A 72089-nucleotide genomic window follows, 5' to 3' on the forward strand; every position below is an offset into this window, starting at 1 on the left:
CAAGTCCACCGTTGCACCCTAGAAGATTAGTTTGAAACTGCCAACCCGACTTTGCCATTTAAAGCATGGGCAAAGCCAAGCCTCCCCTGCAATATGTGTCATACACCCCTATGGCAGGCCCATCGAACCCTAAGGCAAAGTGTGCCATGTTTCACAGGCAGAACAGGTATTTCACACGTTCGAACTGTAAAAACACAAAATTGACATTTTTACTGTGGGTGAACTTGGTTGCCCCCTTGGTGAGTGCAGGGTTACATGCTGACCCCTCAGCTGTGCTAACTCCTGAATGGCGCAACAAAAGGTGATACTTCAAGGTATCAACCAACTCATTACATGAAACCCAACTAGATTCTCTAGCTGAAAGTAACGTAACAGGTTTTGGTGTGCAACTTTTACAGAGTTGCCACTTTGTTGCCTTTAATCTCCTGTGTCCTGAACAGTTGCACAAGGAGCCTGTTCCTGGGGAGGCACGCAAACGACCCCCAGGAAAGGAGAAAATAGAAGCCTGCACTGGATAAGGGCTTAACATCCCTCCTGCAGGAAGCCACATGGGTGTTGGCCCAAAAGGCGAGCTCCAAAGGAGAGGCCCCCTTTGATAGGCAAATGGATAACATTTGGCAGAGCAGCTGCTCCATTGTCTAGGCCGACACTAGGGAAAGGAAAGGGGAATCCAGTTGCCTAACTGGTTTCTCTGGGGCGTGTAGCCTCCTTGGTAGCCACACCTCTGAGTTGTGCTAGGGAGCTCTGTATGCCGAGAGAGGGGTTCTGCCATGTTGGGAGTGGGCAGAATGGTGCATCCTGTGATAGCCAGATGCAACACTTTCCAGGAAGTGATCATTAGGAGGAAGGGAACCTACTGGGCCATTGGCTAATGACTGTGTCTGCTCTGAGGGCACTTTCTGAGCATAAAAAGGGCCTCCTTTGCCCCCAGAACTAAGATCTCACCTGGACTGGAAGATGTACCAAAGAAGGACTTGGCACAGAAATGCTGCACTGGCGTGGACTGCACCTGCTGAAACTGGTGTCTAGTAAAGTGGAAGGAACTGAGCCAGCTGTGTCTTGCTTGTGGAGAAGTAATCTCCGGAGCCCTGCTGAAGCAAGAGACTCCAAAGGTCATTCAGCTGACCTCCTGTTCAGAACACAAGGTCACAACAGGTGAGAAGCCTTCTGGGGCAAGTTGGTAGCCCAGAAGCTTCACATCGCCATCAACTGCTGCTGTACAGGACCCAACACTAAAAGTTGCACCAAGTTTGTGGAGCCCAAAAGAGTTGTCCGAGTACAGTTTGGTCACCCACAGGATGAGTCATCATCCAGGGAAGGATTTGGCAGTGACCGTGATTTCTTCACAGCCAGCTTGGCAACTAAGAGAAAGGCACTATTTTGTGATGTGTGTGAAAAATGTAAACAGATTTTGTGTAGTCACAAAAAGAGAAAGAGAGTCAATTGGAAATGTAAGCTGACCCACTGCCCTATGCAGTATGCTGTGTTGGGTGGACACAAAATGTGAATGACAATTTCACAGACCAATGGATGACTTCTTTGTGCCAAAACCCCTCCATGTATGCACAATACGTGTGCTTTTGTGGAAGAAAAAAAACAATTTTCTGGTGAGACAGGCCAGTCTGCCTAACAAGCCAGATCTCAAAATTGTAATTAAGCAATGACTACAATTAGGCTGATTACAATAACATGTTACTTACCTTCAATGACACTGGTGGATACTCTAACTGCAGATTCCTCACCTATAGAATATCCCCTAGGCACCAGAATGGATCTGGATGTTTTCATAGCTGTGCGTCTGCTCACCACTAGTGCCCTGCAGCTTTGCATTGGCTTTTTTCCATCCTGGAAATTATAAAGAGGAGTCCCATATAAGCACCACCCCTGCACATTGATGTCAGACTCTTGCTTGATTCTTTCTGCACCTTTGGGCGAGGAGCACAACATAATTGTCATTACCAGTGTGCATATGTCTAATTAAGGACCTTTTCAGATGATGAAAAGAGACCACTCCTCAGGATGGGGAGGTGGGAGGGTAGTGAGAAAGTTGTGGTTAGATATGGTATCTACTGAAGAGTGTGTTACCAAAGTAACTTGTTCTTCTGAAGGATACTTCTAACTATGGATTCCCCACATGTAAAAGAAATACCAAAGAAGTACCTCCCAAAATGGATGGTCTGTGTAGTGAACTCAGATGAAAAAGTCCTGCTAGGCCAAATTAACAAAATGTCACACCTGGCCTTCAAAGCAGCAGTGCTTTATGAATGTGTGCACTAATGCCACATCGCGGACTGACTGATGGAAAGAACAGGCACTCTGTATGCCAATGCCGTGGCAGCAGCCTTGGCCTTGTTGGAATGGGACCTCTTCCCTTCTGGAGGCGGTTCTTAACCAATGCATAGCAGATTTTAATGCTGAGGCCTATCCACATTGACAGAGTCCTTTTCTGCACCACCTTGCCTTTATTTGCCCCAGAGAACCCCACAAAGAGCTGGACATCCAACCCAGGTCTTTGGTGAGATTGATCTGAAACTTTATGTCTCTTTTGGGGTCCAGGTGATACAGCCTTTTCCCTCTTTCTATTAGTGAGGCAGAATAAAGAATGTTGGAAGGCTGATGGATTGAAATGGAGTCATGACTTTTATCTAAAAGTCCACCCTGGTCCTCAACAGCAGTTTGTCTGGGAAAAAGGTGATGTAGGGTGGTTGCACTGTGAGAGCCTGGACCATACTCATGTGACAACCTGAACTGACTGTGGTAAGGAAGAAGGTTTTGAGAGTCAGAAGACACAACAAGTACCTGTGCATTGGCTGAAAGGGAAGGGGATGCACATGAGGACCATCAGGACCAAATTATGGCCCCACTGGTGCATCATCAATGGTTTTGGAGGGACCATATGTGTCAAACCTTCTATAAACTGCATCAAGAAAGGTGATTTAAACAAGGACAGTTGGCCCAGCAAATGCAAAAAGGCCAAAAGAGCTGGAAAACTTTAATGCTGTCAAATGCAAGACCTTGCTGGGTCGAACGCAACACAAACAATAAAACATCTGACATTGTGTGGCCACAAATTTGTACCATTGCCAGTGTAAATGTATTTTGTGAAGGGACACCTAGCCACGAGGATGACATCCACAACCTTAGGTGACAGATTGAACAGAGTCAACTGCTGCCACTCATAGAACCCTCCTCTGCTGCTGCGGCACAAGATCTTCCCGAAGAGGTAGCCAGATTAAAGGACTGATGCTCATGCCTAGAAGTTCTGGGAAACACACTCTCTTGGTCTAATCCAGAGGGACCCGGAAGACTTGGGCCTGGCTGTTCCTTATCTTCTCCAGAACTCGGGCAGGAGAGGCAGAGGTGGAAAGGCATACAAGAGTCCTATCCTCCATTCTTGCTTAAATGCATCTCCTAGAGGAGCATTCCTGGGAGCTCTAATGTGTGGATGTTTTGACACTTTGCATTCCTGCTGATGGTGAAAGGATCCAGCCTGGAATTTCACCAATATCGGGAGATGCCCTACACCACCTTGGGGCGCAACCACCCTTCAGTATCCGTCAGGAGTCACCAGCTGAGCTTGTCTGCTCTAGTGTTTAAAGTTACTTGAGGTAGCTCACGATCAGAGCAAAGCATTGATGTTGGATCCAACTTGCAGAGGTGCAGTGCCTCCTGGCACAGGAAGATCTAGAATAGGAAAAAGGCTTACATCCTTCTTCAGCACGAGTAAATAGCTGGAGTAACAATCTGTCCCAATTTCTGAGGCCGGTACCCTCTCAATGGCCCCTTTGGATAGTAAGTGCACCTCTGAGAGCTGCTCTGATATAGGCAATAGTTGTGGAGGGTTTAAAAAGAAACTATGTGCATGGTCAGGAGGACCAGTTTATCAGATGTGATGGACTGCCACTCTGGGAGAAAATGTTACGACCATCCACTGACTTAAATGGTATCATTGGTCAGAAGCACCTGACTTCTTCCTCTTTAGAGAACATCCTTACTAATCCTCTCCTTGAGTTTCTAAATACCTCTTTAGAGCAAGGTACATTGTGAGGTATTTTGAAGAAGCTGTGGTCGTGCCACTGCTGAAAAGGGCTGGAACTGAGCCTTCACCCCAAAAATTACCATCTGATTTATTTCCTCTCTACAGTCAATAAAATATAAAATTATTGAAAACCATGTGGAAATTCGTCATGAAATCATCGACAGAAGTCCAACTTCTTTGTCTGCTTTCAACCTTGCTTGGGTTCTGCTCATAATACTGAATCTGTGCGTTTGTCAGTGCAGGACGATCTAAGACTTAAGTCCTCATCAAGGACACATTCACTCACTGATTCTCTTGGGCCTTTCAGCTGCTTTCAGTATAGTTGACCACACAATCCTATCCAACCACATAGCTGTAGCAGGACTTGAGGGCGGTGTTTTTAAATAGAGAGAGGCTTTCTTGTCGGAGTGTTTTCTAGGAGTGAACATTACCACTCTACCTGTTTCAAGTTCTTTAGTGAAAGTCCTTGGAATTAAAATTTGATAATGCTCTCTCCAATGCAAACCAAATGTCCTTGTGCTTCTCTGTGTTGTTTTCTCCCTAAAAGTTTGAGGAAACCATTCTGATTTCTGTTTGTAGGTTGGACTACCCCAACTTACTCTACCTAGGTCTACCACCAACCTTCTTAAACAGACCGCAGGCAGTCTAGCATGCAATTTATTTTTGGTTGTCCCTAAATGAGGAGTGTAGGCTGCAGTTTCTCTGCCTGTGCCCCATGACTTTGGAATCTCGAACCCAAGACAATCTGTGCTGAATCTAACCAGTTGCCATTTAGATATTAATTGAAAATATGGCTTTTCCAGTAACCTAATTTCTCATATAATTTCCAGTTCTTATTTTCTCTTCATTCCCATACCCCAGTCTAGTGCCAAGACGCTGCTTGGTGTATGTGCACTGTATAAGTGCAACTAACGTAACAAAGCACAGAGGCTCGACAGGTTGGCATGTACACAAAAGAGCAGACCCTCCTCAATCTTTCACAGTCTGAAGGGGAATCGTACAATAATGACTACATGCCCAACCTACAGCTTTCAATGAAGTGCACTGGAGTGAAGGAATAAATAAGGGAGTCATGGGAGAAAAAAAGAGGCATTTCAAGCCAGCAATGATTATAAATCATTGGTGGTTCCTGTAACTCAGGGTCATTTGAGACGCATAGGGCATAACTTTGTTACCTACACTTTAAAGCTAAACAAGAGTAGTAGGCTATGGAGTAGCTACATACCACTCTTATGTCTGCACTACAAGGAATCCCTCATCTAAGACAAAGTTACTTAAACAAAAAATGTTGTCATGTTTCTCTGCGTATAATCTGTGGCTTCATCAGGACAACCAACACTTAGGGGACCAAGTAAACATTAGTTTATCTACTAACTCATACAAGACCAGCTTCTGTGAATGTTTTACCCTCTTGCGCCCTGTATAATAAAAACATAGGGCTAGATGCACAAAACATTTTTTCGTTTGCAAACTGCCCGATTCACAGAATCAGGCCGTTTGCAAATGCGAAAAGGCCCTTTTAGATGTACAAAGCCCAAACAGCGATTTTGTAACCTGTTCCTGGTTCGCAATTTGGGTTTGTGAATCAGAATTTGGAAGCAGCATTTGGGAAGTCCCTTCCAAATACTGCAACCGAAATGCAAAACATTCCCACTTTACAACCAACTCAAAGTTGGTGGCTTCCCATTTGCAAACAGAAAGGGGTCCCCTTTGAGAACGGTTGAATAAATATGTTTAAGACCAGACCGTGGTCCCACAGAACACTGCCTACTATTAAAAAATAAAAATGAAACATTTAGGTGGTCATTACAACCCTGGCGGTCGGTGTTAAAGCGGCGGTAATACCGCCAACAGGCCGGCAGACAAAAAAAGGGAATTATGACCGTGGCGGAAACCGCCAACAAAGACAGCCACTTTAACACTCCGACCGCCACGGCGGTACAGACAAGCAGCGCGGCGTCACCGCCAACAGACAGGCGGCAGACAATGTACCGCCCACAGTATCACAACCCGCCAATCCGCCACCTTTTCCGGGGCGGATTCACCGTGGATAAAAACACGGCGGAAACAGATTTTGCAATGGGAAAACGCTCACCTTAACACATTCCACGAGGAAGGAGGACACCATGGAGCCGGAATTACAAATCCTACCTGCCCTTGTATTCCTACTCATCTACGAACACCAGCGCCTGCGGCGGCGAAGACAACGGTGAGTACTGCACCTACGACATAGGGGAGGGGGGAGGCAAAAGTCAGGGGGACACACACGCAACACTCCCACCCCGACCCTCGCACATTACAACACACACACCAATGCATTTCCAAACATCAAAGTAACAACCCACAACCCCCCCGGAAGAACGCTAAGACAAAACGAAATCCGTTCAAACATTGTAATGTATCAAAATACATGTTTCAAATATATACAGTTATATATAAACTCATTCAAAAGTACATACATTACGAGAAGTAGTGCAGATATGCACATCTCAATGTCCGTGCCCCACTGGGCCAAAAATGCATGGGCGACGCCCACACAAGATACCTGTCCACCAACCGAGAGAACACTGCCGGGGCATCAGAGAGAAATACAACAGGCACCTCAGGGGGAACGAAAGGGGGGGCACCTCAGCCGGATTACAGCACCACGCCACATCCACGACGGGGCTCCATGCCCATTGATGTATCCTGGGGAGTGCAAAGCCACAGTCTCTCAAGTCTCTACAGTGGGTGGATTGCCCACTGTACCATCCTGGGGAGTGCAAAGCCACAGTCTCTCAAGTATCTACAGTGGGTGGCTTGCCCACTGTACCATCCTGGGGAGTGCAAAGCCACAGTCTCTCAAGTCTCTACAGTGGGTGGCTTGCCCACTGTACCATCCTGGGGAGTGCAAAGCCACAGTCTCACAAGTCTCTACAGTGGGTGGGTTGCACACTGTACCATCCTGGGGAGTGCAAAGCCACAGTCTCTCAAGTCTCTACAGTGGGTGGCTTGCCCACTGTACCATCCTGGGAAGTGCAAAGCCACAGTCTCTCAAGTATCTACAGTGGGTGGCTTGCCCACTGTACCATCCTGGGGAGTGCAAAGCCACAGTCTCTCAAGTCTCTACAGTGGGTGGCTTGCCCACTGTACCATCCTGGGGAGTGCAAAGCCACAGTCTCTCAAGTCTCTACAGTGGGTGGCTTGCCCACTGTACCATCCTGGGGAGTGCAAAGCCACAGTCTCTCAAGTGGATAACAGTCTCCACTGGTTATGGAGGGGGACTGGTGCCCAGAGTGCTTCATCCTGTTAAGGATTGAAATAGTGGATGCTGGACTCCACTGGTTCTGGAGGGGGACTGGTGCCCAGAGTGCTTCATCCTGTTAAGGACAGAGGTAGTGGATGGATCTCTCCACTGGTTCTGGAGGGGGACTGGTGCCTAGACTGGATTAGGCTCCCCGTGACAGTTCCTGTCCCGTCACTGTCCCAGCTGTACATGGGATAACGATGCGTGATGTGGCGGTCTTTTCCTTCTGCAGCGGTGCTCTGCCCTGTTCAGCGGTGCTCTGCCCTGTTCAGCGGTGCTTTGCCATGGTGGTGCTCAGGACTGTTCAGCGGTGCTTTGCCATGGCGGTGCTCGGGACTGTTCAGCGGTGCTTTGCCATGGCGGTGCTCTGCCCTGTTCAGCGGTGCTTTGCCATGGCAGTGCTCGGGATTGTCCAGCGGTGCTTTGCCATGGCGGTCTCTGGCCTGTTCAGCGGTGCTCTGCCCTGTTCAGCGGTGCTTTGCCATGGCGGTGCTCGGGACTGTTCAGCGGTGCTTTGCCATGGCGGTGCTCTGCCCTGTTCAGCGGTGCTTTGCCATGGCGGTGGTCAGGACTGTTCAGCGGTGCTTTGCCATGGCGGTCTCTGACCTGTGCATTGGTGTGTGGCATGACGGTCCCTCATTGCCCAGCGGGGCTGTGGCAGCCGGGGCCCTCCTGGGCACTGACTCCGGCGGTGGCGGTGGTCTCCTGACCAGTGACAATACTTGTGCCCTCCTGGGCAATGACTCTGGCGGTGGTCTCCTGACCAGTGACGAGACTTGTGCCCTCCTGGGCAATGACTCTGGCGGTGGTCTCCTGACCAGTGACGATACCAGTGACGATACTTGTGCCCTCCTAGGCAATGACTCTGGCGGTGGTCTCCTGACCAGTGACGAGACTTGTGCCCTCCTGGGCAATGACTCTGGCGGTGGTCTCCTGACCAGTGACGACGGTGCTGGCGGTGGCGTCCCGGCCGCCGGGAAGGATGCCGCCCTTCTCCGCCGTGCTGCTCACACCAGGCTGTGCAGACTTCTTTGGGCCCTTCCCCACCTTTGGAGGAGTCACAGCTGACTCTGCAATCCCCCTGGGACCCTTGTGAGTAGTTCTGCCTTCAGGAGTCTTCACCTGGTCCCGTCGGCCACTTTCCAACTTTAGATGCTTTACAGGGGGTGGACTGGCAGTGCCTTGGCTCCGTGTCACACTGCCTGCCCTGGTGCACTCCACACACCTGTAACACGCACCACTGGTACTGGAGTCTTTTTGGCTGAGGCGCTACGACGGGACCGATGAATTGGATGGGTGGGGGTGGGGGCAAAGAGGTCAACGTTGCAGAGGGACAGTTTCTGACGAACACTTAGATGGGTAGCTGGAGGGGGTCTGGGAGTGGAGGTGGAGGAGGTGGTTGTAGGAGGTGTCACTTTAGGTGTTTTGGGTGCAGGTACTGGAGGCTGTCGTGAGGTGGATGGATGTTGGGTGTGTGGGTGCCCGCGTTTGTGTACTTTGGGAGGGGGCGTCACAGACACACTGGGAGAGGACACAGGGGACGTGTAAATGGGAGTGGGGGTGGTGAGTGCAGGTGAGCGGGGTGTGGTGCTGGGTGTTCTGGTGCGAGTCCTAGTGCCTGTAGATGTAGTGCATGCAGGTGAGAGTATGGACGATACTGGGAGGGAGGAGGGAGACGACGAGGAGGGGGACACATTGGAGGCAGTGGATGTTGTTGTGTCTGCATGTGGCTGATGCTTGTGTGAGTGCCTGTGGGTTGTGTGGTGCCTATGTTTGCCTGAGCTACTTTTGGGTGTTGAGGCGTATGCATGCTTGTCTGATGGTGTGCTTGGGACAGGCTGGGGTACAGGGGATTGGGTCTGGGTGGAGGAAGTTGGAAGGGGGAGGCTAGACACAGGGACAAAAGCTGCCATCAGTGCTGAGGCCAGAGATTGCAGGGTTCGATGATGGGCAGCCTGACCAGAATGAATGCCCTCCAGGAATGCATTAGTGTGTTGAAACTCCCTTTCTATACCCTGGATGGCATTCACAATGGTAGACTGCCCAACAGTGAGTGACCTGAGGAGGTCAATGGCCTCCTCACTGAGGGCAGCAGCGGTGACTGGGGCAGGGCCTGAGGTGCCTGGGGCAAAGGTGATGCCCACCCGCCTGGGTGAGCGGGCACGGGGCGAATGCTGAGGGGCTGCTGGGAGGGCGGTGCTGGTAGGGGAGGTGGCGGCTGTACCTGTAGAAGTGGGGGGCACAGATGGTGCCGCCACCACAAGGGAGCTCCCATCGGCGGACGAGTCCGTGTCGCTGGATGGTGATCCGGTGACCGACGTGAAGCTCCCCTCGCCCTCCGTCCCACTGGTGCATTCTGAGTCCGTGGTGTGGCCCTCCATGGCCATGTGGGATGCAGCTCCCTCGTGCCCTGGTGCCACTGTACCTCCCCCTGATGATGCTGATGCACAAAAGAACAGGGAGAGCAGAAAAAGGGGAGGGGACGACAGAAGAAAGACAGGTTGAGTGCATGGCTTACCGCTACCGTTGGCGGACAATACAGACACAGCAGCCCCCTGCACTATGCCGTGCTCTTGCCCTCTACAGATGCAATTGCTGGGATCTGGCCTACATGGCTATGGTGGACATCTGCACACCTGGATGCCACAGGGGCATCTATACCTGTAGTTGGCCCACTACTGAGGTGGGGTGGAGTGCCACATGCCCTGCATTACGGAGGGGCCTAGCCTACGTATTTATGCCTGGCCTAGGTAACTGCACCATCGATGTGAGTAGCCCCCATCCCTACCCTTGCCATGTGGCACATGCATTCATGTTCCCTGAACTCTGCCCCCTTCCCTCTTACAACCAGCCCTCTCCACCCAGGCATAGCCCATACAACGTGCTCCCTGTGTACTTACCTGTTGGTCTGGAGGACCGTAGAGTAGCGTGTACTGGGGGAGGACCTCGTCTACTAGCTTCTCCTACTCCTGAGCAGTGAAGGCAGGGGCCCTTTCCCCAGACCCAGCAGCCATTGTCTCTTCCAGACCGAGGTCACAGCAGCACTTGCAGTGTAGGTCCTCTCCTGTCGAAGATCAGGTATCGAGTGATTGAACAGATAGAAAATGGCGGTGACGTCCGCAGCGGTGACGTCCGCGGCGGTGCATATCATCACCGCCGGCGCACTTCGTCATTGGCTCCTGGGACCCATAGGGTCCAATGTTAACCAATGCAGCATTGCGCCGCGGTCTACGACCACCTACCGCGACGGTGTACAACGCCAGCGCAGATACCTCACATCCCATTGTCCCAGTTTAGAGGTCAAGCAGCCACCATTTCAGGGGCCCACATGGCTTCATTTACTACTGCGTCACACATAGCTAGGCCTACACTCAACACACATACAGGAAGGGTTTTGTGTTTGGTGTGTATCTGTGGGTACATACCTGGGAATTTGTTGACTCTGTGGTCGCTGTTGTCCTTCCTAGGCACCGTCAGCTGGGACAATTGAGAAGATGGCGGAATCCTCCGGTGTACAGACCGCTGGTGGACCTGTTGACAATGGAGGAGCGACAGTTAATCGTCACCTACAGGTTTGACCGTGCCACTATCCAGGAACTATGTACCCAGTTGGAGCCAGACCTGATGTCACCAATCCGCCATCCCACTGGAATCCCCCCTGACATTCAGGTGCTGTCAGTGCTCCATTTCCTTGCTAGTGGGTCTTTTCAGACAACAGTGGCCGTGGCATCAGGGATGTCCCAGCCTATGTTTTCCAACGTGTTGTCCAGAGTGTCTGCCCTGCTGAAACACGTAAGGAGATACATCATTTTCCCTGAGGTGGAGGATTTGCTCACAGTGAAAGGTGACTTCTATGCCCTTGGACATATCCCCAACATCATAGGTGCTATTGATGGGACCCATGTAGCTCTGGTCCCCCCCACAGGAGTGAACAGGTGTACAGAAACCGGAAGAGTTATCATTCGATGAATGTACGGATGGTCTGTTTGGCAGACCAGTACATCTCCCAGGTAAATGCTATGTTCCCTGGCTCAGTGGATGATGCCTACATCCTGCGAAATAGCAGCATCCCATATATGATGGGTCAACTCCAGAGGCACCGTGTGTGGCTATTAGGGGACTCTGGTTACCCCAACCTGTCCTGGCTATTGACCCCAGTGAGGAATCCCAGGACCAGGGCAGAGGAACGCTACAATGAGGCCCATGGGTGGACTAGGAGGGTGATCGAATGCACCTTCGGCCTCCTGAAGGCCAGGTTCAGGTGCCTCCATATGACAGGTGGTTCCCTATTCTACTCACCAAAGAAGGTGTGCCAGATCATCATCGCCTGCTCGATGCTTCACAATCTTGCTTTTCGACGCCATGTGCCTCTTCTGCAGGAGGATGGTCCAGATGGCAGTGTTGTGGCAGCTGTGGAGCCTGTGGAGCCTGTGGACAGTGATGAGGAGGACGCTGAGGAGGAAGACATAGACAACAGGGAGTCAGTCATACAGCAATATTTCCAGTGACACACAGGTGAGAAATACTTTATTTCACATTACATTCACTTTCACACTTCTACCTCTATCCTGTCTGTTATTTCATAGCAGTATTTGGTTACTGAGTTGTCCCTTTCCATTACTGTTTCACAGGTGTGGTTACCAACGTCTGTCATCTGCTTGCATCCTTCATGGACTTGTGATGTGTGACATAGGTATGTTGGCTTTACAATTGGGAACGCATTTTGACACTGTCATTGATAATACAAATTGACCAAATCACAGACTGACTCCAGATTGTTTTGTGGTTCAAGGGGTTTATTTAAGTGCTCTAAAATGGAGGGGGGTTGTAATATGGTGATGGGGGAGGGTGGAGGAATGTCAATGGCAGAGTCCAGTCTATTGGTCACACAGGTGCACTGCCCATATGGGCATAGGAAGTGGAGCTGGGGCAGTTTAAGTATGGAGAGGGTAACAAAGTGGGACAGTGGGAGGACAATCAGGGTGGTCTCATTTCCTGGCGGGGGTCTTGCCATCTTGCTCTGTCCTGTTCCTGGATCTCAGGGACCGCTTGCGTGGTGGTTGTCCGTCTGCAGGGGGTGGGGTGCTGGTGTGGTGGTCCTGTGGCGGGGCGTCCTGTCCACTAGCGCCGGCGGAGGTGTTGGGCAGTTCATCATCCATGCTAGTGTCAGGGGCCCCTTGGAGTGCCACGGTGTCCCTCATGGTTTTTTGTATGTCCTTCAGCACCCCTACGATGGTGCCCAGGGCGGAGCTGATGGTCCTGAGCTCCTCCCTGAAGCCCAAAAACTGTTCGTCCTGCAGGCGCTGGGTCTCCTGAAACTTGGCCAGGACCGTAGCCATCGTCTCCTGGGAGTGGTGGTATGCTCCCATGATGGAGGAGAGGGCCTCGTGGAGGGTGGGTTCCCTTGGCCTGTCCGCCCCCTGTCGCACAGAAGCCCTCCCAGTTCCCCTGTGTTCCTGTGCCTCTGTCCCCTGGACCGTGTGCCCACTACCACTGCCCCAGGTCCCTGTTGTTGTTGGGGTGGTGGGTTATCCTGGGTTCCCTGTAGTGGTGGACACACCGCTGATTGACGTGTCCTGGGTACGGAGGTATGGGCCCGCTGGGTGGGTGCTGTGCTGGTGTTACCAGAGGGTGGAAGGTCGTTGTTGGGCTGTGCCTGTACAAGGGGAACTGACTGTCCTGAGGCAAACGATGGTCCGGGCTGGTCATCAGGATCCAGTAGGGCAGAGCTGCAGTCGTCACTGTGGGCCTCCTCTGTGGGTGGAGTGGAGATGTCTGGACCCTCCTGTGTGGTGACGTTCCTTAGTGGTCCTGCAGGGATATAGGAGCATGATTATTGCATGTATGTGTAATGGTGTGCAATGGGTGGGTGTTTGTGTACCCCAGTGCAGGCATTCCTTTGTGTGGGTTTGTGTGATGATGGTTAGGGGGTTGTTATGGGTATGTGCAGTGAGCATGCTTTGGTGATGGGTGCCCATGCTTAGTTGTGTCATGCAGGGCTTGGTGTTGGGATGTGTGGTTTGTGTTATTAGTACATATGTGAGGATTTGGAGTGATAGGGGAGGGTGTGAGGGTGGGGGTGTGTGATAGCATGCAGGTAGGGTGGGGGATATGATAGTTAAGATTTGACTTACCAGTGTCCATTCCTCCACCGACTCCTCCGAGGCCCTCTGGATGCATGATGGTCAAGACTTGCTCCTCCTATGTTGTTAGCTGTGGGGGAGGAGGTGGGGGTCCGCCGCCAGTCCGCTGTACCGCAATGTTGTACCTGGAGACCACTGAACGCACCTTCCCCCATAGGTCGTTCCACCTCTTCCTGATGTCCTCCCGATTTCTTGGATGCTGTCCCACTGCGTTGACCCTGTCGACTATTCTGCGCCATAGCTCCATCGTCCTGGCTATGGATGTGTGCTGCACCTGTGAGCCAAATAGCTGTGGCTCTACCCGCAGGATTTCCTCCACCATGACCCGGAGCTCCTCCTCGGAAAAACAGGGGTGTTTTTGGCGTGACATGGGGTGGTTTGGGTGATGTGTGGGGTGGTGTCAGTGTTGATGTGTGTGGTAATGTGTAGTGGTGTGTGGTGTATTGTGCGTGGAACTTGTGTGTGTGATGGTGTTGAGTGTCTGTGGATGCTTTGTATTTGTTTGTAGTGTCTCTCTCTGGGCTTCGTTCGGGATTTTGGTCGTAGGGGTTTGTGGGTGATTTGGGTGTGTGTTTTATATTGTGTTGGGTGTGTGGGAGTGGTGTGTGTATCAGGTGTGTGTATTTTGAATTGTCCAATGTGGCGGTGTTTTGGAGATGTGTGTGTATTTTTACCACAGCGGTGTATACTGCCAATGGAATACCGCGTTTGAAAGACTGCCGCGTGGATTCATGGGTCGTAATAGCATGGGCGTGTTTCTGTTGGCGTGACGGTGGAGGTTTTGTTTTCGCCAGTTTTCCACTGACCTTTGGTGTGGCGGACTTGTGTGGGTGTCTGAATTTCGGCGGTTTCCGAGATGTGTATCATAATAGCTGTGGCGGAATTTCGCGGCCGCAGTGGTGTATTGGCGGTCTTCTGCACGGCGGTAAGCGTCTTTTACCGCCAATGTTGTAATGACCCCCTTAATTTTTTTATTTTTAAATGCATCCTGTTTTTCCTTAAAGAAAATAGGCTGCATTTAAAACAAAAAGAGTGCTCTATCTAAAAGCAACACAGACATAGTGGTGTGCTGACACCAGCAGGCCACCACCCCTGTTATGGCAGTGAATAGTAGTGGGGTACGAATTACGACCTACCTCACTAATATTTATGAGGTAGGGCTATTGCGACCCACTATGACTCACTATTTAGGGAATCAGGGCTAAATAACCCCTTTGTACGTTAGTAAGCTATATATTCCCTCAAGGGCATGACGTGTCAGGACCCAACCGAGTCCTGGTGGTACTGTTATTAACGGATTTAAGATAAGCAACTATGAGTATATTGGGTAAAAATGTTGCTTTCTATCAAAGTTATAGAGAGACACAAAAAGTAGTGGTGCCAACTTCTTTCAGGAGTAAACAGAGGAGATGGACATGCCAAAAAGGATAAAGTGGATACTATTGGAACAAGCATTTGCAATGCAACGGATCCCGTGTTTGCTCGAGTTAGAGCTATTTGCATTTTAAACTCCTAACCAGACTTTTCTTGCCATATAAACTGAAAAGTAAAACAGTTTCACATAAGCGCGTCCACAGTCACCATGAATCATTACGGAGACACGCAAAAGGAAACAGAAGTTTGCTCGCAGTGAACTTATCTGCAAAAGTGCAATTATCCATGTAACAGGGTAAATGTCATGCAATGCACTCGACTACTGCCCAGCGAGATCACGCTGCCTGAGAAATAAAGAGAAAAAGTAGTCCAGAAACCATACAGAAAACACAGAGGCTTGTATATTTTCAGTAGTTGGCCTGGTGCGCTTGAGGAGGGCTAAACACTGAAAAAGGCATGACGTGTACATGCTTTTCACTAATGAAATGAAGCGAATTGTGAAAGGCAAGCCCGTGAACCAACCAAACTGATAGGCATGAAATGGGCGTGGTTACAGGCCCGCAGAGAGATTACAACAGAGACAGAGCGCTTTAAACTCGACCCTAAAAATGGTAGCTTATGTCAACTAGAAGCAAAAATACAGGGCCACATAGTGTAGGGTTTGTCATCATTAATCATGCACTTAGTTACAACAAAGTTATGGTTTGTGGAAAACTTTTAACTGATGTAATTGTATTAAGTTTAAAACATCCGTGGGCATCCGACTCTATGTAAAAACTGCTCACCATATCACATCTAGATTTGTTTTTTAACAATAATGTTCAGATTGGATAAACCAGCCAGAGTTGAGAGACTTCAAAACTTCCAAAAGTAGCGCCTCCATGAATGAAATGCTGTCTTCTTAGAGCCTCAATACTAGTGCCCGTGTTTCTGCCCCAGTGTTCCCCTAACCCTGAGTTACCGACACCAGGGGACTCAGTAATGTAGGTGGGGAGGGCTGCGGAGAAAGGTTTAGAGGGGTTTGCACTGGACCTGCAGTGTTCCCACAAGTCTTGAAAATTTCAGTAGTTTGCAGATGGCTCAGGCATGAACCTGGCATTACATGTAGGTAAACCACGGCCAGACAAGCTTAGATGCTGCATAATTTATCAAAACAATAAATCTAACTCTGGGATGTTCCCAATGTAGGCACAGAACAGACATTGCAAAAACCATCACTGGGGCACCATTGACCCTGTGCCTACTCCTGTACCCCTTGTCTGGAGGCATTCCAAGCACATGGGTAACTAAATTACTCTCCATGCGAAGGTGGGCAGAGACCTTGGCAAACACATCCAGCATTTCTTCAGCTGAAATGCAGCTAATACCACATCAAAGTCTACGTGAAACTGAGAACACCACAGACATCCTTTCTTTGTTTTTTAACAGTCTGGGACTGACAATAAATATTCTGTAATGAGCTTCTTTTTGGCATAATTTATGCATCACTCTAGGCCTGAAGTTTATTGTTTTAACTTACACTGGGTGCTCCCTTGTGTCTGGTCAAACCTATATCTCTCCGAAGAGCTCATAACAAGAATGAAACACGTCTGGGTTTGACTCTATTCATTCCAGGTAAGCTTGGATGGCATTTTACCAATCCAAACCTGTGATACTCTGCCTGGAGTGGGAAAAGGCTTTTGTCATTTTTCAGTTTGGCATGGATGGCACTAGCTGATCCTGTGCTTAAAGAGTTTGCTGTGAAAATGGCAAAAGACTTTGTTACTTTCTAGCTCGGCGTGGATGGCACTGTGCTAATCCTATGCCTAAACTTTTTGCTGGAAAAACAGACATTTTAGGTGGCCAGATTGCTGGTGTTGCAGGGTACTCCATGTAGGAGCTACTCTCCACCTAAACTTGGGATCTACCCAGATTTCCTTGCTTTCTTTTTTGCATAATTTATGCAGCACTCTAAGCCTGGAAGATTATTATCTATTTATCTATGTATCTTAGAATTATTCTGTGCACGAGCCTAGCTAACTCTCCCAAGGGTGTAGCACAATACTAGGTACAGTCTCTCCGGTGCAATACTCCAATAACTAATATTTCAATAGGTGGCTTGTTTGTGTGCTCACACCAAATCCATGATGCATTTTGACTCCCAATATAATCACCCCTGATGCAACAACTGACATTCTGAAAGAGCAGTATGCCTTCACTCAGAGTTACCCAATGACTGAAGTCGGTTGACCCTTTGCCCAATGCTGCATACTTTAGTGGGTGAACAAAAATGAGAATGAAACAAAATAATACCTATGGATGGAGAGGGCTGGCTGAAAGCTCTTGACCAACTTTATCATTTATAGAATTGTAGAAAAATCAAAAGATTTTGGCTAACTCTAGACCTAAAAATATATGATACAATTTGAGTGACCTCAACACACAGGGATTTTGGTTGTCTGATCTAGTTTTGTACAGTCAAATATACACTGAAATTCCATGTTTAAGCTTCTCTTCATCTCGAATTAGTTTTTGAGTAAAATGCAGACCAAAAATACAGTAGGAAACTGTCGGTTTCTCTCTCGTGATCCTATTTACCAATTTGCCCGATTTATCTATCACCTTTTGTGCTTTCTTGTCGTTCTCGATATCTCCTTTCTTTAATTTTTCCTTTCCTTGCTAAATGTCAGTTTTCCGCCTTCCTTGTCTCTGCTCTCCATTTTCTCTTCCTTTGACTCTCTCTTTCGGTCTGAGTTCCCAATGTTTGCGCTCTGTTAAACTTTTTCTCTCCCCAACAAAGGCAGATATGTGTCTTTCAGAGGTTGCTGCCTGCTGCCAGCACTCAGGGATTCCCAAGATGGCAGCCTGCTTTATGCCTTCCAAAAGTCCCATCCTTTACCCTTCTACACTCAGACCACATGTGAGAGCAAACACAGAGCCTAGCCAGACAGAGTCAGTGCAAAAAGAACACAAGCATGCTAGTTAAATGAACTGCTCCCTGTGAGAGTGACGATGGGGACTCGGTGCCACTGAACTGGCTGCTCCGCTGAGAGCTACGCTCCTGCTGGTACTTACCAATTCCTTACATTGAATTCTATGTCCCTCTTGTCATTATGCTGATGGAACGACCCAGGTTTCTCAGGTCTCACCTGAAGAGAAGAGGCAAGAGTGAAGAGAAGAACCAGTTCCATGGGGTTCCCCTCCAACTGGCCTGCCTGCTCTTGGGCCCATATTTACGGGCTTTTGGTGCAGGGCAGCACAGCAAGTCACCTTACAGCACTGCCCTGCATCACAGGGAAAGGGTAGGAATGCGCCATATATATCCAACACAGGACATCCCTGTCCTTTCCCCTGCACTGGTGCCCTTTTGGCTGCCTAGCGCCCATGCAGGCACCTTTGCACCATGGTTTCATGCAGGATTGTTTTGTGTAGGAAGGGACAACTTCCTACACAAAAATATTCCCCTGGGGCATTTTTCTCTTTCTGTGTGAGCTGCAAAATACAGCACACACAGAAAGAGGAAAAGACGATGAGAAATAAACGTATTTCTCCTCACTACATCCCTCTTGACGAGGTATGTCTTTTTGGCGCATCCCTAGGTTTACAAGGTCTTATAAATTGGGAATGTGCCAAAATCCATGGAACACTCATTCAGCACCCATGGAAATGCCTCCCTGGCACGGAGTAATGTCAACACAGTGATTGGCGATGCGTTACATTACTCAAGATTTATGAAGCCACGCAAGTTGGCTTTGCATGGCTTCATAAATTTCACTTAAGTGTTGCATCTCTCGTGGGCCAATAAATATGGCCCTTTGTTCATAAGATAGGGCACATATTTATGGGATTCTGGCACCGGGCAGGGCAGCAAGTCACTTCCTGCACTACACTGCATCAAAGGGAAAGGGCAGGAATGCACGGTATCTGTGGCATACAGCGCATTCCTGTCCTTTCCCCCTGCATTGGCTCAGTTTCAGCAGCCTAGCACCAACGCATGCATCCTTGCACCATGGTGCACGGATGCCTGTGTTACATGTAGGATTGTTTTTGTGCAGGAAGGGGCACCAACTTGCACCAAAACTTTCCTGGGAAGCTTTTTCCTCCTTTACTGTGTGCTGCAGAATGCAGCACACATAGGAAGAGGTAAGAAACAAGTAAAGATTTTTCTCCTAGTGCACCCTCCCCGGCGATGGGTAAGGTTTTGTGCATCCTCTGGGTTACAAGGTCTTGTAAATCTGGGAATGTGTCAAAATTCATGTGTGGTGCTTGAAAAAACCCACTGCAACACCAGTGGTACACCTCCCTGACACAGTGTTAAGCAACGCAATGATTTACGCTGCCTCGCCTTACTCCTTATCTATGAGGACATGAAAAGCCAGGCAATGTGGCTTTGCGTGGCCTCATAATATGATTTAAAGGTTTGCGATGATGTTGCATCACAAAAAGTGATGCAACATCAGCGCAACGGCCTCATAATTATGACTCTAAGTATCATTTCAACCCTAAGTTGTCCTATAACTGTAAACAAATAATTTTACCCCAGGCTTCCAAAGGTCTTTTCTATATCTGGTGACCTGTGGCCCTCTGACATTGCAATGATTATCAGCTGAAATGGTTTACTTATGTTCAGAGAGATGTTCCTGCCAGAAACAAGCACACTCTAGTCCTGGTGCACAGGTGTCATTAATATTACATTACTGTCAGATTGGGAGCGTGCTGTGTCCATCGTTCATTCTCAGTCTGGCGGGGGTGCAGGGAATGGGGGGTTCTGTTTCTCAAACAGGCCAGAAGGCTCCCAAATGTTCCCCCTTCTTCACGTTGTCATACTGTGTAAAGCTCTAAAGTCACATAAGTTAAGGGCTTCCATGGTTAGCTTTAAGACCCGATAGAGCTGGCTTCAATCATTCCTTTCATTTCAGATGCAGGACCTCATTTACAAGGAAATGACGCAGCGCGGCACTTCAAGACAGCTTGCTTCGTCATGCCATTTTGAAAGTGCAGGATGTGTTGTATTTACAGGAATACAACGCCTCCCTGTATTTCCTCAGCGCTGGCGCACAAACTGCTGCATAGCGCCAACGCGGGCACCGTAGCTCCATGGTGCAAGGATGCTTGCGAAGCGGGGATGATTGTTTATGCGCAGGAACGGGCACATGAACAACCATCAATAGTGTTTTCCCCTTTGTATGTGTGCTGCACGATGCAGCACACATAGAAAGAGGTAAAAAAGAGGAGAACTAATGTTATTTCTTCCCATTGCACCAGTTCAACTCCACCCCTGAGGTGCATAGGTGTCTGATGCATTCCAGGCCTTGTAAATCTGGAAATGTGTCAGATTCTGTCAGGTTTCCAGGGTGTTGCGTGGCAACACCCACGGCAACATCCATGGAACGCCCTTTTCACGCAGTTATGCGTAAAAGGGAGTCATCCTTACAAGGCCATTAAAAACCCAAGCAAGGTGGCCTTGCCTGGCCTTGTAAATATGGGCCGGCACAATGCGCCACTGCAGCATTATTAAAAAAATTATGCTCCTGTGGCGCAATGTGCTGCTAGCGCCTTGTAAATGAGGCCAGAAGTGTGTCATCATTGGGTAGCGCTCATTTTTTGTGTTTAACTGTATGACTGATGTATGAGATAACACAGCAACAGGGGCTCTCCATTGCTGGCACTCTCAGCTACTGCCGCTCTCAGCTATGCCAGCACACAGCTAAAGTACTTGGTAAATCCCAAAAGGTAACACACAGCATGTCAGAGGTAAAGAAGGCACTGCATATGTACCTACAAATGGTCACACAGCCACAGGTGCCCGTCTGACCTTCACACAGCCACAGGTGCTCATGCAGATCTTCAAACAGCCATGGGTGCCCGTCTGACCTTCACACAGCCACAGGTGCTCATGCAGATCTTCAAACAGCCATGGGTGCCCGTCTGACCTTCACACAGCCACAGGTGCTCGTGCACACCTACACACAAACATGGGTGCTTGTGCAGACCCTCACACAGCCACAGGTGCCCGTGCAGACCTTCACACAAATATGGGTGCTCATGCAGCCTTTCACACAAACAGGGGTGCTTGCGCAGACACTCAAACAGCCACAGGTGCCCGTGCTGACCTTCACGCAAACAGGGGTGCTTGCGCAGACCCTCACACAGCCACAGGTGCCCATGCAGACCTTCAGACAGCCGCGGGTGCTCATGCAGACCTTCAGAAAGCCACAGGTGCTCGTGCAGACCTTCACACAAGCACCAGTGCTTGTGTAGTCCTTCACACAGCCACAGGTGCTTGGCAGACCCCCACACAGCCACAGGTGTCCGTGCAGACCCACACATAGCCTCATGTGCCTTAAGCAGACTCTAGCACATCCACAGGTATCCCTGCAGAACCTCATACAGCTACAGATGCCCATGCAGACCCTCACACAGCCGCAGGTGCCCGTGCAGAACCTCACATAGCCACAGGTGCCAGGGCAGACCCTCCCAATCAATCAATCATTGTATTTGTAGAGCGCAGCTATTCACCCGTTAGGGTCTCAAGGCACTGGGGGGGAGAAGTGAAGGTCAGAGGGGATCAGGTGAAGAGCTAACTTTCGAGGTACTTACTGAATTGTGATAGAGTGGGAGGTCTTCTGAGATGGATAGGAATGGAGTTCCAGGTCTTTGCGGCGTAGTGGGAGAAGGACCTTCCTGCGGCTGTGGCCTTCCAGAGGCATGGGACAGCGGCGAGGGCGAGGTCCGGGAAGCGGAGTTGCCTGGTGGGTGTTTAAAAGTGGAGTCTTTGGTTGAGGTATTCTGGTCCGGTGTTGTGGAGAGCTTTGTATGCATGGGTGAGAAGTTTGAATATGATTCTCTTGTCTATTGGGAGCCAGTGCAGGTCTCTCAGTAGGGCGGAAGTGTGGCTGTGTTTGGGGGCGTTCTTGATGAGACAGGCTGACGCATTCTGGATGCGTTGTAGTCTATTCTGTATGTTGGTGGTGGTTCCAGCATAGAGTGCGTTGCATAGTTCAAGTGGCTGCTGATGAGGGCCTGGGTGACTGTTCTTTTGGATTTGGTTGGGATCCATTTAAAGATCTTCCGGAGCATGCACATGGTGTTGAAACAGGCGGAGGAGACTGGCGCTGACTTGCCTGTTCTTCGAGAGTGCTGAGTTCAGGATGAAACCGAGGTCGTGGGCGTGATCGTGGGGGCTGGAGCGCTTCAGAGGGCAGTGGGCCACCAGGAGATGTCCCAGGCTGAGGGGTTGTTGCTGATGACGAGGACTTCAGTTTTTTCGGTATTTAGCTTGAGGCAACTCTCCTTCATCCAGGCTGCGACTGCCCTCATTCCGTTGTGGAAGCTGGCTTTGGCTGTGAGCGGGTCGTTGGTGAGGGAGATGATTAGCTGAGTGTCGTCGCCATATGAGACGATGTTGAGTGCGTGGTGTCTGGCGATGGTGGCTAGGGGGGCCATGTAGAAGTTGAAGAGGGTGGGGCTCAGAGAGGAGTCTTGCGGGATTCCACAGATGATCTTGGTGGCCTCTGAGTAGAAGGGGGGAGACAGACTTTTTGGGTCCTGTCAGAGAGGAAGGATGTGATCCATTCTAGTGCCTTGTCTCGGAAGCCGGCGTCATGGAGTCAAGTCTGTAGAGTGCAGTGGGAGATGGTGTCGAAGGCAGCGGACAGGTCGAGGAGGATGAGAGCCGCAGTCTCACCCCTATCTAGGAGGGTGCAAATGTCGTCTGTGGCGGCGAGGAGGGCAGTCTCGGTACTGTGATTGCTCCGGAAGCCTGACTGAGAGGGGTAAAGGATGTTGTAGAGTTCAATGTGTTTGGTGAGTTGTCTATTGACAGCCTTTTTGATTACCTTGGCTGGCAAGGGGAGTAGAGAGATGGGTCGGGAGTTCTTGCGGTCATCTGGGTCTGCGGTTAGTTTCTTCAGTAAGGGCTTGATTTCAGCGTGTTTCCAGGTTTCTGGTAAGGTAATGATTTCGAAGGAATGGTTGATGATGTGCCGGAGCTTGGGCGTGATGGTGATGCTTGCTTTGTTGAAGATGTGGTGGGGGCAGGGATCGGAGGGAGCTCCAAAGTGGATGGAGTTCATGTTGTTGAGGGTTTCCTCGTCGGAGATGTTGGCCCAGCAGAGTAGGTGGTGGGGGTTTGGAGGAGCTTCGGTGGTGGCTATGACGGTGTTGGGCGTGGGATGGTCCTGGGTCAGGACGCTGTCTTAGGTGTCTGATATCTTATGGTGGAAGTAGGCGGAGAGGTTGTTGCAGAGTTCTTGTGAGGGGAGGATGTCCGTGGAGTTCCTTCTGGGGTTGGTCAGTTTGCTGATGATCACGAAGAGCTCTTTGCTGTTGTGTGCATTGTTGTTGATGCGTTCCTGAAAGGCGTTTCTCTTGGTGGTCCTGTTGAGTTGGTGTGTGTGTTTAAGGCTTTTTTGAAGGCTTCATGCTTAGTGGGGGTCTTGTCGGTGCGCCATTTCCTTTCGAGGCATCTGCAGTTTTGTTTGGACTCCTTGAGGTCTGGGGTAAACCAGATGGCTTTCCTTGCTGCGTGTCTGTTGGAGGGTTTGTTGAAGGGTCCTAAGGTGTTGGCGCAGTCTGAGATCCAGTTGATGAGGTCCCGGGCAGCTGTGTTAGTATTGAGGTTGTCTGGGGGGGGGGTGAATTGTTGAGGCTGGTGAGTAGCTGCTCCTTGGTTATCGTGTTCCAGCTCCAGTGGGTGGTAGGTGAGCGAGGTGTTTGTCGGGGATTTTCTGAAGGGGAAGTGGATACAGTGGTGGTCGGTCCATTGGAGTTCAGTGATCTGGCTGATGGATATGTGGTTGCTGGCGTTGAAGATGGGGTTGAGTGTGTGTCCGGGGGAGTGGGTAGGCGAGGTGATGAGTTGCTTGATTCCGAGGTTGTCGAGCAGCATCGTGGAGTAGTTGTCATTGTGTTCTCCAGGTGGAAACTGAGGTCCCCAAGGAGTATGGAGTCCTTGGAAGCGAGTGCGTGGGTGGTGGCGATGTCAGCGATGGTGTCGCAGAATGGGGGGCGCAGCCACAGGTGCTCGTGCAGACACTCACACAACCAAGGGTGCCGGTGCAGACATTCACACAGCCACAGGTGATTGTGCAGACCCTCACACAGCTCCAGGTGCTTGTGCAGACCCTCACACAACCAAGTGTGCTCTTGCAGATTCTCACACAGCCACAGGTGCTCGTGCAGACCCTCACACAGCCACGGATGCTGGTGCAGACCTTCATACAGCCACACGTGCTTGTGCAGACGCTCACACAGCCACAGGTGCAAGTGCAGACCCTCACACAGCCACAGGTGCTCTTGGAGACCCTCACACAGCCACAGGTTCTCCTGCAGCCCAACATACAGCGACGATGCTCGTGCAGACCCTCACACAGCCACAGGTGCTCATGCTGTCATTCAGACAGCCCTAGGTGATTGTGAAGACCCTCACACAACCACGGGTGCTCTTGCAGATTCTCACACAGCCACGGGTGCTGATGCAGACCCTCACACAGCCACGGGTGCTGGTGCAGACCTTCATACAGCCACACGTGCTTGTGCAGACCGTCACAAAGCTACGGGTGCTTATGCAGACCCTCACACAACCACAGGTGCACGTGCAGACCCTCACACAGCCCATCACACAGCCAGAGGTACTCATGCAGAGCCTCACACAGCCACAGGTTCTCGTGCAGCCCCTCACACAGCGACAGATGCTCGTGCAGACCCTCACACAGCCACAGGTGCGCATGCAGACCTTCAGACAGCCAAGGGTGCTCATGCAGACCTTCAGAAAGCCACAGGTGCTCGTGCAGACCTTCACACAAACACTGGTGCTTGTGCAGTCCTTCACACAGCCACAGGTGCTTGCGCAGACCCTCACACAGCCACCAGTGTCCATACAGACCCTCACAGAGCAACGGGTGCCCATGCAGACCCTCACACAGCTACAGCATGCCCATGCAGACCCACACATAGCCTCATGTGCCTTAAGCAGACTCTCGCACATCCACAGGTATCCGTGCAGACCCTCATGTAGCTACAGATGCCCATGCAGACCCTCACACAGCCGCAGGTGCCCGTGCAGAACCTCACATAGCCATAGGTGCCACGGCAGACCCTTCCAATCAATCAATCAATCAATGTATTTGTAGAGCGCAGCTATTCACCCGTTAGGGTCTCAAGGCACTGGGGGGGGGAGAAGTGAAGGTCAGAGGGGATCAGGTGAAGAGGCAAGTTTTGAGGTCCTTTCTGAATTGTGATAGAGTGGGAGGTCTTCTGAGATGGATAGGAATGGAGTTCCAGGTCTTGGCGGCGTGGTGGGAGAAGGACCTTCCTGCGGCTGTGGCCTTCTAGAGGCGTGGGACGGCGGCGAGGGCGAGGTTTGCGAAGCAGTGTTGCCTGGTGGGTGTGTAAAAGTGGAGTCTTTGGTTGAGGTATTCTGGTCCGGGGTTGTGGAGGGCTTGGTATGCGTGGGTGAGAAGTTTGACTATGATTTTCTTGTCTATTGGGAGCCAGTGCAGGTCTCTCAGTAGGGCAGCGGTGTGGCTGTGTTTGGGGGCGTTCTTGATAAGACGGGCTGAGGCATTCTGGATGCGTTGTAGTCTATTTTGTATGTTGGTGGTGGTTCCGGCGTAGAGTGCGTTGCGTAGTCCAAGTGGCTGCTGATGAGGGCCTGGGTGACTGTTCTTTTGGATTCAGTTGGTATCCTTTTAAAGATCTTCCGGAGCATGCGCATGGTGTTGAAACAGGCGTAGGAGATTGGCGCTGCCTTGCCGGTTCTTCGAGAGTGCTGAGTCCAGGATGAAACCGAGGTTGCGGGCGTGGTCGGTGGGGGCCGGAGCGCTTCAGAGGGCAGTGGGCCACCAGGAGATTTCCCAGGCTGAGGGGTTGTTGCTGATGATGAGGACTTCAGTTTTTTCAGTATTTAGCTTGAGGCAACTCTCCTTCCTCGAGGCTGCGACTGCCCCCATTCTGTTGAGGAAGCTGGCTTTGGTTGTGAGTGGGTCGTTGGTGAGGGAAATGATTAGCTGAGTGTTGTCAGCATATGAGATGATGTTGAGTGCGTGGTTTCTGGCGATGGTAGCTAGGGGGGCCATGTAGAGGTTGAAGAGGGTGGGGCTTAGAGAGGAGCCTTGTAGGATGCCACAGATGATCTTGGTGGCCTCTGAGTAGGAGGGGGAGATGGACTTTTTGGGTCCTGTCAGAGAGGAAGGATGTGATCCATTCTAGTGCCTTGTCTCGGAAGCCGGTGTCATGGAGACGAGTCTGTAGAGTGCAGTGGGAGATGGTGTCAAAGGCAGCGGACAGGTCGAGGAGGATGAGAGCCGCAGTCTCACCCCTATCTAGGAGGATGCAAATGTCGTCTGTGGCGGCGAGGAGGGCAGTCTCTGTACTGTGGTTGCTCTGGAAGCCTGACTGAGAGGGGTCAAGGATGTTGTAGAGTTCGATGTGTTTGGTGAGTTGTCTGTTGACAGCCTTTTCGATGACATTGGCTGGCAAGGGGAGTAGAGAGATGGGTCAGGAGTTTTTGCGGTCGTCTGGGTCTGCGGTTAGTTTCTTCAGTAAGGGCTTGATTTCAGCATGTTTCCAGATTTCTGGGGAGGTAATGATTTTGAAGGAATGGTTGATGATGTGCGGGAGCTTGGGCGCGATGGTGATGCTTGCTTTGTTGAAGATCTGGTGGGGGCAGGGATTGGAGGGAGAGCCGGAGTGGATGGAGTTCATGATTTTGAGGGTTTCCTCGTCGGAGATGTTGGCCCAGCAGAGTAGGTGGTGGGGTTTGGAGGAGCTTTGGTGGTGGCTATGACGGTGTTTGGCGTGGGATGGTCCTGGGTCAGGACGCTGTCTTAGGAGTCTGATATCTTATGGTGGAAGTAGGCGGAGAGGTTGTTTCAGAGTTCTTGTGAGGGGAGGATGTCCGTGGAGTTCCCTCTGGGATTGGTCAGTTTGCTGATGATCACGAAGAGCTCTTTGCTGTTGTGTGCATTGTTGTTGATGCGTTCCTGGAAGGCGTTTCTCTTGGTGGTCCTGTTGAGTTGGTGTGTGTGTTTTTAAGGCTTTTTTGAAGGCTTCATACTTAGTGGGGGTCTTGTCGGTGCGCCATTTCCTTTCGAGGCATCTGCAGTTTTGTTTGGACTCCTTGAGGTCTGGGGTGAACCAGTTGGCTTTCCTTTTTGCGCGTCTGTCAGAGGGTTTGTTGATGGGTGCTAAGGTGTTGCCGCAGTCTGAGATCCAGTTGATGAGGTCCTGGGCAGCTGTGTTAGTGTCGAGGTGGTCTGGGGGGGGGGGTGAATTGTTGAGGCTGGTGAGTAGCTGCTCCTTGGTTATCTTGTTCCAGCTCCAGTGGGGTGGTAGGTGAGCGAGGTGTCGGTCGGGGGATTTGCTGAAGGGGAAGCGGATACAGTGGTGGTCGGTCCATTGGAGTTCAGTGATCTGGCTGATGGAGATATGGTTGCTGGCGTTGAAGATGGGGTTGAGTGTGTGTCTGGGGGAGTGGGTAGGCGAGGTGATGAGTTGCTTGAGTCCGAGGTTGTCGAGCAGCGTCGTGGAGTTGTTGTCATTGTGTTCTCCAGGTGGAAACTGAGGTCGCCAAGGAGTATGGAGTCCTTGGAAGCGAGTGCGTGGGTGGTGGCGATGTCAGCGATGGTGTCGCAGAATGGGGGGCGCAGCCACAGGTGCTAGTGCAGACACTCACACAACCAAGGGTGCCGGTGCAGACATTCACACAGCCACAGGTGATTGTGCAGACCCTCACACAACCCCAGGTGCTTGTGCAGACCCTCACACAACCACAGGTGCTCTTGCAGATTCTCACACAGCCACAGGTGCTCGTGCAGACCCTCACACAGCCACGGATGCTGGTGCAGACCTTCATACAGCCACACATGCTTGTGCAGACGCTCACACAGCCACAGGTGCAAGTGCAGACCCTCACACAGCCCCTCACACAGCCACAGGTGCTCTTAGAGACCCTCACACAGCCACAGGTTCTCCTGCAGCCCCTCACACAGCGACGATGCTCGTGCAGACCCTCACACAGCCACAGGTGCCCATGCAGACATTCAGACAGCCCTAGGTGATTGTGAAGACCCTCACACAACCACGGGTGCTCTTGCAGATTCTCACACAGCCACAGGTGCTCATGCAGACCCTCACACAGCCACGGGTGCTGGTGCAGACCTTCATAAAGCCACATGTGCTTGTTCAGACCTTCACACAGCTACGGGTGCTTGTGCAGACCCTCACACAACCACAGGTGCACGTGCAGACCCTCACACAGCCCATCACACAGCCAGAGGTACTCATGCAAAGCCTCACACAGCCACAGGTTCTCGTGCAGCCCCTCACACAGCGACAGATGCTCGTGCAGACCCTCACACAGCCACAGGTGCGCATGCAGACCTTCAGACAGCCAAGGGTGCTCATGGAGACCTTCAGAAAGCCACAGGTGCTCGTGCAGACCTTCACACAAACACCGGTGCTTGTGCAGTCCTTCACACAGCCACAGGTGCTTGCGCAGACCCTCACACAGCCACCGGTGTCCGTACAGACCCTCACAGAGCAACGGGTGCCCATGCAGACCCTCACACAGCTACAGCATGCCCATGCAGACCCACACATAGCCTCATGTGCCTTAAGCAGACTCTCGCACATCCACAGGTATCCGTGCAGACCCTCATATAGCTACAGATGCCCATGCAGACCCTCACACAGTCGCAGGTGCCCGTGCAGAACCTCACATAGCCATAGGTGCCAGGGCAGACCCTCCCAATCAATCAATCAATCAATCAATGTATTTGTAGAGCGCAGCTATTCACCCGTTAGGGTCTCAAGGCATTGGGGGGGAGAAGTGAAGGTCAGAGGGGATCAGGTGAAGAGGCAAGTTTTGAGGTCCTTTCTGAATTGTGATAGAGTGGGAGGTCTTCTGAGATGGATAGGAATGGAGTTCCAGGTCTTGGCGGTGTGGTGGGAGAAGGACCTTCCTGTGGCTGTGGCCTTCTAGAGGCGTGGGACGGCGGCGAGGGCGAGGTCCGAGAAGCAGTGTTGCCTGGTGGGTGTGTAAAAGTGGAGTCTTTGGTTGAGGTATTCTGGTCCGGGGTTGTGGAGGGCTTGGTATGCGTGGGTGAGAAGTTTGACTATGATTCTCTTGTCTATTGGGAGCCAGTGCAGGTCTCTCAGTAGGGCAGCGGTGTGGCTGTGTTTGGGGGCGTTCTTGATAAGACGGGCTGAGGCATTCTGGATGCGTTGTAGTCTATTTTGTACGTTGGTGGTGGTTCCGGCGTAGAGTGCGTTGCGTAGTCCAAGTGGCTGCTGATGAGGGCCTGGGTGACTGTTCTTTTGGATTCAGTTGGTATCCATTTAAAGATCTTCCGGAGCATGCGCATGGTGTTGAAACAGGCGTAGGAGATTGGCGCTGACTTGCCGGTTCTTCGAGAGTGCTGAGTCCAGGATGAAACCGAGGTTGTGGGCGTGGTCGGTTGGGACCGGAGCGCTTCAGAGGGCAGTGGGCCACCAGGAGATGTCCCAGGCTGAGGGGTTGTTGCTGGTGATGAGGACTTCAGTTTTTTCGGTATTTAGCTTGAGGCAACTCTCCTTCATCGAGGCTGCGACTGCCCTCATTCCGTTGTGGAAGCTGGCTTTGGCTGTGAGCGGGTCGTTGGTGAGGGAGATGATTAGCTGAGTGTCGTCGGCATATGAGACGATGTTGAGTGCATGGTGTCTGGCGATGGTGGCTAGGGGTGCCATGTAGAGGTTGAAGAGGGTGGGGCTCAGAGAGGAGCCTTGTGGGATTCCACAGATGATCTTGGTGGCCTCTCAGTAGAAGGGGGGAGACAGACTTTTTGGGTCCTGTCGGAGAGGAAGTATGTGATCCATTCTAGTGCCTTGTCTCGGAAGCAGGCGTCATGGAGCCAAGTCTGTAGAGTGCAGTGGGAGATGGTGTCGAAGGCAGCGGACAGGTCGAGGAGGATGAGAGCTGCAGTCTCACCCCTATCTAGGAGGATGCAAATGTCGTCTGTGGCGGCGAGGAGGGCAGTCTCGGTACTGTGATTGCTCCGGAAGCCTGACTGAGAGGGGTCAAGGATGTTGTAGAGTTCAATGTGTTTGGTGAGTTGTCTGTTGACAGCCTTTTCGATGACCTTGGCTGGCAAGGAGAGTAGAGAGATGGGTCAGGAGTTCTTGCGGTCGTCTGGGTCTGCGGTTAGTTTCTTCAGTAACGGCTTGATTTCAGCGTGTTTCCAGGTTTCTGGTAAGGTAATGATTTCGAAGAAATGGTTGATGATGTGCTGGAGCTTGGGCGTGATGGTGATGCTTGCTTTGTTGAAGATGTGGTGGGGGCAGGGATCGGAGGGAGCTCCGAAGTGGATGGAGTTCATGTTGTTGAGGGTTTCCTCGTCGGAGATGTTGGCCCAGCAGAGTAGGTGGTGGGGGTTTGGAGGAGCTTCGGTGGTGGCTATAACGGTGTTGGGCGTGGGATGGTCCTGGGTCAGGACGCTGTCTTATGTGTCTGATATCTTATGGTGGAAGTAGGTGGAGAGGTTGTTGCAGAGTTCTTGTGAGGGGAGGATGTCCGTGGAGTTCCCGCTGGGGTTGGTCAGTTTGCTGTTGATCACGAAGAGCTCTTTGCTGTTGTGTGCATTGTTGTTGACGCGTTCCTGGAAGGTGTTTCTCTTGGTGGTCCTGATGAGTTGGTGTGTGTGTGTTTAAGGCTTTTTTGAAGGCTTCATGCTTGGCGGGGGTCTTGTCGGCGCGCCATTTCCTTTCGAGGCATCTGCAGTTTTGTTTGGACTCCTTGAGGTCTGGGGTGAACCAGTTGGCTTTCCTTGCTGCGCGTCTGTTGGAGGGTTTGTTGAAGGGTCCTAAGGTGTTGGCGCAGTCTGAGATCCAGTTGATGAGGTCCCGGGCAGCTGTGTTAGTGTTGAGGTTGTCTGGGGGGGTGAATTGTTGAGGCTGGTGAGTAGCTGCTCCTTGGTTATCTTGTTCCAGCTCCAGTGGGGTGGTAGGTGAGAGAGGTGTCGGTCGGGGGATTTGCTGAAGGGGAAGTGGATACAGTGGTGGTCGGTCCATTGGAGTTCAGTGATCTGGCTGATAGAGATGTGGTTGCTGGCGTTGAAGATGGGGTTGAATGTGTGTCCGGGGGAGTGGGTAGGCGAGGTGATGAGTTGCTTGAGTCCGAGGTTGGTGAGGTTTTCGAGCAGCGTCGTGGAGTTGTTGTCATTGTGTTCTCCAGGTGGAAACTGAGGTCCCCAAAGAGTATGGAGTCCTTGGAAGCGAGCGCGTGGGTGGTGGCAATGTCAGCGATGGTGTTGCAGAATGGGGGGCGCGGCCACAAGTGCTCGTGCAGACACTCACACTACCAAGGGTGCCAGTGCAGACACTCACACAACCACAGGTGATCGTGCAGACCCTCACACAACCACGGGTGCTCATGCAGATTCTCACAGAGCCACAGGGGCTCGTGCAGACCCTTACAAAGTCATAGGTGCTCATGCAGACCTTCACACAGCCACAGGTGATTGCGCAGACCCTCAGACAGCCACAGGTGCTCGTGCAGACCCTCACAAAACCACGGGTGCTCATGCAGATTCTCACACAGCCACAGGTGCTCGTGCAGACCCTCACACAGCCACACATGCTTGTGCAGACCTTCACACAGCTACGGGTGCTCGTGCAGACCCTCACACAGCCACAGGTGCTTGTGCAGACCCTCAGCAACGGATGCTCGTGCAGACCCTCACACAGCCATGGTGCTCGTGCAGACGCTCACACAGCCACGGTGCTCATGCAGGCCCTCACACAGCAATGGATGCTCGTGCAGACCCTCACACAGCCACACGTGCTTGTGCAGACCTTCACACAGCCACAGGTGCTCGTGCAGACCCTCACACAGCCACAGGTGCACGTGCAGACCCTCACACAGCCACAGTTTCTCATGCAGCCCCTCAGCAACGGATGCTCGTGCAGACCCTCACACAGCCACGGGTGCTCGTGCAGACCCTCACACAGCCACAGGTGCACGTGCAGACCCTCACACAGCCACAGTTTCTCGTGCAGCCCCTCAGCAACGGATGCTCGTGCAGACCCTCACACAGCCACGGGTGCTCGTGCAGACCCTCACACAGCCACAGGTGCTCGTGCAGACCCTCACACAGCCACGGGTGCTCGTGCAGACCCTCACACAGCCACAGATGCAGGCCCTCACACAGCCAAGAACAGGTGCCCGGTCAACCACATCTCCTGGTGCACTCACACCTACAGATGTGAACATGCCAGAGACACATACACCGTTACAGCAATGATACATACACTGTTACTCACAAAGAAAGTCACAGGTACTCATAAAGTTACAGGCATCACTTACAGGCGCACACACACCAACTGATGCGCACGTCTAGAGACACTCACACAGTTAAAGCTCTGATAGAGAAACGGGGACTCTCAAAGAGAGACAGACTGATAAAGTTACAGGCATCAGTTGCACAACCAAAGGTGCTCAGACAGTTACAAGTGCACAGAGTGGCCCCTACGGGTGCCCACGCACTTACGGGTGCGAACATGCCAGATACACTCCCAGTTTCAGCTCTGATACAAGTGCTCATACAATTACAGGCATCACTTACACATCCAGGGGTGTCCATGCTGCCACAGGCACCCTCACATCCACAGGCATCGACACCACCAGGGACGCTGCCAAAATGTTCACAGGTCATCATGGATGGTGAGGTGAAGCTATGGGGGGGCCGTCCCACCTGGTGCCATTTTTCACAGGTGAACAGGGATGGTGAGCCGAAGCTACGGGGCCCGTCCCACGTAGGACCATTTTTCACAGGTCACCAGGGATGCTGAGCCGAGGCTACTGGGCCCGTCCCACGTAGGACCATTTTTCACAGGTGACCAGGGATGGGGAGCCGAAGCTCTGGGGGTCCGTTTTTCACCGGTCACCAGGGATGGTGAGCCGAAGCTACGGGGGGTCGTCCCACGTAGGACCATTTTTCACCGGTCACCAGGGATGGTGAGCGTTGCTATGGGGGCCAGTCCCACGTAGGACCATTTTTCACCGGTCACCAGGGATGGTGAGCGAAGCTACGGGGCCCGTCCCACGTAGGACCATTTTTCACAGGTCACCAGGGATGGTGGGCGAAGCTATGGGGGCCCGTCCCACATAGGACCATTTTTCACAGGTCACCAGAGATGCTGAGCCGAAGCTACGGGGCCCATCACAGGTCACCAGGGATGGTGAGCGAGGCTGGGGGGCCAGTCCCACGTAGGACAATTTTTCACCGGTCACCAGGGATAGTGAGCGAAGCTATGGGGGCCAGTCCCACATAGGACCATTTTTCACAGGTCACCAGAGATGCTGAGCCGAAGCTACGGGGCCCATCACAGGTCACCAGGGATGGTGAGCGAGGCTGGGGGGCCAGTCCCACGTAGGACCATTTTTCACCGGTCACCAGGGATAGTGAGCGAAGCTATGGGGGCCAGTCCCACCTGGTGCCATTTTTCACAGGTCACCAGGGATTGGGACCCAAAGCTACGGGGGGCCGTCCCACGTAGGACCATTTTTCACAAGTCCCCAGGGATGCTGAGCCGACGCTACGGGGGTCGTCCCACGTAGGACCATTTTTCACAGGTCACCAGGGATGGCGAGCGAGTTGAAAGGTGGAAAAATAAAACACCAAACAATTTCCCCCGCCAAGAGCTGGATAAGTAGAGAATCGCTTGCCATTACAGGCACATTAGGCTGCAGGCCCGCTGTTCCATCAGGGTTAGCACCTGGAGGCTGTGGGAAGCCGGTTCAATCTCCGGTGCTAGCACGGCCCGGCCGGGGTGCGTGCAGAGAACCTGATTACACTCATCAGCAGCGCAGGCAGCGGCTGACGAGATGGGGAGGGTCACACGGAGAGCGTGGGGCGCGCAGAGATTCGGCCGCCTCCGAGGCCAGGGGGAGACGCAAGCAGAGCCGAGGCCCCCGGGGGCTGGAGGCGAGAGGAGGATGGTCACACGGGAAAGCCGCCTCCGAGGCATCCTCTGGAGACACGCACATGGCGGAAGGAGGGCCGGGGGTCCCTGGGGAGGAGAGGGCAGGCTGGGCTCTCTTCAAGCATTTATATCTGGGCTGAACTCGAGAGAGCTGCTGGAGTGAGGGGCTTGGGAACCTATCCTTGTGCTGCAGAAAGGGCGAAATGGGGTGTGGGACTGATATGGATGTGCGTAACGGAGCGCCCAGCTGCTGACTCTGGAGCTGGGAACAGGTTCGAGTCTCTGCTTTGCCTCCAACGTGCTGTGATCCTGGGTAAATCACTTAATCTCCCATTACTGCCAAAAATGAATGTGTCCTTATGTAATGTAAGCGGTGCTCATGTAAAGCGCTTCTATCCCCCCGGGTGGAGTGCGCGCTATATAAAACTGCAAAAATGATAAAGGCCACATAGTGTGCTGGAAATTGGAACATGTACTCAGGGAAAGTACGCATTCAAGGCACTTGTTGGAGGTGGGAGATCACGGAGACTGACGATCTAATGGAAGGATCGCCCCTCATCTCGTCCTGCCTCCATGGGGGTCTCCTGGAGAAGGCGTGGCCAACATCCGTCACTCACCAAGGCATCCAACCAGAAAGGGTTAAGTCTGAGCAGGGAGGCCGAAGAAAACGTCCTGGGGTGGTCCCTACAGCTTTGTGCGTCTATGCCAAATATACTTTGTAATTAGCTCCTGAATAAGTCCGGAGGAGGGCCCCTCCATGTGCTATGCAGGGGACACCGCATCACGTTGTGTTACGCCACTGATCACCACCCCAACGATGACAAGGCCTGCCCTGGTTGTTGCGTTGGTCCAACAGAACTTGGTAAAAACAACTTGTTGGATATGGCTTCTGTTGATGTGATCGGCGTCTGTTCTTCAGGCACACACAGTTAGAGGCGCTATATATCTAGTAAAATGGAGAGCACGAGATGGAGATCACGAAGCCATCAGGAGCTCCTCAGCCTCTGGACATGTCACAGGGCTCACAGTATTTTAAGGCCTCACCACATGGCCAGGCAGGGTGGATCTCTGGGTGGCAGCAGGCGGCATCCACTCCCCAGGCCTGAGCTCCTCACCTTCGCTAGACAACTCCAGGACCGAGTCTCAGCGGTTTCTCGGCTCTTTCCCTCGAGGCAGGCCTACTATAGCTCCCCCTGACACTGCAGAACTTCCAAGGCCCTCTTCCTGAATCTGGCAAGCGTAGGTGGTACACACGCAAACCCCTAGCCCGGGAGAACACAACAGTTTTAGGTCACAACTTGTTTGGTTCCCTGGATTCTGGTGGATACATCTTGGCACAATGGTTGCTGGTTCCAGCCCTTCACTTATACCAAGTCTGGATTTTACAAGTGCAACTGTTGGATTGGTTTCAGGCAGTTGTTTACTTTTTCGTATCCCTCCTAAACTGGTCCGGCACTGGCTTTTGTCTCGCAGCGCTAGCAGGAAGGATGAGTGGAGCTGGGAGGCTCCTGTTAGGGGACCATAAAGAACTTAACTATCACTCAACCTGTTGGGGGTGGCACCTTTAGGTAACAACAGAACAGGAAGGGCAGGAGATGACCCTAGACTTAAAAAGGACCCCCGGTCTCCCACCCTCACCCAAGAGTCTGGTCTACGATCAACTTCAGGAATTCTTTGGAAAAGCTCTGACCTCACACGGCTGCATCAACTCACTCATACCGCCATCTTGGTTATCACTCTTCTTCAGAAAATCAAAATGGACTCCTGGGTTGCCACAGTACTTTTAGTTCACTCCCTACATGTACACTCTGCTACACATGCATAACCTCTACATGTGTGTGTCATCCCTGTCCTGCATCGAGGAGTGAAAGACGCGGTAGCAGGTAACTTACAGACCAATTTGGAACATAGGAGAAGCCAGTAGGCGACTCTCCCGGGCAGCTGAGGGGTAAACATGCTGTTCTGCCCCTATATTTCATAGCTGCCCGCACTGTCAGCCTTCTACAGGCCGGAGAGATGTCAGGAGTAATGCTCAGAAAAGGAGGGCACACATGGAAAATCAAAAACCAACAGGGCAGGGTTCACACGCCCAGAGCCATGTGGGGGACCTTTTCTGTCCTAACAAATGAAAAGTGAAAGAAAATTCAAAGGTTGGATAATGAACCAAAAAGACCTGAACCAGATTGAGCCATCATCATAGGTGGAAGGATAAGAAGCTGGGCATCCAATGACCAGAGAGATGGCTGCATATGATGTGGTTGAAACTTTCTATAAATCCCATTATATCCTATGGGACTTATATTTTGGCGGGCGGGACATCTGTCACCATTGTGACGGAATAACTCGTCCACCAAGATCTCAATCAGACCCTTAATCTGGATTCTCATGCCAACTGCACACCACAGATGTGGATATCAACTTCCAGATGTGGAAGAAGCACAGCCGCTGCATTCTGTATGTGCTGAAGGTTCATAATGATGTAGTCAGGGATTCTAGGGTACATAATGTTTCCATTTTTGGAAAATACAAGCACGGTTACCCTGACACCCTCTGATGACACAAAAAGTCGAACATGGTTCATTTTGTTGTGCAACAATGGTAAGGGGATCTTTATTTCTCTGGAAAATGTAATTGAAAAAACAGCAGAATGATCTGGTGGCATTCTTAGCTTCTGATGGTGTAAGTGATCCCTGTTCATGGTCTACCTGTGATGAGTCTGGGGGTCAGGGTATGATCAGACCTGCCAACTCATACAGTGCCACCGTGTGTCACACAATTTCTGCTCCCTTCACATGGTCAGGAAAGGAAATCACACAATGGCAGGGAACATAAGCTGAAAATCACTGTAAACAGTGGATTTCCAGCTTGTGTTCAGAGTCTGTTAGCAGCCGACGTCCTTAAAATGTGTGAAAACACCCCAGGACATCAGCGACAGTCTCAAAGACCATTTGTATTTTTGTTTTTTTGGGAGGAGGTGGGGAGCTCGTGGGGGAGGAGCAAATTGCCTTAGTTAGGTTTGAGCACTAAGCCCGCCCACTCCAAGATCGTGTCCCCTCCTCACACTGTGAAGATATTTAGTAAGTTGGCAGGTGTGTATGATTGATGAGAAGCAGGTTTGGGCTTCCCCAGGCAGGTAAACATTGGGCAATGGCTGGTCGGGCAGGATCCAGGCATTCGGTGCCAGAAGCTGTAGTGAAAGTAAGAAGAGGGTTGAGCTGGCACCATAGGGCTGCCGTGCCAGCAGCAATTGCAAATAGGCACAGATCTGACTTAGATGCAGTACTAGGATCCAACCCATGTGCTGATTGTGACAAAAGCCCAGTTGTTGCTGTGGTTTCATCATAGCCATTATCATGTCTGCATTGTTCTAAATATTTATTTTAAGCTTTGATGCAAGTGGGTGCAACTTGTAAACTTAATGAACTGCCTCAGAAATTGTGCTGGAGTAACAGCAGGAGTGTTCAACTTGAGAAGGTCATAAATGTATATAATACATATTTGCTATATTAGTATGGGCATATAGCGCTTCAGGATGTCTAGAATATGCATTTTCAGAAGGCTCTGGGTTGCAGAATGGGGGCAAGATTGTTTGCTTTTTCTTGTGTGTTGTAAATAATAATAATGGGTGAATTTGTTGTGTATTGTTGTCTATCCACAGTGTCCAGTAGTTTATGGGTCACACATTGCTTGGGAGTGCCACTAAAGTGCGTAGAGTCACTTTTGTGATGCCTGGTTTGATCTAGGTCTTGCTGAGCGGTTTGTGAACCTGATGGTTGAGTTTGTCTGTACTGGGAGCAACTGGAGAGTAGGGCCCTCATTACAACCCTGGCGGTCGGTGATAAAGCGGCGGTAATACTGCCAACAGGCCGGCGGTAACAAAAATGGAATCATGACAATGGCGGAAACCACTCAGACAGACAGCCACTCTAACACACCAATCACCAGGGTGGAATCAACAACCACCACAGCGGCAACCGCCAGCAGCCAGGCGGATGACAATATACCGCCCACTCTATCATGACCAGCCTATCCGCCACCTTTTCCCGGGCGGTACCAACGACATCAAAAGCCTGGTGGAAACAGAACTCAGAAGTCAAACGACTCACCTGTGGAGACTCAGGGAACAACCACGATGCCATGGAGCCCGAGTTGCAAATTTGTCCCATGCTCGTCTACATTCTGCTACATTATGAACACCAACGCCGGCGAAGATGACCACGGTGAGTATTTCCTCCTAGCACACAAGGGAGGGGGGAGGAAAAAGGAAGTGACCCACACACGCAACACACACACTCCCAACACCATACACACGACCAGAAGCAGCAGCATAACATATCTACCCCGTACCCCTCAGGAATAATGCAAGAACAAAATGATTTGAAGAAAGTGAGTGTAATACGATAAATACTATGAATAAGTGCATCAAAATCCAAACGTATACATATTTACACATGTAGGAACACTGCCCAGTCCTCAGTGTCCGTGGGCCATAGGGCCACAACACATAGGCCAAGGCCCCACCTCACTCCTGCAACAACACAGAGAGAACACTGCTGGGGCATCAGGTCCAAAATACACAGGCACCTCAGGGGGACAAGGAATGGGGGGGCACCTCAGCCGGAAGATGGTACAACACCACTGGTCCTGGAGGGGACAACATGCCCTGTGCGCTGTCCTGGGAAGTGCAAGGCCACAGTCTCTCAAGTGGGTGGTTTGCCCACAGCTTGGTCCTGGGGGGTGCAAGGCCAAGGTCTCTCTAGTGGGTGGTTTGCCCACTGCTTGGCCCTGGGGAGTGCAAGCCCACAGTCTTTCAATTGGGTAATTTGCGCACTGCTTGGTCCTGGGGAGTGCAAGGCCACAGTCTCTCAAGTTGGTGGTTTGCCAACTGCCTGGTCCTGGGGAGTGCAATGCCACATTCTCTCTAGTGGGTGGCTACTTCCACTGGTTCTGGAGGGGGCATTGTGCCCAGTGAGCTTCATCCTGTGGAGGATGGGGCGAGTGGATGGCTTCTTCCACTGGTTCAGGAGGGGGCACAGTGCCCAGTGAGCTTCATCCTGTGGAGGATGGGGTGAGTGGATGGCTTCTCCCACTGGTTCTGGAGGGGGCATTGTGCTCAGTGAGCTTCATCCTGTGGAGGATGGGGTGAATGGATGGCTTCTTCCACCGGTTCTGGAGGGGGCATTGTGCCCAGTGAACTTCATCCTGGGAAGGATGGGGTGAGTGGAGGGCTTCTTCCACTGGTTCTTTAGGGGACATTGTGCCCTGTGATGCAGATCTTGGGGAGTGCAAGGTCACAGTCTCTCAACTGGGTGTCAGACCCATGGGATTTGCAGGGGCCAGGACGCACAACAGCCCATGGATGCAGGACTACACACTGTCCACCGGCAGTGAAGGCTGCTCAGTGGTGGCAGTGGTGCTGGTAGCGGTGCTGGCAGTGGTGGGGAGAGGCTCCAGCCCTTCCCCTATAGCCTCGGACGGCTGCCCAGTGGGGCTGATGCTGCTGGCAGTGGTGGTGGTGGCGGTGCTGGTGGCAGTGGTGGGGGTGGCTCCAGCCCTTCTCCAGCAGCCTCGGACGGCTTAACTACCATGGTTGGTGGTGGGGTTCCAAATGAGTCCCAGCACCAGGCCTCCTCTCCTTCCTGTCAGCAGCCAGGGATTGCTCCTTGCCATTCCCTGTAGCAGCTGGGGGGGCTTCCATACCCTTCCCTGTAGCAGCTGGGGGGCTTCCTAGCCCTTTCTTGACACAGCTGGTAGTGCCTCCTTAGCCTTCCATGCAGCACCTGGAGCAGGCACCCTTTCAGTGTGGCTGCCTGGTGCCCAGTATCCTCTCCCACCTGGCTGGAGTAGCTGTCGACACTACTGTGGCCATGGACTGGGTGGCTGAGGTGCTTGCCTGGGTTCTGACCACCCTGGCCTGGCATGAAGGACGGGGGGGAGTGGTAGGGAAGAGGTCAACAGTGGAGAGGAAAAGCTTCTTAGGGACACTGGGGTGGGAAGAGGGTGAAGGTTTGGGAGTGGAGGAAGAGGAAGTGGTTGTAGGAGGTGTCAGTCTACTGTGTTTGGGTGCAGGTGCATGGGCTGGATACTGTTGTGAGGTGGATGGCTGTTGGGTGACTGAGTGCTTCCGTTTGTGTACTTTGGGAGGAGGGGGCACAGACACAGTGGGAGAGGACACAGGGGGTGTGTGCATGGATGTGGGGGTGGTGACTGCCAGTAAGGGGCGTGTAGTGATAGGCGTGAGCGGTGATGATGGGAGTGGATGAGCATGTAGTGCATGCAGATGTGAGTGGAGACGCAACTGGGAGGGAGGTGGACGAGGAGGAGGAGGGGACACAGTGGAGGCAGTGGATGTTGGTGTGTCTGCATCTGGATGGTGTTTGTGTGAGTGCCTGTGGGATGATGTGTGGTGCTTGTGTTTGCCTGAACCACTCCTGTGTGTTGTATTGTATGCATGCTGGTCTGCCTGTGTGCTTTGGATAGGTTGGGGTTGAGGGGATTGGGATTGGGTAGAGGAAGTTGGAGGGGGGAGGCTAGAAACAGGGACAATGGCTGCCATTAGAGAGGAGGCCAGAGCCTGGATTGATCTCTATTAGGCCGCCATGCCAGTGTGAATGCCCTCCAGAAATGCATTAGTCTGTTGCATTTGGGCTGCCAGCCCCTGGATGGCATTCACAATGGTTGACTGCCCAACAGAGATGGATCACAAGAGGTCAATAGCCTCCACACTCAGGGCAGCAGGGCTAACTGGGGCAGGGCCTGAGGTGCCTGGGGCGAAAGAGATGCCCACCCTTCTGGGTGAGCGGGTATGGGAAACTCGCTGAGGGGCTGCTGGAGGGCGGTGCTGGTACGGGGGTGGCAACTGTACCTGTAGTTGGGGTGGGCACAGAGGTGTCCGCCACCACCAGGGAGCTTCCATCGGAGGAGGTATCACTGTCCGAACTGTCCACTCCAGTCTCCACCGTGGTACTTCCCTTGCCCTTCATCCCGCTTGTGCCCTCACCGTCCGTGGATTCGGCCTCTTGGGCCCTGTCAGATGCAGCTCCCTCTGTCGCCCGTGCCTCTGCTCCTCCACCAGATGATGCTAATACACATAAGGACAGGATGACAAAAGAAAAAGGGGGGGAAGAGACAAAGGGTACACTTGGTCAATGGCGCCAATAACACCACAGCTGTCGTACATGACACACACAGGGAACAGTCCTACGCACTAGGCAATGCACTACCAGTCACAATGCTAGTCACCAGCCCATGGACATGGACACCTAACGCCAATTGTAGCATACCTGAGACCCAAAGACCCCTGCCCAGTAGTGGATGCCTACTAGCTTGGTTGCAGGAAGTTTACATCAGACGCTGCCAACATGTGACCTACCCAGCAATGTCCGGCCTTGCCTAGGGGCACCCACAGGCTGACATCCCCCACCCGGATACCACCCCACCAGGCGCAAGTAGTATATTGGGGCACTGTACTCAAACCCTTGTGGCTGCTGTGATGCCCCCAAGCGCCCGTCCAGCTCCGGATAGGCCACTGCCAGTATGCAGGCCATCAGGAGGGTCAGGGTTCGACGGGCACCCCTTCTTCGTTGGGAGGCCGTCCCCAGTTGGGCCTCTGCTGTCTTCCATGCCCAGCGTCTCAGGTCCTCCCACCGTTTCTGACAGTGGGTGCCCCACCTGCCGTAGACCCCCAGGGTCCGCACGTCCCTGGCGATGGCACGCCATATACCCTTTTTCAGATGGGCGCTGACTTGCAGGGAAATGGACACAGGGAAAGATATTAGTCCGATCGTCCTGCCTGTTACACTCATGGTCCACCATAGCCCTTCATATCCCCTTACACACAGACATGGCCACACATACATGCAGCATGCAGCCCAGGGCCCTTCCACTAACCCCCCCACACCAGGCCTTCACATACAGCACTCTATGCATTCATGCCCCATGCATCGTGCTCACAATGTACTAACCTGTTGGTCTGGAGGCCCATACAGCAGTCGGTACTGGGGTAGGACCCCATCCACCAGTCTCTCCAACTCCGCCGCAGTGAAGGCAGGGGCCCTTTCCCCAGTGACACGAGCCATGGTCGATTCCAGTCACAGGTCACAGCAGCACATGCAGTGTAGGTCCTCTCCTGTTGAAGGTCAGGTAGCAAGTGAGTGAACAGATAGAAAATGACGGTCATGTCCACGGCGGTACGTACCGTCACTGCCGGCGTACATCACCATTGGCCAATGTAACCCATAGGGCCCAATGATAACCAACGAGGAGTTTCATGGCGGTTCTCGACCGCCTCCCGCAACAGCGCACAACGTCAGCGGAATTACCTCATTTCCACATGTCCCTCCATACAGGACAGGCAGACGCCATTTCAGGGGTTGGGGCAGGCCATGGCACCTAACTGCGTCACAGTACACATAAGCACCATTTGCCATATTCATCAATATACTGTTACAATCACAACATGCAATGAAGTGTAGTGTTTGGAAATATGAGATACTGACCAGCTGCTCACCGTTATGCCCCATAGATTGCAACTGCTGCGGATGAATAGGAGATGGAGACATCCCCCCCTGTACAGACCCCTGGTGAACTTGGCAACAATGGAGGACAGGCACATTATCCTCACCTATAGACTGGACTACCCCCTCTTGTGCAAGTGCTATCAGTGCTCCATTTCCTGGCAACTGGCTCATTCCAAGTGACAGTGGGCTTGGCAGCAGGAATGTCACAGCCAATGTTCTCAATAGTGCTGACCAGAGTGTTGTCTGCCCTGATTAAACACAGGCACAGCTATATCGTTTTCCCCCAGGTGGAGGATCTGGCCACAGTGAAAGCTGCTTTTTTATGCAATGGGACAAATCCCCAACAGTATTGGGGTAATTGGTGGTACTCATATTGCATTTGTTCCCCCCAGAGAAATGAACAGGTGTTTAGGAATCGAAAGAGCTTTCACTCAATTAATGTGCAGATAGTGTGCCTGGCGGATCAGTACATCTCCCATATCAATGCAAAGTATCCTGGGTCTATGCATGATGCCTTTATCGTCAGGAATAGCAGCATACCATATGTGATGGCTCAACTCCAGAGGCACCGGGTGTAGCTAATAGGTGAGCCCTGGTTCCCAGCCAGTGGATGTTGGTGTACAGGTATGGTGTGGGCCCTAAGGGTCGGTGTGTGGCTAACGGTTGCCCCTCAATATTTGCAGGTGACTCTGGTTACCCCAACTTCTCATGGCTACTGACCCCTGTGAGGAATCCCAGGACAAGGGCAGAGGAACATTACAATAGGGCACATGGGCGAACAAGAAGAATTATAGAGAGGACATTTGGCCTCCTGAAGGCCAGGTTTCATTGCCTCCATCTCACAGGTGGTTTCCTGTGCTACTCACCCAAGAAGGTGTGCCAGATCATCGTGGCATGCTGGATGTTGCACAACCTTGCCTTACGTCGCCAGGTGCCTTTTCTGCAGGAGGAGGAGGCTGGAGATGGCCGTGTGGCAGCAGTGGACCCTGTGGACTGTGAAGATGAGGAGGCAGAGGATGAGGATGAGGACAACAAAGGTGCAATAATTCGTCAATACTTCCAATGACACACTTGTAAGACAGTGTAACTTCACTTATAATTGGCAATTTTGTGTTTGACATTGTCACTGGCAGGCTGATTTTCCCACTTCTATGCCCACTCACTGTACCCTTTGGCATCTCTATTTGCAGATATTTGTGCCCAACTATCGCTCCTGGTCTGTTGACTGTAGCCAACTACAGGTTATTCCTATGTATACATTACTGTACAGTTGTATTGCAGTGTTTATACCTTGTTAAACGAATACATAGTTAAATCATTTGACATACTCCATACTTGTATTTTTTTCAAAGGGTGTTTAGTTAAGTGCTAATAAGTAGAGGGGGATGTGCAGGGGGCTGGGTTGATGGTGGAGGAAAGTCCAGGATAGGGTCCAGTCTATGTGGATCACAGGTGCATTGTCCAAGGGGGCATAGGAAGGGGAGCAGTGGCAGTTCAAGGTGGACAGGGTGACAGAGTGGGACACAAGGGTGACATTCAGGAGAGTCTTATTTCCTTGCGGGGGTCTTGGCAATACTCTCTGGCTTCTGCCTGGATCGCAGGCAATGTTTGCTGGGTGGTTCTCCTTCTGCAGGGGGAGGGGTGCTGGTGGCCTGTTGGCCCTGTGGCAGGGCCTCCTGTCCACTAGCGGCAGCGCAGGTGGAGGGCTGATCATCAGTTTGGCTAGTGGTAGGGGCCCGGTGATGTGCCACTGCCTCACTCATAGTGTTGCTCATGTCTGCCAGCACCCCTGCAATGGTGACCAGAGTGGTGTTTATGTCCTTCAAGTCCTCACTGATCCCCGGGTACAGTCCCTCCTGCAGCCGCTGGTTCTCCTGCATTTTGTCCACTATCTGGCCCATCGTCTCCTGGGAATGGTGGTATGCTCCCAGGATCTTGCTGAGTGCCTCCTGGTGAGTCGGTTCCCTGGGCCTGTCCTCCCCCTGTCGCACAGCAGTCCTCCCAGCTTCCCTGTTGTCCTGTGCCTCTGTCCCCTGAACCATGTGCCCACTGCCACTGACCCCAGGTCCCTGATCGCCCTGTGTTTGTGGGGTGGCCTAGGGTCCCTGTAGTGGCGGACACACTGCTGATTGACGTGTCCTGGGGACAGAGGTATGGGCCCGCTGGGTGGGTACTGTGCTGGTGTTTCCTGAGGGGGAGGCTCTGTGATGGAATGGGCCTGTGCCTGGGTAACTGACTGCCCGGAGATCCCTGATGGGCCTGGTTGGCCATCCAAGCGTCCATAGCTGCTGTCATCACTGTGGGACTCTTCTGGTGGAGGGACTAGATGTTGCTGGCACCTCCTCTCCGGTGACGTTGGGTGGGGTACCTATGGGGGTGTAAATGCAGTAGTATTGCTTCTGCGTGTGATAGTAATATAGATTTGACTTACCAGAGTCCAGTCCTCCTCCTACTCCTGCCAGGCCCTCAGGATGCCTGATCACCAAGACTTGCTCCTCCCATTTTGTTAGTTATGGGGGAGGAGGTAGGGGTCCACCGCCAGTCCTCTGTACAGCTAGTTGGTGTGTTGCTGCCACAGAACGCACCTTCCCCTGTAGGTCGTTCCACCTCTTCCTGATGTCATCCCTTGTTCTGGGGTGCTGTTCCACGGCGTTGACCCTGTCCACGATTCTCCATCGTAGCTCCATCTTCCTTACAATGGATGTCTGCTGCACCTATGATTCGAATAGCTGTGGCTCTACCCGGATGATTTCCTCCACCATGACCCTTAGCTCCTCTTCTGAAAACCTGGGGTGTCGTCGTGGTGCCATTGGTGTAGTGTGAGTGGTGTGGGTGAGGGTGTGTAGGGTGATGTGTTGAGGTCTGTGATGTAAGGTGCGTGGATGGTGTATAGGTGATGGTGGTGTGTGGCTGCGGTCTTGTCTGTGGTCTTTCTATCTCTCTTGTGGCACTTGTTTGTATTCGTAAAGGATTGTGGGTAATATGGGTGGGTGTTTTATAGTGGGTGTGTGGGTGTGGTGTGTGAATGGGTGTCAGGTGTGTGTAGTTTGAATTGCCCAATGTAGTGTTGTTTTGTATGTGTGTGTGTGTTTTGAGCACGGCGGTATGTACCGCCAATGGTTTACCACCATTGAATGTCCGCCGTGGTGATTCGTGGGTCATAATGTTGTGGGCATAGTTCTGTTGGCGTAACGGTGGGGGTTTTGCTACCGGCAGTTTATCACCGACCTTTGGGCTGGCAGACTTGTGTGTGTGGCTGTATAGTGACGGATTGATATGTGTGTGTCACAATATGGGTAGCGGTGATCCGCTGCGGTAGCGGTATGTTGGAGGCAGTCAGCATGGTGGTAAGTGGTACTTTCCGCCAATGTCATAATGAGGGCCTATATCTCTATGATCTATGATCTGATGTTCTTTGAGGGAAATGATTGCCCAAAGTGCATCATATCCTATAAGGCTTGCACAATTCCTTTGCACTACAGGGTTTTATGTAAGCCAAAAATGAAAATGATTTGAAGTTAATTAAATACATATTTGACACAAAGAAAACCAGCCATCCCAAAAGTCAACAAATGTTGAAATCATTTTGGAAAAAAAGTGATAATGTTTGCACAAGCTGATACAGGTGGAAGCATAGTGATTAAGGGTACATAATTATAGGAATGAAGATATGTAAGAAGATTTAGCTCACTTGAATGCATATATGTGGAATAACTGGAGGCATGCGTGGTGCATTGCTAGATATCGACTGTATATTCCCAAAATAAAGCAAACACCCTATTATTCCTGCCTGGTGTCTATTGTCAAAGACCAATAAAAGTTTACAAAATCAGTGAATGAGCACTTTTGTATTAGTTGTAGATTCATTACAGCAATATATTGCAATATATGTTTATACCTTCCTACAAAAGAGGGTCAACAATTCTAAATACTACATTAAACATTAAAGATATCATGTATTTTTAAGAAAGTCCAAAAACTGATAAAGAATATCAAAGTAAAAAGTTTTACACTTGTGATGCAGCCTTTTATACATGTGTTATTCAGTGTTCATGTGGAAGAGGTTGCCTTGGGAATAAAAAAACATTTAAGGCAAAATCATGATGGACAAAACAAACATCAGACAGAACAGTAAGAATTGATCTGACAGCTGTAGTGCTTTTTTACATTGGTTAAACAGAATATAAATTCAGTTTCAAATATTGGAACAAATAAATCCACTAAACAGGTGGTGACAGAGACAAACTACTGGCACAAAGAGACATATGTGGGGATTAAATTATTACAGATTTTACAACCATATGGTCTAAATGATTGGATTAACTTTTTTTTACAAGATTATGAAATATCATAAATTTGAAGTATGAATAAGAATTGAAAGATCACAAGGTTCATCATGCAAATAAAAACTAACATACGATTAGAAGAAAGCTGATACACAAACTGATGGTGAGGAAAGATTGAGTGCCTGATTTAGAGTTTGGGGGATGGGTTACTCCGTCTCCGTGTTACAATCCGATTATCTCCTATGGACATTGTAAAGCGGTGGACGAGACATCCCTCACATTTGTGACGGAGTAACCGGTCTGTCAAACTCTAAATCTGAAATGCTTGGTGCTTAAAGGCAGCGGCGGGCGACACAAATTATAAGTGGTGGGGTGGGTGGAGGTTGTGCGGGAGGAGCGTGGGATAGGATGTGTGGTGGAGGGAGCGCATGGGAGGGCACACCCGGGGGAATAATAAAAAAAACTTAGTGCTCCCGTCTTCCTTGCACTCCTCTGATTCCTGGTCCCAGCTGTCCCTGGGACAGCACCAAAGACTCCTCCCTGTGCAACCTCCGCGCTGCTCTTATGCTAAGACCAAGCATGAGAGCAGCGCGGGGATTGGCCTGAGCTGTCTGGTTTACCGCTCGCTCAGGCACAGGGAGTCTGTCCTGTTTCTGTCAAATACACCTTGGTTGGACAAACCTAACTGCCCATCTTTGTTTGGCCAGCCAAGAATGGCCGGCCCAGCAGTCATGCGCAGTTAAGTGCACTCCACTCCCCACTCCTCACTCCCATGGCCCGGCCCCACCCCTGCCTGCACAGGCTGGCTCAGCCGGCAGCTGAAAAATAAAACAATAGTAACATTTTTTTTTTTTTTTCAGCTGCTGGCTCTGAGCCAGAGTGGAGACGCTCCCCCCCATTGCGGAGGAGCCGCCCAAGGAGCCGCCCCTGCGTAAAGGATTGAAAGGGTTAGTGAGTACAACACAAATGATGAACTGCTTTGGCGGATTGATGGCAGACACACCAATCAAGATGATTGATTACTAGCCACCAAAGTTTATTTGATTTAAAAGAATAATGTCAAGTGAGCTTTCAAGGGGGAAAGCGAGAAGCATTCAGTTTTGAGTCTTAGAAAGGTTAACATTTTGCTATAATTCTGACAACAAATGTGTATGTTTTGCACTTTGACTGACATTTATATTATAAGCATGCAAGATGTTCACTCCTGAAGAAGGGCGTGGAGAGGAAGAGGCAGGTCGCTCCAGTCTTTAGGAGCAAGGTAGCACTTCTGGTTCACTTCATGGATTATTAACCTATTAAACTGCTGGATCCACATCACACTGACCAATCACACTGGGGTAACACAGCCCTGAGATAATACAAAAAACAAATAGGACTTGTCTGTTAATATGTGAAAACTTAGGACCAGATTTAGAGATTAGCAAATGGGTTTCTCTGTCACACCAGAGATCCCGTCTGCCAAAATCCAAAACCCATAGGATTTAGTAGGATTTAGATTTTGGCGGATGGGATATCCGTCACCTTTGTGACGGAGTAAAGCGTACGACGAGTTCTAAATCAGGACCTTAATCAGAACCACCAAAACCACAACTGCCCACACTATTATTAGCACCAATACTAATACCATAACCACCATTACTGTCAGTACTGATAGCACCCGTACCGATACTGCCAGTTCCACGTTACCACAGTCAGTGCCACCACCATCAATACGAATACACAATGATCACCAAAGCTTTCACCAGCATTACCGTCACTAGCATACCTAGAAGACTAGCATAGTACCACCACCAAGAACACCAGCACTATTGCCAATATCGCCGCACACCACCAACCATTGTCTTTCAGATTAATTCTATATACATTTATTTTATGTGGAGATGCAGAACATCTGAAGGGATCTGACCCTACTTTCAACACCCTTTGAACAGTGGATGTACATGGATAGACTGATACATGGAAACGTAAACATATACAATTGACATAGTAGTTGGTCTGAGTATAAAAAGCACAAGTAGTTGCTGAAAATCAGAAACCATGAGCAATAGTTGGGGGGTTTCCAGTTTTTGCTAACTAGGCATACTGTGTCTCCCATTACAACTATCTCATCAAGGAGGAGGGAATGTTGCTTCAGATGAATGAACCATACCCCAGATTTTAGTAGGAGCTGGTAAGGCAGCCAGGACAGGGGGTGTGCCATGAAGAGTGCAGGCAGACAAGGCATGTTGCAGACGGGCTGAGAAATATGACACTTCTTTGACATTAATTGTACTATTTTGTGAATCTCCTGGCAATCTTTCTGTTTGCATTGTTAAAGACATCCATGCCTTTGTGATAATCCTGATATGGAGCAAGGGTAGACGCAGAGAAGCATTGGATAAATTTTGCCTTCCCCTAACAGAGGGAGGATTTGAGGGCCAGATAATGGTATTTCCCAATTTGCGACTTGCAAATCGCGAGTCAGAGCGACTCACAATTTGCGAGTCGCAAATTGGAATGTAGGATGGTGTCCCTGACACCATCTGTGACTCGCAAGGGGGTCGCAAAGGCCCACCTCATTAATATTAATGAGGTGGGTCGCAATTTGCGACCCCCTTTGAGACTCGCGGCACTCACAGGGATGGTGACCTGCTGGAGACAGCAGACTACCATGTCTGTGACTGCTTTTAAATAAAGCAGTTTTTTTTTGTAATGCAGCCCATTTTCCTTAAAGGAAAACGAGATGTATTACAAAACTAAAAAATTAAACCTTTTCGTTTAATTTTTTCAGAGCAGGCAGTGGTCCATTGGACCACTGCCTGTTCTGAAAAACTGTTTGCAGTTCCTTTTACAAAGGGGTGCCATGGGGACCCCTTCCCTTTTGCAAATTGGTTCCCACCTATTTCAAATGGGCGCACCTGCGATTGCTTTGTGACCGTGTTCGTGGTCACAAAGCAATCTGGCATTGCACTGTGACTCGCAATTAGGAAGGGGGCTCCCCTTCCTAATTGTGACACTCAAACCCGTTTTGCGATTCGGTAACCAGGTTAAAGGGGTTTTGTGCACTGCACAGTGCAGCTTGCACGTCGCAAACAGCGAAATTCACTGTTTGCGACGTGCAAACTGTTTGCTACTTCTGGCCCATAGTCCTTAAACTATATTATGTGGCTACCCCTCTGCAATTTCTCTCCAGCTGGAATGCTCCAAGATGTCTTTGAGGCATATTTACAAGCCCAGTGGCACTGTGCACTGTGCCGTATTTTCAAGGTGATGCTGATCCACTTTTTGTGATGCTCCAGTGGCGCTGTGCATTACGCATATTTACAAGGCGGCGCTAAGCCACTTTTTGTGGCTTAACACCGCTTTGTAAACATGGGCCCCTCTGATGCAGTTTTCTGCATCAGAGGGGCGTGCAATGGATTTTGCTCTGGGCGTTTCCATGCAAAACCCTTTTGCTTTTGACACTGCCCCAGATTTACAAGGAATCATAAATCTGAGGCAGCGCAAACAATAACGCCACCCCAGGGGTGGCGTTAGCATTGTGCAATGAGGGGAAATACTTTTAATTATCTTCGTTTTTGCTTTTTTCCATGTGTGCTGCATTCTGCAAATCGCCATTGTAGATTGTTTATGTGCAGGAAGGGACACCTTCGTGCACACAATCATTCCCTTGAATGCAGACACCCTTGCACTTTGGTGCAAGGATACTTTCGTTGGCGGCTAAATTTAGCACCAGGGGAAACACAGGGATGCGCCGTATTTGTGTAAAAATGGCTCATCCCTGCGTTTCAGAACTGATGCAGCACGACACTGCCAATTTTGGCGCAGCACCATGCCAGTTCCTTGTAAATCTGACCCTTTGTATTGTGAATTCCACCCTGATTTCTTTTGGGATCAGTTATAAAGAAGGCGTCCCAGATTCGAGCCCTGTCCAAATGTATAGCCAAGTAGTGTTGGGAACACTACATTGAGAAAACCAATAGGGCTGAATTACATGCATGTGTTTTGCCCCCCCTGGGGTTTAATTACAAATTGTGGGGTTAAAAAATAGTGAGGCTTATTAATATTGTGTCGAAAATATCATTTACATTAATTAATATCTTCATCCTATATGTAGGAGGCTGTCCCTCTATGTAGTGTGCAAAGCTAGACACACTGTACAGGGGGTCCAGGCAATCACACGTTGGTTTACAGGGGTAGAAATGAGCTCACCTAATGCTCTAATTTTTATGGTAGCTTGGTCGAGCAGTTAGGGCAATCTTAGAGAAGTGCAAAGCACTTTATTGCATGCACATTATAACTAAATGAGACCAAGCATTCAAAAGAATAACTTGAGACTAATTTGCAAAAATACTTCAGATTGTTATACAAATTTTAAGCCCAAGACCATCAAAATTGGGTAAATACTTTTTAAGTTATGAATTTTTGGAGTTTTAACAAAAATTGTCTTTTTATATGTAAGTACTCACCATAGGAATCAGTGTAGAAAATACTTTTAAAATGCATATAAAATCAGGCAGTGCGTTTACCAACGTCTCCTTTCCAGATATGTTGAGTCATTGATGTGCACTATGGACCAGCTGGAGAAGTTCAGGCAGCTCCTGGTTTCGGCGGGGGCAGCTGCAGAAAGTAGTTGGAGCTAGTGCCAGGCCACTGTGGGGAATCACTTGAAAAAGCCCTGCACAGGTGAACATAAAGGTAAGTCCAGTGGGTCCTTTTGGAGTGTTGAGGTTGCAGGGGGGAGGGGGGGGACCCTTAGGGCACAGCTGGATTGTCAGTGCAGGGCTCAGGGCGGCCGGATACAGCGCAAATCACTGAGCCAGGAGCTGGGCACAAAGGTGGTCTTGGAAGTAGGAGGTAGGTCTCTTTGAGGGGCACTTGCAGGTCAGCAGGGGCACTCTGGTGGGAGGTGCAGGTGCTTACTGACATCCCTCAACTGGGGCTTCCTCCTGGTTCTTTGTCAGTCCGGCATGGGCTGTCTTCTGGGTGCCTGTTATAAATGACCAGTACCTGGGGCTATTGCACGGTTTAGCCACTAGAGGGTGCAGTGCCACCAAACCTGGCACACTTGCCGGGGTTGTGCTCACGGCCTGTTGGGTGGAGTTTGGTTCAGCTGCAGTGTCCAGTTCCTTGGTCAGCAGCCGGTCAGTGAAGTTGTTGAAGTAGAGTAATGCCTTCACTCTGGAGGGAGATCCTTGGCAATTTTTGAAGAGTGGAGGTCCACTGGGGGTTTGTAGAGTCTGTCCAATTTCCAAGCAACCCCCTCAGCGGTGATTGTCGAGTCCTGGATGCAGCGGGCAGGGTTTGGCGCCTCCTCCTGGTGCAGCAGGACTTCACTTCTCAAACCTTCTCAAACCTTGGGTCTTCTTTATTGTTGGTCTTCTTTTGTCCTTGGAACCTGATTTCGTTGTCTAGGGATGCCCACTAAAGACTGTATCTAGTGGGCATTTTAGGGGGTACCTAGTAGTGACCTATGGGTTGTCTACCCTAGGGTGGTTACACCCACTAAGTGATCACTTCCTGTGGGCAGAAATCACTTCTCTAAACCTGATTGGATGCTTTCCTTATGTGCCAGATGGAGGAAAATAAAATGTAAAGGTCACCTCGCATGCAACCCTTATAGGACTGACCATTCCTCCTGTCCTTTGTCTGGTTTCCTGTGTTGCTCCCCCCAAAAGGGGGGGTTTGCATCAGAGGCGGCCATCTGCTCCTAGCAACAGGTCTGGGGGTCGAGTTTTAAGGGCAGTAAGGCCTTCGAAGCTCACTACTAGGGCAGTGTACATTGTTGAGGATGGAGTTGTTAGCACTTCCACCAGGAAGGGCTTTGTTCCAGAGAGCAGGATCTCTCACCCCAGGGGCTCAGAATCGTGTCTGGTGGTCGCAGGGTGGTTGTGACCGGCCAGCAACCATGCCTGTGAGGTTAGCTTTCGCAGGGGGCACCTCTAAGGTGACCCCTGGGTACATTTTGTAATAAATCAAATACTGGCACCAGTTTGGATTTATCATTCTGAGTTGTTTGATACCCAACAACCCAGGGTTCAGAGTAGCTATCATGTAGCTGTGAAACCTGTACTGACCAGTGTCCAGCACATGCATTAAAATGGCTGCCCTGTTCACTTACCATGTCCCAGGTTTGTCAAGGACACAGTAGGGGAACATTGCTCATGCATCTATGCCCACACATACTATGTACTGCACCCTGCCTTAGGGCTGGAAGGCCTTCAAGACGGGTGACTTACTGATAGTGCATGCAGTGTGTAGTGGACAGTGCACACAAGCAGTGCTGGGTGCTTCTGGATGCATGGCCTTAGAGAGTGGCAGAATCAGTGCTGCTGCCCTCAGGAGCCTACCCTTAGTAGCTCATGCCTGGGATACCCAAGTGCCATTTACTAGGGACTTATATTGGCAGCTAAAGGTGTTACCAATTGTGCCAATGCATCATATTAGTTTTAGACATCTTGCCCCGGGAACCAGGTTAGCAGGGGCCCTGGGCACTAACAATTTTGGGACTACATCATATACAAGGCAAAAAGTGGGTGGCTAACCATGATAAAAGAGGCCTTTCTCACACTTTACTTATAATGTGAATGACAAATATTGAAAGTTAAAAATGTTGTGGAAAATAATATTTTTCAAGACAATGTATGAATATTGATTATTTATTAAATGTAAACTGTAAAATAATATTTTAAAATATTATTATAGTTAAACATAGTACAATGTAAACTACATAGTTTTAATCAATTATTTCTATATACCTAACAGTAAATAAATATTTTTTCGAATACATTAAAATTAAAATAGTAACGGTAAAGATAATTTAAATGTTTTAAAAATGTATACATCAAAACAAATATGTGACTCATTTGAAATATTAACATAAAAATAGTTTTGTTTAACACCTTTAGGAATATTTGAAGGAAATTCCAAATAGGTATGAGGAAGGACACTCACTCAAAAGCGTGCAGTTCCAAAGAATTGTGCGACAGAAATGGTTAGCAAATTATATATCATTGAATGGATGTCGAGTAAGGAAGAAAGTATGCTGCACGATTTTGAAGGGGAAAATTTACTCACTAGAGTCTCTAATACATCATAGTCTACCCACCGCGTCTAGACGAATTGTGGTCCAATCTCTAGTTCTCCCCCGACTGGACTACAGGAACTCCTTATACATTGGTTCCTCTAAATCTCTAACCAAAAGACTTCAGGTCGTCCAAAATGGGCAGCAAGGACTCTACCCAGTGTCTTAAAATACGCCTCTGTAAAAATGCATTGACCTCTCACCCCATCGAGGAAAGGATAAACTTCAAAAGAACAAGACCCAGATTTAAGAAGGCCTAGTGCCTCCCTGCGCCACATCAGCATAATTCTTTCCAATACAGTGCAGATTTGCAGCACCAGATTTACAAAGTGCATGCATTGCGCCACTTTGTAACCCCTTGTGCCACATTATGCCTGTGCCAGGGGGGGGCGTTCTCCCATCAGGGGGTGCAAAAAAATGGTGCAAAGAAATCTAAAAGTTTTCTTTGCACCATTTTTTGTTGCATTTCTAACGCCTGCTCAGAGCAGGCATTAAAAGGGGGCACAGCATTGGTTACAATGGGCCCCTAGCTACTGTTCAGGGTTAGCGCCAAAAGTTTGGCGCTAACCCTGAACAGTACATCAATAGTGTCAAAAAGTTTGACGCTATTGCCCCCTACCCTGCACCATGGCGCGCCATATTTTAAATGTGGTGCACACATGGTGGCCATAGGGGGGCTCTAAGGGGTGCAAGAAAAGTGGCACCGCACTGAATGCAGCTCCACGTTTCTTAAATCTGCCCCCAAGTCTAGAATTTAAAGGGCTCAACTCCAAAGGACGTCCTTGATTAGGGCATTATTGACACCACATACCTCTAGTAGGGCATTAAGATCTTCTACTGCCTGACTCCTGAAGGTGCCCCAAATTCAAAGAACTAGATGGGGTGGAATACCTTGCTCATATTTCTTTCCTTAACTTTAGAACTCACTGCATGTAGAATTAAGAAGCCTAGACAATAAGGCACGGTTTAGGAAACAGCTTAGAGCCTGGCTCTACACCTCCTAATCAAGCCCTCTTCATATGGACCCCTGTAAGCTCATGTGCAATGCTATGGCTCATACAGCGGTGGGAAGCCTTTGGGTAACCACACACTTTAAAAGTCCTCATAGAATAGAATAGTGCAAGGACAATATTGTGACTACAGAAGTGACAACTCTAATCTAATATGGCCTTAGAGCCTGCCGTCGCAGTCCATTAAAGGCCCACTCCAGTGTTAAAGGCCCGAACAGAAGGTGAGGGCCTTTGACAAGGGTGCAGGACTTTAATTGGCTGTATAGCCCAGCTACGAAGGGCAATCAGGCTATTAGAACGTTCCGCCACTAGAGAGCAGAATGTTCTAATAAATAAAACAAAGTCTTCACGGAGCCCGAGGGGATGGGAATGGAACTCCCAACATTCCAATGTTCTAATAAATGTTAGAGAGGAAAACGGAGCCAGGTGATGTAAAGAAAGTAAAGAAAAATACAACCAAGGTTGGTACCACATCATATACACAGTGAGAACTCTTACACTAACCATGTTTTCCAGTTCATCGGCTATGGCTCATTCCCTGTGAGCATCCTGTGCCCACTAGTGTAACGAAAACATGTGAAATAGTGAAACAAACCCCAGTGCAAACCCTCTGACTCACAAGAACCCTTCTTATGGTAAGAAATTAAAATGGACCAGCCCTATTGAAAATAGCTCGGTTATACATGTCATTCAACTCAACTCAAAATATACTGCTCAAGTGGGTTACTAAGGAAATACCATAGCTATTGGTTGTACATGTCATCAAAATACATTCAATATATCTTCACCAAGTACCGCCTAAGTGGGCTACGTGAGAAAATCTAAATAACCAGTAGCGCCCCAGGGCCTGATTTAAATCTTGGCCGAATCGTTCCTGGTGTTGTTTTTCCATCGTATAATCCGTCTGCCAAGTAGGTGTTCAGCCCGCTTGATTGAGATGCTGGTGGGCCCATACAAAATAGTCGGTCCGCAAACTGCCATCACCGTCAGAATTTTATACCTATGTTGATGGTGCGATAGGCAAAACCGGTGGGGCTTCCGCCAATTTTACCACCAGATCAATCATGATGTGCCTTCCTGCTGACGTAACAGTGGTGGCTAAACCTGCACACCTGAGAAGCAAAGGCATATAAGGTCAAAACCTAATTTTTTTCTACTTTTCACTTCCCTTGCCATGAACTTAATCATAAAAGTCCTATCTTTGCTGCTGCTACTGGACTAAGATGAAAATCAACTCCGTCATCACCGGAACCATAGGAAAGTGACTGTTTTACCTATTGCCATTGGAATTGTCTGTGTACGTTAGCTCTGGACTAGAGCATTAAAAAAAATAGTTGCAAGCAGTAGTACAATAATGTCCAATGTGTATGTGTTTAATGTGGTTGTTTAAAACATTTAAAGAAACACACCTGTACATAGTATTTACATTTGCCAATTTGGTCCAAACTGCCTTCATGCTAATGGACACCTACACAAAAAGTCACATTAAGCCCAAAATCTAAATGTGTCCCTACAGGTGTGTTTTTTTCCCTAAACTACCAAATCAGATACATATGCATCACCTATTTTTTAGCACATACATTTAATAAAATGTAGTAATTGCACTACACAATGCAACAAGTGTTTCTACAAGAAATGTACATTCAATGTCACATCTGAACTCAAAACAATTCATATATGTATTAATGTCACATTTCCCCTTGACTAGTGCATTTTCTGTCATTCATTAGATTTTGTTTACTCGCTATAGTGTTTGTTTAAGTGTAATGCATATGTGTTTATTATTAACACATCATTTTTAAATCAACACTCCTGCATTCACAAGTTACAAAAATATAAACAAGTTTAATTTTGGTACAAGTGTCCATTTTCATGATGAATGCTCGCACTAAAATTGACATCTCCATTACAAATGTTCATCACTAATGTATGCACTATAGAAATATGTCAAAAACAAAAGCAGTTTTATTAACTGACAGAAATGAAATTAAGCTCATGTTACTCAAATTTGCATAAAGAACATTTTCATCAATCAATTACTTTTATTTTTAAAAATGTTAATCATACATTTATAAATTGCGACAAATTATCCATGAGGGTTTCAAAGCACTGGGGTTGTTAGCTGCTGCGCTGTGGGTTGCTCAGCCGAACAACCAGGTCTTTAGTTCCTTCCTCAGATGCTGTGGTGATGGTGCAGTCCATATGTTTAGGGGGAGGCTGTTTCGTGCCCTGGCAGCCTGTGGACCCATGGGGTCGAGGGAGGGAGGTGTATTGAAGGTGTCTGGGTGGTTGGTGGAATGTCAGGCGTTTATTAATGTAAGCTGCTCCTTCGTTGTGCAGAGTTTTGTAAGCATGGATCAGCATCATGAAAAGGCATCTCTTCTGAATCAGGACCCAGTGTAGTTTCATAAGATGGTGTGTGATGTGGGTTCTTCTGGGAAGGTTGAGTATGAGTCTCACCACTGAGTTTTGTTTTGTCTGGAGTCTCTGAAGGAGACATACCGTAATTACCACGTAGAGTGTGTTTCTGTAGTCCAGTCCGCTGGTGGTGAGGGCCTGAGTGGTGTTGACTGGAAGCCACCTGAAGATCTTTCAGAGCAGACAAAGGGTGTGGAAATAAGGAGATGAGACTGTGTTGACTTGTTCCTTCATGGAAAGTTGTTATCCAGGATGATGCCAAAGTTGTGGGCGTGGTCTGTTGGGGCAGAGGGCAGTCCGATTTCCGCAGGCCACCAAGTGACATTCCATGGTGAAGTGTTGTTTCCAAAGATGAGGACTTCCATTTTGTCTGTGTTGAGTTTGAGACAGTTGTCCTTCATGCGGTCTGTGACGTTTATCATGCATTTGTGGATGCTATCTTTGGAGAAGGAGGAGGATGATCTGGGTATCTTCGGTGTAGGAGATGATATTTAGTCCATGTGAGCTGATGATGTCAGCCAGAGGGGTCATGCAGGTATTGAAGAGGGTGGGGCTGAGGGACGATCCTTGGGGGAATCCGCAGATTATTTTTTGGGCTCTGAGGTGAACAGTGGGAGATTAATTATTTGGGTTCTGCCAGTGACATATGAGGCGATCCATTTGAGGGTGTTTCCCTGGATTCTGATGTGGTTGAGTCTGTTGATCAGGTTGTGATGGAAGATTGTGTCAAACACGGTGGACAGGACCAGGAGGAGGAGGGCCTGCTGTTTCCCTGTGGTCCATGAGAGCCCTGATGTTGTTTGTGGCTGCGATCAGTGCTGTCTCGGTGCTGTGGTTGGCTCAGAATCCGGATAGGGAGGTGTTCAAGAGGTTGTGGTCTTGCAGGTGTTTGGTGAGGTGCTGGTTGATTGTTTTCATGATGACTTTTGCTGGATAGGGGAGTAGAGAGATGGAATAATAATAAACAGAGGGATAGGGAGGAATAATGGTCCAGTGTACAGCCTCCCTAAAGATATGCAAATAAAGAAAAGTACACTGTTCCAGATAGAGAGAAAAACAGTAGCGAAAGGAGGGTCCTATTTTCAGGAGCACAAACCTCACACACCCAAATGGGTGTCATGCTTCATCATTGGAATTGCTCCTCGTCAGACTGGCGCTGCAATGTCTGACGGGCATCATCCCGAATGGGGGGGCTCTTTGCCGGAGTTCTTATCTGAGATGATGCCAAGATCCTAAGTGTGTGTGTAAAGTTAGGAGATCAGAAGAAAGAAATATAAAATTGACTCACTGAACCTAGAGAAGACGTCTATTTAATAGTCAAAATATAGGACAGAGGCCAAGAATAAAAACCATGAGAGTGAAATAGAGTTAATGATCAATCACTCTAGGACAAAAGGGTGGGGAATTTCCACGTCATCCCTTGTGAAGGTCAACATGTTTCGCGTCTCCAAGAGGCCCAAACGGGTCCAGTGACGCTTCTTCAGGACCAAAAATAGACTAGATGTATCTCCTATTAGTGAAAAATATGAAAAAACTAATACCTGAAATTGTCAGGGCAATATTTCAGTCACTCACACTAGTATGGGAATGCTAATCCTAACTGTCGCCCTGTGAAATGAGATAAACATAAATGAACAATGGTTAATGATTTCAATACAAAACCACATAATGATGTATTCTTCAACATGGGAATGAGAAACAGTGGTGTCACAAAAGTGGTAAGGCTCGGTGAGTGTGTCAAACACGTGATCCCCCCAAAAAATGTAGAAATATCAGAAAAAGCTTACCGTCCCCATTAGGGATCGTGCTACATGGGACTGAGACGGACCAATGGTCAGGTGTATACCTCCTCTAAGGTGGGGGAGTAATGGTACATAAAACCGTTAATGTGACACATGATGATATGTTTATATTAAACAACGAAAGATTATTTCTTAAACATAATCAACAAAAGCGCATAATACTGTAGCACTAATCTCTGATGAGGGAAAATATCCCAAACAGAATACATTAATGCAGAGTCAACACATCAGTACAGAAGCGAGAATCAATGGTAATAAATCCATCATTATCAAATCGTGATAAGTCTGATATAAACAACCCGTTAGTAGAGGTCATTGTATTGTAAACGTGAAGGGATATAAAGAATGTATGCTGAAAGACGTCATCTCCAAACCGAATGTGGGAAATTGGAGAGAGGTCGCTGTTATAATAGTCGGTGAAGCAAAAATAAAGCAGACAGCAACAGAAGTCGTAAAGACCGAACTGCGGTCTCAAGTAGTAAACGGGATCCTGAAAGATAAGGGTCTGACTCGTTTAGATAAATCATGATGTCGATAACAGATAGCCCGGGGCGTCCCGTAAGGACTCCGAGTAGAGAGATGGGCCAGTAGTTCTTTAGTTTGGTCATGTTGACGGAAGGCTTTTTCAAGAGGGGCCTCACTTCGGCGTGTTTCCAGTCCTCAGGGAAAGAGGCCATGGTGATGGAGTTTGTTGCTGATGGTTTTACTCCTGATATTGAAGACGTGGTGGAAGCAGGGGTCCATGGGTGCACCTGTGCGCACAGAGATCATGATGAAGGTGGTGCCTTTCATAATGAGGAAGTTTCAGTGGGTGATGAGGTGTATGAGTTTTGCGTCCAAGGAGTGAGCTGTTTGATGTTACAGGCGGTGGAGGGTTGGCATTCAACATTTTCATAGATGGTTGTGATTTGGTAGTCAAAGGAGCGGGTAAGGTTGTCACACAGGTCCTGGGAGGGTGTGATGTTGTTCTCAGTGGCAGCAGAATTGGCAAGCTCCTGTTTACAGGAGACAGTGGTATTGCTTGAGCGCAGTCCTGAAGGCAATATGGTCTTCCGTCTTTTTGCTGGTGTGCCTCCATCTTTTACCAGGTGCGAGCAGTTGCTTTTGGTGGACTGCAGTTCCTCGGTTAACCAGCTTGCCTTTTTGATTGGTTCTTTGTTCTTGGCTGTCTTGGCGTGGGCAAGGGTTTTGGAGCAGTCTGGTCCACTGGGGGAAGTTTGGACGATCTTTTTTGCTGCTTGCTCTGGGTCATGTGTAAGGTTTGGGAGGTGGGAGCAGAAAAACATTTGAAAATAAAATATACTTTATTTACAAATGAGATTCTTCTCATTTTGATACATCTCATTTTTAACATAATAAAATAATTGTTGTCCATGATATAGATAGGGAATCACAAGTTGGGTTTCGGGCCCAGATCTTGCCTCCCAATGACACTGCCAATGGACAACCTCCTCAGTAAGGCGCATCTAGTGGTCAAAGCAGGCATATCAATGATTCTTCTAGGGAGGGGTGTCTCTGGCTTTTTTAGGGGTCAGGGACAGGTAAGCAGTAAACTCGGTGGAGGAGAAAGAGTAGAAGGGGTGGGAGAGGATTGGGTTTGGGAGGTACAGGGAGCTGGAGGGGATGTTGTGTTTGTCTGTTTTGCAGATGCATGTGGCTCTGGTGTATGTTGTGTATGTTTGGGTGTGTGCTTCTTTAAAGGTATGAGGTGTTTGGGTGAGTGTGTGCATTTGCATTTCATGGGTGTTGTGGGTGTTGCTTTCTGTGAGTGTGTTTGCATGAGATTGCTGATGAGGTGGTTGGCGTGGTTGTGGTGTTTGTGTTTGTATGTGTCATAGATGCATGTGTGTCTGGTGTATGTTTGCAGGTGTGGTTTTGTAGGTGTTTTATTTTTGGGTGACTGTAAGCATGTGCATTTGTTATTTTTTTTGCATGTAGGTGTGTGTGTGTGTGTGTGTGTGAGTGACTGTGTGTTTGGATGGGTGTGCTGCTGAGGTGTATGTTGTGGTGCTTGTGGGTGTGCTGGTGTTTGTTGGTGTTGTGGTGGTGGTGGGTGTTGTGATTGTAGGTGTGGTGCTTGTGGGTGTAGTGGTGGTGATTGTGGGTGTTGTGGTGGGTGTGGTGTTTGTGGTGGTGGGTGTGTTGCTTGTGGGTGTAGTGTCAATAGTGTCTCTATGTTAGATTGATGCATGCTTGTATTTCTTTGTATGTTTGTGTTTATGTGTGGCTGTGCTGCTTGTGTTTGTGTGACTTGGTGCGTGCAATTAAATGAGTGTACTTGGGATTGGGGTGGGAGTTCGGATTTGAGATGAGGAAGGGACTGGAGTAGGGGCACAAGGTTGGGCCGGAGGGGGGCTGTGGTCAGTGCAGAAGCTATCTTTACAAGCAAACTCTGCATGCCAAAAATTGAACTATGAATGGCACCCAGGAATGTAACCATTTGCTGTATGTGGGCACCAAGCCCCTGGATGCTATTCACAATCGCAGTCTGGCTTACAGAGATGCTGTGTAAGAGGTCAATAGCCTCTCCACTGAGTACAGACAGGGGGACAGAGGTGGGGGGAGGTCCTGCAGCAAAGGGGATCCCAGCCCTTTTAGGAGAGCGGGTTTGGCCAACTGGAGGTGGGAGGAAGAGGGAGCATGGAGAGGAGAATCTTGGTGGTGGACAAGGATGCAGATGGAACAGGTCCTATAGGGTCTGCCACCATTAGGGACTAGTTGCTTGTGGAGGCCTCCAATGAAGATGTAGAGCTGGTGGCTTTCATACCATTCCTCTCACCCTCCATGCCACTAGCTCCATTGGTGTTGGATGTTTCGGGACCAGACAAAAAGTTGCCAGCTGCTTACCCTCCTTCTTGGCCTTTTTCTCCTTCGTCTGCTCCCTAGGATGCTGAAGAGGCACATACAACAGTTGTATTGTATCTGTGCAAAGAAAAATGATCAAGAGGTTCTTTAACAAAACATTTACTAAATTTAATGTTTCACCTGCTCCAAGGCTTTGAAACATAGGTATACTTTCACATTACCCTATGCATGTAGGGAACTTGCTATAGACCCATTTGCTCACAGTTTCCTAAATTACCATCATTACTCCCATTTAGTTTTTAATCATTTCTCTTAAGCCCTTTACATTTCTCTTGGAACTGTTTAACACCTCAAGAATGGTACAGATTGGTTGTTTGGAATTGTGAACTTATGTCACAAAAATAAATATGTAGCAAGAAAGCTTTATGTCACGTACATTGTCCATCTGCAAAAGTCACTTTCAATAACTCCTTTTCTTCAATATTGAAGTATGATCTGTACATAACAAAGGACACAAACATGTGTTTTCTTTTTTAGGTGTGTTACTCTGTCACAAATATACACATTCTTGTCTCTTGCAATTAATAATGTTTTCCTACTAAATTCATGTTTGTTGAAACAGACTGACTTACATGCACATTTGTGAAGGAGTAAGGCCTCATGGCAATCTTCAACTATTAACATGAATTGAATTTTCCAGTGAAAACAAATGTTTATGCTAAGAAATGTTGTGATTTTTCTAATGTTCCTGGTCATTTTGGATCACTTGCTCAATATGATTTGATGATTATACCAAAACACCAATGTGAAGTCTGGCACATCCACTGTATCATAAGTGCATTGTATAATATGTCACCGGCAATAGGGCCAACATAACCCACTCACAACTGTGATGGAGAATCACACCTGACATAATCATCAGTTGTGGCCTGTTTGGTACAACTGTCCCTCATAGACAAAATCCAGGTATCTCTTTCTTCTTAGGCAGGCATGTGTCTGCTCAAAACAACCCTTTGGTAGTGATAAGGAATCTAGTGGCAACATTTATCACAAATCAATACACATCATACATATACCTTGTGCAAAATGTATATCTTCCATAACTCTTCTTGTGCGTTGGATGTGTATCAAACGTTATGTTGATGTCATAAATTGTAGTTGTAACAAAAAAAGTTAATGAACAATAAGAACTCAAAAAATAACTTACTCTCCTGATGCTGCTGTGGGGCTGTCCACTGCCCATCAAGGTCCGGATCGGTATGCAGGCCACTGGGAGGTCAGGGTGTGGCGCACGTGCTTCCTGCGTTGGGAGGACTAGCTGAGCAGGACTTCAGATGAATTTCAGGTCCAGTGCCGAGAGTCCTCCTACCTCTTACAGCAGTGAATGCTGCACCACTTGTAGATCCCCAGGGTCTGCACCTTCTTGGCGATGGTCTTCCATATCGCCTTTTTATGAAGGACACTGTCTATATTGATATGAAAAAAAAAAGAAATAATGTTTTGTGAGGTTTTGTTTATATTGCTGCGACACAATTTTGTCAAATCTATCACAATTATTTCTAAAGAGTTGGTACAGATTTTTTTCTACATTTTATTATATCCTCAGAAACACTATTTTGTAGTGACCTGTTGAGCACCCTCAGCACTTTTTATGTCCCCGTTTTAGAACTCCAGGCCACAAACATTATTTAGACCAGGGGTCTGAAACATTTCCTATAGCGAGAACTACTTCTGATCAGTACAAATCATTGTGAGCTACTGAAAGCTAAACAACTTGCATATTGCTAGCACACACCCCCACGTCCAGCTTCATTGGCTCAATGCCAATTGTTTTCAGAACCAGATACTATGGAAAGGACCACATATTATGACTAAGGGCAGAATGGAAGGGCGTCCATGTGTGTCAGTGAGAGCACGGTTTTTGGTGATGTATGAACATGTGTGTGTGGATTGGGGCATATTTGTATGGCTAACTGAGAGCCTGTGTCATTTATACTTGCAGCACAGGACACACCTTTCCCCATATGTTGCAAAACTACATGTTTAATACATACATGTACTAATTAATCTGAAAATGAGAAAGCTCTTATGAGTCAGTGCTTGGCCCCATCCACTAGTTGCGAACTGCACTGGTGGCTGAGTGACCAAGTCCCACCACAGCGGTGCTGAGTCCTGAGAAGCAGGCTGTGTTACGGGCCGGGAAACCACTGTGATATCAACCAAATTGTTCTCAAATACAGACATATGAACCCAGGGAGAGGTAGATGGCAACAGCCTCAAGTGTTTAGACCATTTCCAGACCTTACCACAATGGAAGAATGCGATTTCATCATAAAATTCTGATTGAATAGGCAAACTATTCTTGATCTATGTCATCAGCTGGAGCCAGACCTTCTTCCTGACAATAGTAATCCCACATCAGTAACACCAATAGTTAAAATCATGGCTGTATTTCATTTTGTGGCCACAGGATTCTTCCAATACACTGTGGCAGTATCTTGAGGCATGTCACAACCAACTTTCTAAATATCTTAATATGCTTGCTGCAATTCCACAACCCTGACAGCGACAGAGTACTCATAGCCAGCACTGCAATCCACCGTGTCGGCAGTGGGAAATGCGGCGGACACCACTCTTTCGACTCAAGCAGAGGTTCATCCGCCATACATCTAAATACGGCAGTTGGAATTCCGACAGCTTGATGGAGTACTTGGAACTGCCGTCACGGTATGATGATGGAACTCCCGTCAAGATCTAAATCAAGCCCCTAGTGATTTACATACAGATAATAAAGACAAATTGTTACTTGAATCAAGATGAGAATTCTTATAGGAAGAGTTTAGTGAGTTTCCATGCCAACCACCTCTCACCAGAGAGTCCCTTCCTCGTCTTCTAGAAAAAAAAAAAATATTATTAAAACCAAAATAGACTCCAAACCATCAGTCAGATCAATTGTATACGTAAGGTGCCATGCTCCCTACATAAATCCGTACATATTTAGTCTTCTGCCAAATGTATATTGAGTTCTTCCTCCATGTTGAGGCCTTTTGGGATCATGTTTTCCAGCTCTATGATGTATTTCAACTGTTTTCTTCTTAATTGTAAGACCCTATTAACACCAAATGTGTCTGGGTCTACTCTGTCCACCCCACAGTATTGTAACTGATTATGATCAGAGAAGGAAAGGTGAGCAAAATGACAGGTCACTAGGTAGGGAGTGCCTTGATTATCAATGACTATCATATGTTTAAGTATACATTTCTTTATCAGGTTGGTTCTCCTAAAGTGCAATTTGTCACGTGGTCACCCCAAAATGTAGATAACATGTGTAGTGCTACATTAAGTAAACTTCTCAATGGATCTGTAGCTGACTCCACATGGTACAGGGAAGGTTTTGTGTTCCTACTGGTATTGTATGCTTCACACTGCCCACAGAAAAAAACCTTCAATGCTTCATCCACCCCTGTGTCTTTTTTTCTGAGGTCGAAATACTAGCCAGTCATGAAGTGAGTTACTTTTCCTGAAAGTAACCGTGGGTTGCAGAGCGATCTGATTCCCTATTATGTTATCATATTTCAGCATGTCCTACATCTTCCACATGATAGCGTTCACCCTACAGGATTACTTGTTGTAAGTAATGACCATACTTGTATATTTTTCCTCTAGATCTGTCTTGTCTGAGGAATAGATCATCAATATATCTTAATCACCCGCTCCTTGACTTCCTCAAATTATATATGTATATATAACCTGCTGGTGGTCACAATTAGGTAGTAATAGTTAGGACTTAGTTTTCATAGGAAAATAGTTTTTTGTTTTGCTAATAGGTTTGGTGCCATTTGACGAATCTTCACAAAGTTTTCAAAACTAGTTTCTCACTCACTTCAGCTGCTGTTTTGAAAGTTTGGGGCTGATCTGTCAAAAAGGGGCTAAAAAAAAAGAGGGGGCCCAAAACACATTTTCTGCATGCAATTTCCGATAGAGATTTTGAACACAACTACAGCCCAAACCGCTGGACAGAATTACACCAAATTTAACAGAAAGTTAACTCTTGGTCCAGAAGGAGACCGTTTTGTGATTTGGTGTGAATCTGTTCAGTAGTTTTGTAGCTATTAAAGAGAAAAAATAAAGCTATCTGGGCAAAGCCTAAACAAAGATCTCATTGTGAGATCTGATTGGCTCCCAGGAAGTGCTGGCAGCCTTCTGGGGCTTGGACTTAGGCGAGTCCTGGAAAAAAAATATTAAGAAAAGATAACAGGGCAGGCTAGAGATACACTGACACACTAGGCATGGTGGTAGGGTTCCAGAGGCAGCCCTCCGAAGAGCAAAAACATTTTTTTAACATTTTTGCATCCAATCTTCAAAAAAAAGCCCAGCTGTCCCCGTGCCGCTGCTCGTGCTCCTGTCTTCTCACGTTTTTTGAGTACCTTCTCCTTGCTTTTCCCTCTTTCTCAATACTTTCACCTTGCTTTTTCATCCATGTTTGTGTGCCCTCTCCTTGCGTTTCACTCATTTTCACTTCTTTTTGCTTATCTTTCCCCTATTTTTTGTGTGCCTGTTCCTTGCTTTGCCTTCTTTTCACTGCTTTCTCCTTGCTTTTCCCCTTGTTTTTTGTGTGCCTTCTCCTTGCTTTCCCTCATTCGCTCTGGTTTCTCTTTGCTTTTTCCCCTGGTTTTTGAGTGTCTTATTCTTGTTTTCCTTCATTTTCACTGCTTTCTCCTTGCTTTTTCCCTTGTTTTTGTGTGCCTTCTCCTTGCTTTTCCCTCCTTTTCACTGCTTTCTCCTTGCTTTTTCCCACGTTTTTTGTGTGCCTTCTCTTATTGTCACTGCTTTCTCCTTGCTTTTCACCCATTTTTGAAGTTCTTTCTCCTTACTTTCCCCTCATTCTCAATGCTTTCACCTTGCTTTTCATCCATTCTTGTGTGCTCTCTCCTTGCTTTTCACTCATTTTCAATATTTGGTCCTTGCCTATTCCCCAGTTTCTTGTGTGCCCGTTCCTTGCTTTTCCTAATTTTCACTGCTTTCGTCTTGCTTCTTCCCCTGTTTTTTGTGTGCCTTCTGCTTGCTTTTCCCTTTTCTTGTTGCTTTTCCTTGGTTTTTTCCTTTTTTTGTGCCTTCTCCTTGCTTTTCCCTCATTTTCACTGTTTTATCCTACCTTTTCCCTCATTTTCTGTGTGCCTTCTTGCTTTTCCCTTGTTCACAATGCTTTCTCCTTGCTTTTCATCCATTCTTGTGTGCTCTATCCTTGCTTTTCACTCATTTTCAATATTTGGTCCTTGCCTATTCCCCGGTTTCTTGTGTGCCCGTTCCTTGCTTTTCCTAATTTTCACTGCTTTCGTCTTGCTTCTTCCCCTGTTTTTTGTGTGCCTTCTGCTTGCTTTTCCCTTTTCTTGTTGCTTTTCCTAGTTTTTTCCTTTTTTTGTGCCTTCTCCTTGCTTTTCCCTCATTTTCACTGTTTTATCCTACCTTTTCCCTCATTTTCTGTGTGCCTTCTTGCTTTTCCCTTGTTCACAATGCTTTCTCCTTGCTTTTCATCCATTCTTGTGTGCTCTCTCCTTGCTTTTCACTAATTTTCAATATTTTCTCCTTGCCTATTCCCCGGTTTCTTGTGTGTCCGTTCCTTGCTTTTCCTAATTTTCACTGCGTTCGTCTTGCTTCTTCCCCTGTTTTTTGTGTGCCTTCTTGCTTTTCCCTTGTTCTTGTTGCTTTTCCTTGTTTTTTCCTTTTTTTGTGCCTTCTCCTTGCTTTTCCCTCATTTTCACTGCTTTATCCTACCTTTTCCTTCATTTTCTGTGTGCCTTCTTGCTTTTCCCATATTCACAATGCTTTCTCCTTGCTTTTCATCCATTCTTGTGTGCTCTGTCCTTGCTTTTCACTAATTTTCAATATTTTCTCCTTGCCTATTCCCCGGTTTCTTGCGTGCCCGTTCCTTGCTTTTCCTAATTTTGACTGCTTTCGTCTTGCTTCTTCCCCTGTTTTTTGTGTGCCTTCTCCTTGCTTTTCCCTTGTTCTTGTTGCTTTTCCTTGTTTTTTCCTTTATTGTTTTTGTGCCTTCTCCTTGCTTTTCCCTCATTTTCACTGCTTTCTCCTACCTTTTCCCTCATTTTCTATGTGCCTTCTTACTTTTCCCTTGTTCTCACTGCTTTCTCCTTGCTTTTCCACCCATTTTGATGTACGTTGTCCTTGCTTTTCCCCAAGTTTTTTTTCTGTACCCACGCCTTGATTTTCCCTCATTTACCCTGCTTTTTCCCTCATTCTTTGTGTACCTTCTTCTTGCTTTTCCCTAATTCCCACTGCTTTCTCCTTTCTTTTTCATCCATTTTTTAATGTGCCTTCTTCTTGCTTTCCCCCCAGTTTTTGTGTGCCCACTCCTTGATTTTCCCTCATTTTCACTGCTTTCTCCTTGCTATTCCCCTGTATTTTGTGTGCCTTCTCCTTGCTTTTCCCCAATTTTTGTGTGCCTTCTCCTTGCTTTGCCCTCATTTTCACTTATCTCTCCTTGCCTTTCCCCCCATTTTCTGTGTGCTTTCTACTTGGATGTTATAGTTAGGAATTATCATTTAAAAAACCTTAGAAATTCACCCAAAAAACAAAGGGTACAGGGATGTTACAGTTAGGAATTAGCATTTCAAAAACCTTAGAAATTCACCCAAAAAAACCCAAAGTTTACAGAGACATTATAGTTAGGATCTGAATTTCCACGCACAAAACCATAGAAATTCAGCTGTTATAGTTAAGTAACTATATGTCGTGTCCCAAGGTAACTATAACTTGTGATCTCGATAATGCAGATAATGCAGTTTTGGTATTTACCCATCCACTTCATCTACTGAGTGATTATTCTCTTTTACGTAAAGATAAACAAGAAAAACATCCACTTATTATCTGGTTGAATCCTCACTCCTTCTCATTATTGTTCCCTCTTTATCCTTCTATCTTCCCAGTTAACGTTCTCTCCTACTATCCTTCTTACTTCCTCTCCCTTCTCCCGCACTCTTGTTTCTCTAATTCTGTCCTGATCTTTTCTCTCTTGTCTTCATTATCTTTATTATCTTTTTCTTGCTCTCTCCCTTCTTCACTTTTCCTCCTTCCTTCTCTACCGCGTTCTATTTTCATAATTTCTCTCTAACTCACTCAGTGTCATTCTCATAAGCCCTCTCCCACTCTCTCTTTGCTTCGATTTCCATTTATTCCCTCTCGTTTTTTCCTCTTTCTCTTACTCTCTCACCCACTCCCTGGCTGTCTCTCTTCCACGTGTTTCTTTTCGATTTGCCCTTCTGTCTCTATTCTGAGACCTACAAACAACCTCTATTTATGGCTGAAAATATCGGTAGGTGACGACATTAATGACAATTTCAGCTTTTTCCTCTTCGCCGACGTTATTGAAATAAGTGACTGCCATGGGGACCAGACCCCGGAATGAGTGATGGGACCTACAACCTGCTGTCACTTAGAAGAATAATGTACACATCAGGGTGGCTGCAGAAGAGTGGAGGGCGTGACACATAGTTGTATTTCGCTTTACTTTAAGACAAGACACTGTAATTAATTATAATGCTGCATCATTTGTTTAACAAGCTGCCTAATGAGGTCCCACAATACAAAAGTGCTCAGAATGTGTAATTTTAAACAGAGGCCGAGGATGACGAAGTGTTTGTCCAGGATCACACGGCATGACTGAGTGGGAAGCTGGAACTGAAGTCCCTTTGGGTGATTCAGAGCCAGGTGCTTCACCAGCAGATCCTTAGGTAAGCACATGTGTTTTTCTTTGGAATGTCTTAAAAAAGCATTTCTAGCCTGGAGGCACTAATTCACCTGGGGATGAAGCACTGAACACAATGTAAGTGCCAGTGCTCGTGTACGGTGAGGTGGGCTCGTGATGGAGAGCTCCATCTGAGGCAAAGGTGTGGGTGCTTGACCCCCAACTCAAGGGATCAGAACTTCTGAAAAGGGCAAGGGTTAACTGTTGGCGAGATGCACCACACTGCAGACCGTCTTTCACCAAGGTGGCCTTGAAGAGAGGGTTAAAACTCACAGTAAGATGAAGCCATTGTCTTCTGGTTGCAGTCTGAGCAGAAGAGGTGTTTCACTGGAGCCAGACAAGGTCGTTTGCATGTTTTATTTAAGGGGTGGCTGGGCACCCTGCATATAGCATTCCTGCAGCATGTGCACACATTTCTGTGGGTTTAACTGCAAAATGCTATTTTCTCAGCCCTTGCAACAAGCATTGGCAAAGGCCAGTAGATTTGGAGGTTGTTTAGTAAAAGTATTCCACCATCCGAACACACGAAGGCACCTAAAGACATAACTAGGGTGAGTAGGTGTAAGGTGACTGCAGCACACGCTCCTTGTTTCGTTACTTGTGTAGGAAAGTCCCCTCTTTTTGGCATAATTACCCCCACTTTGCCCGCTGTCAGTGTGGTTTGAATGTGTTCACTGGGATCCTGCTAACCAGGACCCCAGTGACTCTGCTCTCTCCCTCTAAATTTGGTTGCTTAGGACTTAGCACATCCCACAATTGGTATACTGGTGCCCCCAGGCAAGTCCCTAGCATTTGACACTTAGTTACCCAGGGCATCAGAGCACCAGGGGTTTCCCGTGGGCTGCAGCATGTATTGTGCCACTCATGGGAGGCCAGACAAAATCTGTCTGCAGGCCTGCCATCGCAGCCTGCGTGAAAAGGTGCATGCTCCCTATCACTACAGGTCACTGCACCAGGTCACTGTAAGCCACCCCTACGGCAGGCCCTCCTAGCCTTGAGCGCAGAGTGCAGGTACCTGTGTGTGTGGGCACCCCTACATGAACAGAGGTGCCCCTACGAACTCCAGCTCCATTTTCCTGGACTTAGTAAGTGCGGGGAGGCCATTTTACCAGTGTACTGGACACAGGTGTCCAGCTACATAATGGTAACGCGGAACCTGGGCATGTTTGGTATCAAACATGTCGGAATCATACCCCAATACTGTTGCCAGTATTGGTTCTATGATTCCATGCACTCTGGGGGCTACTTAGAGGTCCCCCAGCATTGCTCCTACCAGTCTTCCAGGGTTTTCCAGGCATCCCGTGCTGCTGCCACCCCACAGACAGGTTTCTGCCTTCCAGCTGCTTAGCCTGCTCAAGCAGAGGAAGGCAGAACAAAGGATTTCCTTTCGGAGAGGGAGGCAACACCCTCTCCCTTTGGAAATAGGTGTTACTGGCTTGGGAGGGGTAGCCTCCCCAAGCTACTGGTATGCTTTGAAGGGCACATTTGGTGCCCTCCTTGCGTAAACCGGTTTACACCAGTCCAGGCACCCTTTGTCCCTTCTCTGGCATGAAACTGGAAAATGGAAAGGGTCTAACTATTCCAGGTGGCCATTTGATTCGGCCATCTTAGATCAAAGGTGGGCCTAGGACCCTGGGAGCATCTGAGTGGCCAGGTCGGGCAGGTGACTGTCACAGCCCCCTCATGATAGGTGGTCACCCTGCTAGGTGACCAGTCCCCCTTCATGGGCTATTTAGGGTCTCCTTCCGGGATGGGTCTTCAGATTCGACATGCAAAATTCCTGCAGGACTCCTCTGCATCGTTTACTTCATATTCTGGCCACCAGGACTGCAACTGGTCCTTCCAGGAACCGACAATCTGCAACTCCAGCGATGACTCCGCTCTGCAACATTGTTTCTCTGGCTCCTTCCAGGAACTCCAGAACTGCGTGGGTCCTGCATCACAGGTGGTTGTCTGGAGTAGTCCCCTGGATCCTCTCTACCAGCTGTCCAACTTGGGAGATGGTAAGCCCTTGCCTCTCCTTGCAGGACAGTATCCCTGTGCACTGCGACTTTTGCAGCTACCAAGTCTTGTTGAGCGCCAGTCTCCAGCACTCTTCTCTGCAAAGCACAGTCTCCTGCTCCAGTGACGTTGGACTCCTCTCCAGGTGTGCTGAGTGGGCCTCACTGCGACTCCTGTACCCGCTGCCTGTGAGTTGCCCGTGGGGGCTGCATCCTCGTCTTTCAACTCTCCTCACTGCTGAGGGTGGCCTGGGACTCTGCTCATTGGGCTGAGTCCCCCTGGACCTTGCTGGTCCCCAGCAGCTCTGCAAACCTTCATCTGCAACTATTGCCTTTAACAAGACTTGTTGGTTTTCCAACACCACTGACTGACTGCAACTCTTCTTCCGTCGCAACATCACCTGCATCACTGGTGGAACTCTTCCCCGCTCCGGTGCTGCACAGCTGACTCCTTGTTTCCACCATTGACCTGGTCCTGCATCCCCAGACGGGTGGACGGTGGCTCCTGCCACAATCGGACAACTTGAACTGGACTTGGCCTCCTTCTTTTGCAGGTCCTCTTCTGTCAGAATCCACCTTTGGTTTCTTCCAGTCCTATCTGGTTCATGTGCAGTGCTTTTCCAAAGTTCCCCAGTGTTTTTAT

This window comes from Pleurodeles waltl, chromosome 3_2 (assembly GCF_031143425.1).
Source record: "Pleurodeles waltl isolate 20211129_DDA chromosome 3_2, aPleWal1.hap1.20221129, whole genome shotgun sequence".
Classification (NCBI taxonomy): Eukaryota; Metazoa; Chordata; class Amphibia; order Caudata; family Salamandridae; genus Pleurodeles; species Pleurodeles waltl.